General features: G+C 46.4%; 1 long non-coding RNA gene across 1 annotated transcript; it reads right to left on the reverse strand.

Annotated features, from left to right (window-relative positions):
• Positions 1 to 26,131: 26,131 nt before the first annotated feature.
• LOC308625867 lies at positions 26,132 to 49,732 on the reverse strand. The gene is made up of 2 exons (XR_014017169.1): positions 49,198 to 49,732; positions 26,132 to 26,649 (listed from the first exon to the last, which is right to left on the reverse strand). It is a non-coding gene; the product is annotated as an uncharacterized lncRNA (long non-coding RNA).
• Positions 49,733 to 72,089: the final 22,357 nt, after the last annotated feature.

The following is a 72,089-nucleotide window of genomic DNA, read 5'->3' on the forward strand; positions in this document are numbered from 1 at the left end:
AGAAGAGGAATTAAACTGTGGGAAGAGGGCACGGGAAGCCACAGAGCTCTACGTGCTGCCAAACTGCTCCCATGAGAGTTGTGTCCTTCCACAGGGACTGCCTCTTTGAGCTCCTGATTTCTTGCCTACCAGGGAAATAATCCCTCCCTCCTTAGGGCTGTTGGGAGGACGGCCTTAAACCCTGTGCATTAAGTCTATGCACACAGTAGTTGCTCACCAATTAATTCCAGCCACAGCCTTGCTGTTTGTAGGCATCCAATAACTGACTATTAGTAAAGTGATTGGTGTAGGAAACAAAATGAAAGAAAATGAGACGTTTGTAAAGCTTCCTTATCTGTAGATTAGATTGCATGGTGGCTGGGAAGTGCGTGGACACCAGGAAGGATGAAGGATGGGGCAAATGCCTCCTCCCACCTCACATTTGCTTGTTTCTGGGAAGGGCAGAGTTGGTATTGATCCAGGGAATACTATTGCTCTTGCGCTGGTATTAGGGATAAGTTCCACATTTTTTGTGGAATTATGCAGACATTCCTGTGAGGTGCCATCAGAAGCATTCCAGTAGGAGTGACCTTGAGGCACCCTCAGTGTAGCAGCCCTCCTGTAAGCAGTGAGGTGGGTACATGCCTTGAGTTTTCTATTAGAAAATCATGATGGATAAACAACAAGGTCCTACTGTACAGCACAGGGAACTATATTCAATATCCTGGGATAAACCATAATGGAAATAAATATGAAAAAAGAATATATATATAACTGAATCACTTTGCTGTACAGCAGAAATTAACACATTGTAAATAAACTATACTTCAATAAAAAATAAAATAAAATAGAAAAATTTTTAAAGAAAATCATGAAAAAATATTGAAAGGAGCAGAACCTTGTGGTACTTCTGCCCCCATGTCCTCCGCCCGCCTTTTGTCTGTAGAAAAACTTTAGTCAAAGAATAAGTTTAATCAGAGAAGTGAGAAAATACAGAAGCAAAGTAAAGCAGTCAAAGAGCACAGAATAATAATAGTTGAGTCATTAAGCAAAGTCAAGGACCTTGAGCTCCTCCTCAAGGGCTATAGATCATATTCTGAGCCACATCCTATGAGATGTCTTGTAGATACTGAAACCCCCACCAGGTGGAAGAAGTCAACTACATGATGAGCAGACTGTAGCCATGACATAAGCTGCCACAATTCTGAGAACCGGCCTCAAAGAAATGGGAAAAAAACAACCCTGGAACTGAAGACTATCTGTACTTGAAACAATCAAGATGAGCATGAGCAATTTCAAAATGACTGTCAGAGCTGATTGTGCTGTTTCTGCACGTAGCCCCCTCCCTCCTCCTCTACACCCCTGAAATTTCCCTTTAAAAGCTCTTGCCCAATGATGGTCAGTGGGGAGTCAGCCTTTGGACACGAGTCCACCCTCTGCCCCAGTTGCCAGCCTCTGGAATAAAGCAAACTTTCCTTTCCACCAATCTTGCCTCTCAAGTATTGGTTTTCGAGTGGCCAGCAGCTGGACCCGACTTTCAGTAACAAAACCGTAAATAGGATAAAATGACAACAACAGCAATAACAATAATATCTTACTTTTGGATAAAAACTTCAGTTTGAGCAACATTTTTATACAAATTATCACATTTATCACGTTTCATATAACCCCATGTGATATATAACAGGCAGTATACCTCCATTACATTAAAGGGGAAAACATGTAACCAAGTGACTTCCCCAATGTAAAGCATGCAAGAAGGTGGCAAATTCAGGGCCCAGAAAGATTCCTGTGTGTCAGGCACTGCTTCCAGGAAGCTACAAACATGGACAAGATGTCGCTCCTTCCCTGAAGAAGTACACGACCTGATGGTGGATGCAGAGGTGTAAACCAGCCCGTGAAAAGGGTCCCAGAAGTAAGGAGGTGGTCGCTCCAGAAAGGAGAAGCCCACCACCAGCAAGAGAGGACAGGGAAGACTTGGCCGGTGAGGCCACGTTTGGGTTGCTTCCTTGAAGAATGAGAAGATTATAGGTAGAGCAGGGGAGAGGAGAAGGATGGGAGGAAGTGGTTCCAAAGGAAGAAGAAGTGTGGGCAAAGCTCCAGAGACACCAAAGCACTGAAGGTATGCGTGCGTGTGAAGGATGTAGAAGATTTCTGGAAAACAGGCGGGGCTAGGCGACAGAGGGCATTGCGTGCACCCAGAGGAGATTTGACTTTATCTTACAGCCAATGGGCAGCCACTGTTGGTTTTAACCAGGAGAAAGACAGGATCAAATATGAATTTGGAACTATTTTGACAGTAGAGAGGAGATGAACTTCTTTTTTTTTTAATATTTACTTATTTTCCTTGTTTTTTTGGCTGTGTCGGGTCTTAGTCGTGGCACAGGGGATCTTTCGTTACGGAACGCAGTCTCTTCGTTGCAGCACTTGGGCTTCTCTCTAGTTGTGGTGTGTGCGTTTTCTCTCTCTCGTTGAGACACGTGGGCTCCAGGACACGTGGGCTCTGTAGTTGTGGCTCGTGGGCTCTGTAGTTGTGGCACGCAGGCTTAGCTGCTCTGCGGCATGTAGGATCTTAGTTCCCCGACCAGGAATCAAACCCGTGTCCCCTGCGTTGGAGGGCAGATTCTTTACCACTGGACCACCAGGGAAGTCCCAAGAGGAGATGGACTTCTAAGGGAGGAGATGGTTGGCAAGAAAGCCCAGGCAGGATATGATTCTGGTCTAAACTAAGGCAAGGACCATGGAACTTGAGGAGAAAGGATATTTTTTTTTAATTTTTAGGAAGGTTTTTATATTTTTACTATAGGGGATATTTTTTTTTTTTTTTTTTTTTGCTGTACGCGGGCCTCTCACTGTTGTGGCCTCCCCCGATGCGGAGCACAGGCTCCGGACGCGCAGGCTCAGCGGCCATGGCTCACGGGCCCAGCCGCTCCGCGGCATGTGGGATCTTCCCAGACCGGGGCACGAACCCACATCCCCTGCATCGGCAGGCGTACTCTCAACCAGTGCGCCACCAGGGAAGCCCTATAGGGGATATTTTTGAGAGATCTTTCTAGGGTGGAAAAATAGAGGGTCTGGTAATTATTTGGATATAGGTAGTGAGAGAAAGAAGTTAGAAAAGATTTGAGGTTTTCAGCTCATAAATGTTGGAAGATGGTAATAATTTTAATTTAAGAAGAAAAAAAGAGCAGATGGGCCAGGGAGTGAAGAGGAGGAATTGGGAAGAGAAGGTAATACATTTGGTTTTGAGCAATTCTTTACAACTTATGAAAGAAATATCTATTGGAATTTATTTATTTATCTATTGGAAGAGTTTATTTATTGGAAGGGTATATGTTAAGACGTTGTTACAGGTTCTACAGTGCTTGGCACATAGTAGGATTCGATAAATATTTGTTGAATGAACGGAGAGTCAACGGTAATTATTCAATGAAAGAATAGTGAATAGTCATTTTGACAAACAGATAAAAACCAGCTGAGAATGAGCTGCTGTCAGTTACACAAAGCTTGTTGTCAAGAGCAGCAATTCACAATTTAAAAATAAAATTACCCAAGTTGTCTAAACAGGATATAACTAATAATTTACATGCACTAAGCCAAACTGGCCTTTTCATAAGTGCTAATAATAATAGTCTTGCCAATTTCAGATATTCTTACCTGTCAAGTCTTAAATTCAGGACCCTGTAAACCAGCTTCTGCTGTATGGAGTTAGATAATAAATGTTTAAAACTCCAGACATATGCACAGATCCTATGCCATAGATGGATCATAAGTCATTCTTTCCCTCTTAGTCTCTCTCCATAAAGACTTTAGAAGTCAAAAACTGGTCTATAAATATCAAAAGTCTAAATATACTGCATTCTTGCCTCCCCAGTAAGTCAAGAAGATTTGCAAACTGAGTCAAGAGCTTTGGCACCCTTGAAGCACAACCATGAACACATCGGTAACTCGAGGTAAAACACCCAGATGAAACCAGCTCAGAATCAGAACAACCTGATGACATAACCAGAACAGCTGTGTCATCAAAAGCTAACACGGTTTCATAAAACTATAGTATAGAATTTATTGGCAGTTATGGACACCCTGAATAAATTGTAGAAATATGGTTAAGTCTTCACCTCTAATAGAGAGGACATCAACTCATATCTCTTGCTGTTTTCATTAAAATAGCTATTCTGTATATAATTTACCTACTTTATTGAAATGTTATATATTTTTGAATGAAACCATGCCAGAAAGATGACTTTAGGCTAAAATGTTACTAAGCTTGGAAGAGTTTGAGGTGAGGACACCCTGGGCCCTAGTGCTCATTGGATGATGGAGCCCTCCTCCCTGGGCTACTATTTCAGTTCCCCAGGGAACCTGCCTGGGGCTTTCTTCGTGGGGGGAGCCCTGATGTTTTCCAAAGCACTTGTCTCTGAATCCCTTGAAAGCATGTACTCAAGAAATAGATATAAAGTCTGGAAGTAATCAGGGTATAACAATAACAGGTTAACTGATCTGTGTGTGTGTGGAAGGGCAAATTGGATAAAATGGGAGAGAAAATTCTGTTTAGAGATTGGAAATGAAATTTTATTTGGAGAAGTAAAATCTTCAGCACATTGGATGTATATACAAGAATATTAATTGCTGCATTGTATACAGCCTCAGATAACTGGAAGCAAAGTAAATGACCATTGATAGGAAAATGAATAGAATATAGTACATCTATTATGCAGCCAGTATGAAGAATTAATTAGAGTATATCAGTTGACTTAGTGATATTTCTAGGAAGTACTGTCACTTGAGCCAAGGTATAAAAAACACGTATAACCTAAAAGCTGTGTGTACTGTATACAAATATCCCTTTCTCTCCAAATCCTCTTCTTCTTGAGTTCGGATAACAAGTTCAGATAATGAGATTTCATAAGAGTGAAGGTTACCTGTATATGTATATGTGTATATATTTACATCTATAAATCAACAAACAGTATTATGAGATCCCACATTTTTGCATTTATAAAAATATCTGTGTAAATACATATAATAAATTTCTATATTCAATTTTTAAAAAGAAGAAATGAAACAGATGAATTGTTTACATTTTATCATTTGTTTTCTTCTGGTATTTTCATTCCTGTAAAATAAATTCTATCTACAGTTTGTGTAGATAATGTTTAAAATATTACACGTATCATCTTGTCCTCATAATAATCTTCAGAGGGAGACTAGGTGAGAAAAAGGGTCCTCCTTGAGGTTAAGTCACTTGCTTAAGCTTACATAACTCAGGACCGGATGGTAGCCCAAGTCTGCCTAGCTCCAAAACCCTCTTTACTCCTCACAGGAGCCATAAGACCTCCATGGAGAATCAGACAGAATTAGCTCCAACAATGGAAGCATCCTTTGCCATTGAACATGTTGATTACTCCAAGTACCAACCACCTCCAGTTCTTGGGCCCTGGGACTGAGGCCCCAGGAATGAGGAGGTCATAGGATCCTCAGCTCTCAACAATCCCACATCTGCGCAGTGGAGGCAACTGGTAAACCTCACAGCGATGACAACCCACCTTTAAGCTGGAGACACCTGAAGCTCAGCACATGGGCGCCAGCTGTTTTTTTATTCAAGAGGATTTACCAGGTGTCACCTTCACATTCAGAATAAAGGCTCTTTCAGCCATATACCGTGGCATCTTTAGCACATTTCCAGTCTGTAGCACCCAGACTCAAAGCTTTTATTAGACTGAGTCTTTGCAGACAGGGTTGGCCTGAATCAGTGTGGAAAAAGGAAGACTGTACTAAAACACATCAGTGGAAACTAATCCAGGGAGCACACAGACGTACTGGCAGCTACTTGACTACAACAAGGCCAAGGATAAAGCATAATCAGCGAAAAGTGACCAAATCCATTTCATATTGGAAGGTGGAACCAACTGGAAAGAGCAGCCCTGCCTCTTATACATTTGCTCTTGGGAAGTTCATGTGAGGTTCTGGTGCAGTTTTCCATCGTGATGAATCTGCAGGACTGGTGCTCCCACTCTCACTTACAGCACTGATACATTTGGGTGTATGATTCCAGGATTCACTTCGTCACTTTCTGCAGACATGGCCCACAGAGCAATCCTTTTCAGACTCTGATCCTCTTTCTTGAGGACCCTTCTCTGGCCTGTGCCACCCTGTGGGTTCTCCCTAGAGCTCCGAGCCATTCCACCCTCAGCCCATAGCTTCCATTTTTTAAAAGGTCTTGAATGAAGTGAAATGTGATTAGTTACTGGGAATGAGCTAACGATGTGCACAATTCAATAACCTTTGTCATTGATGAAATAAAGGAATAAAGCTAATTTTCTCCAAATTTTGGTGCAATAATAGCCCTTTTTTTTTTCTATGAAAAACACAGAACTTAAATTGCTTCATCTTCATAGTGTCTTTTCAAGAAACATCATCCACCATCAACTTGAGGACTGCCTGCAGGCAGTAGAGGGGGAAGGTTAGGAGCCCCGACTGGGATTTGCACCCAAATCTGAAACTCAGTAGCCGTGTGATTTCCGGCAAGTTACTTAAACTCTTCCTGCCTCAGTTTCCTCATCTAAAAGAGGGATAGTAATATTACAGACTTCATAGGGTTGTTGTAAAGATTGAGTGAGACAGTGATCACTCAGAATGATGATTGGTAAATGCGAGCTATGAATAATTAATTAACAGTAAACCTGCAATAAGGAAAGTGTGACAAGTCTGCCTGAAACCAGCAGAAGTCTCCCCATTTCTACAGCCATGAAGGTACTGTCTTGCAAGAGGTACAGAGATACCCCTTCATAAACTGTCTGCCCAAACCAAACTTACTCCAGTCCTTTGAAAACGCTCCAGACTTTGCTGCCCCTCCACACAGAGTCTGTCTTCCACCTGCAATTTCCCCTCTTCTCGAGGCCAGACTCAAATACCGCACCATATGTGACGACTTCTTGGAGACGCCAGGCAGAGGGATTCTCTTCCAACTCACATGGTCTTTGTTCTCTCCTGCATCCATGTAACATTCATCTTGCCATGCTGTTTGCACGATGATTTATGAGTTAGATTTTACTGCTCATGCTTGATGGCAAGCACCCTAAAAACACGTACATTTTGTTTTTCCTCATAAAATCTTGTTCGATAAATGTATGCTGCTGTGTCATTTATTAAATATCCCATTCGGGCTTGCCAATAAGCAAGTGTAGTAAACCATGTATGCACCGGGAGTTGGCAGGAGAGTTTAAAATGCCAATTTATGATAAAAAAAAAATCTTCACAAAATAATTAAAGTCTCACTGGAGCTTATTATCATTCCCTGTTTTGTTTCCACCTTGAAAATAATTAAAAAGATGCTAAAAATTTGTGACACATTTTCTTTAGTGTCTCTTTGCATCTGCAGGGGATGGTAGAGTATATGTGTTCTGGAAGTTACTATTTTCCTCTCTGTCTGCAATGGGACCCCACACATCTGTGCTGGCTACCCTGCTCCAGTTCTGGGGCACCTGCTTTGCCTTGTCTACTTTCTAGTTTCAGTTTGTTTCATGAATCCCACTTGACTTCCGCCTGGGGAAAAGTACATTAATTCTGAGCATTTATTAGGCACTTAGTACATACCAGCTACTCCATTCAGTGTTTTACAACCAGCAGTGTGCTGGTAAGGACTTAACAGGTGCACGGGGCGGGGCGGGGGTGGGGGGCAGCCCTGACTTGAAGGATTTGCCAATTTCCAGGGTGTAAATGCAGCCAGTTCTGCTCGGATGCTTGCTCTGACGCTTGAGAATTTGTCCCAGCATAATTGATATATTAGGGCACAACTTGAGCGTAACGTGAATTTCAGTTTTTGCTCACGTGTGTTTCATCCCTGAGAACCCAGGTGACAGAAGCAGGAGCACACAAATGGACACGCGCTCGGGTCACCAGGACGACGAGCCACACCCACCGCAGCTGGTGGTACCCCTTCTGTCTGGTTTCAGAAGACCCTCCTGCCAGCACTTCTGTATAACATCAGCTTCACTCCTTCCCCCTCGGAGCTGTGGGCCCTCCCTGTCCTCAGTTTCCCCTGTACTCTCCCCTATTTTGTATTTTTCCTTCTGCTTCCTGTTCTTTTGCTCTTGGGGTCTTTTTTCTCTCTCCCCCTCTCTTATTCTCTTCCCCTTGCAGACAGGGTGCTGGATGTGGCGGGCCCCCAGCACTGTAAGCACTCACTTCCACAAGCAAACTTCAGACTTTATCAAGGTGACCTTTCCGAAGTGACACATTTATCACAGTATCCACACATTTCTTAACCAGTTCACATGGACAAACTGGGCTGCCATTTTTATTGAGTTACTATCTTTCTATTAAGTGTCACTTATTTTTGAGTGTTGTGGCCCTGACTGCATTTTACTCTAAGTCCCGTGGTTTTTAATGCACAATTTTGCCAATGGGTTGAATTTGAGGAATGCAGACATCACGTGATAGCAGAAGTAACTGCCCACTCCCCTTGGCAGAGCTGGTTGTGTGTGTTTATCTCTCCCCAACTCTGCATTAGTGACATCACAGTGGTAACTGAAACCCACCAGTGGGAGTGTGTTTGGGGCATGGGACTCAAGAATTTACGTCTCTATCATTCCCAGGCGACACTGATGCTGCTGGAGCAGACTTCGAGGACCACTGCCTGAGGGTCAGACCCTCCTGTGTGCCTCTCCTTTGCGGGAGCCGGGAGCCACACCACCCCTGCCCTCCTCCTACCCTCACAGGGTGAGAAGAACTGAGGAAGGCCCAGTGGAAGCCCCATCTGTGGTGTCTACACGGATGGATTCACCGCCTGGGAAGACTGGGCTGCACTCCTCTGCTTCCGGAGCAGGGAGCAGTGACCCTCCCCTTCTCCCTGGCCTTGGCGAGCTGGCCTTGGAGTCATCTCCGTTTGGAGCTACATCCACGCTCCACAGGCCACCAGCTTATGAGCTTCGGGACCTCGTGCAGATCAATGAACTTTCCCAGCTTCAAGTTTTTTCATCTGTAGAGTGGGGATAATAATACCTTGCTTGAAGTATTGTTGTGAAAATAAGTTGGTATCTGATCCCCTAATTACAAGGTTGGGTAGGAAAGCAGAAGTCCTTGCAACACATTTTCCCGAAGGAATTGAATACCTAAGGAATTGAGTCCTCACTCAAGCCTTCCCCACTCCACAGGAATGTGTATCCCAGACCATCACACCAGTACCTTTGCTTGTCAGTCTTTGCTACTTTTGCTAATGGATACATTAACACGGAATTCAATGCCGATGGATTGCAAAACGAAACTGCAATTCTTTCAAGAGCTGGAAGATTTCAGGAAGCCTGTGAGTCATGTGAGAGATGGGCCCTAACCATACGCTCCATGGACAGGGTGGAAGCTAACAGTCAGACCAGATGGGGGAAGAGAGAATCAACAAGGATGACAGTAGGGTAGGGTCCTCAAACAGCATGATTTGAATATCAAAGTAGGAGGAACAGTCCAGTCCTTAAGAAAACTGATTAAAAAAACTATTTTTACCAAAATGACCCTATATGAAGAAAGTCGGATGTTATAAAATTTTTATTTTTTGTAGTTATCTGTTGAGTTCCAACATCATTCTGGCTGTTTTTTGTTGTTGTTGTTGATAGGAAGTAAAAATGACTTAGGGGGAAAGAATGGGAAAATAAAAATATAAAATATTATATAATTATAGAATAATAATAAGGGCTAAAATATGAGGAAGAATAAGAATGTTGGTGTCAGAGATTTCTTTAAAAAATATTATTTTGCATGAATCTAGTCCAATCTCTTGTTTTTCCTTTATCGTTGTTAAGCTGGACTTCCTTATTGTTATACTATCTCCCCTAAAAAGTGAAGTTAGACTGACTTATAAAATATGGCCAATTTCCAGAATTTAAAACATGCTCTATGATCTGAGTAGGAGAACCCAGAGAATGCTTCAATAGTTATCCTTACATACACAAAAGTACAATCTTTGCTGACTGTTTTAGCAGGCTTGTGAGGTTTGATATTAAGTTTTTATTTTTATTTTTTTTTTTTTTTTGCGGTACGCGGGCCTCTCGCTGTTGTGGCCTCTCCCGTTGCAGAGCACAGGCTCCGGGCGCGCAGGCTCAGCGGCCATGGCTCACGGGCCCAGCCGCTCCGCGGCATGTGGGATCCTCCCAGACCGGGGCACGAACCCGTGTCCCCTGCATCGGCAGGCAGGCTCTCAACCGCTGCGCCACCAGGGAAGCCCCTGATATTAAGTTTTTAATCCAACATAATTCACTCACAGTAACATAGTTTATAGCCTTTTTTACCATTTTCAGTTTGCACACCGAGCGCTTCTGCAGTCTTTATCTTATGCTTTCTGTCGAGAGGATGAGAGATGAGCTTGCTTTCTGGCAATTTTGTCTTAAGGTGGGAGCACCGCCTACCTGTTTAGCATTTGTTAGTGCCCTAGAAAGGACATCCTGGCAAAAGCTGTGGTTCTTCAAAGCCTTCCCACGGGTGGTTCCTTCTGCTTAGCACCTTCTTTTTTTGCACGCAGAGACAGCTCTTTCTGCAAGTGGGCTTTCATGAAGACTCCCAATACCTAGGAAGAGCAGATCCATCTGGAATGCAAAAAGGGGCCTTTTGAGTCAGGAAGACAGCAGCCAGCCTGGAAGTGGTCATGAGAACAAATTTAAACTGTACCAGTCTTCAGCTGAACCTGGGAAGCCCAAAGCACTGAAAAACGGGAAATCCATATTAAAGGATGATTCACAGCCTGATCTAGTTAAATCCTCAGACATGAAGCAGACCACACAGTAAAAGAAACCAATGGCAAAAATTCAATGAAATAATGTAAAACTGGAGTACAAGTTGGGAGATTTGGTCTCTTATCCAGATTTGAGAAAGTATTTGTGTCCTTTTTGGAAAGTTACTGATTTCTTTGTACATTATTTGCTCATATAAGTTCGAATGATGTAAGATGGGGGTTATCTTTGGCTCGAACATGTCACATCATTGTATATGCCTTCAAGCTCCAAAGGTCAGTTTATGGGAGGGACCAAAGCCCTACAGGCCTTTCTCGAGACCAACATAAGCGACACTCACTGTTTCGTGGTGTCCCATCAGCTGGCGAAGGATCTGAGAAACCACTTCTGAACTGACACAGAATCACACTAGACTCACCAGCTCTGTAAAGTAACAAATTAGATCACAAGCAACAGAACAAATGTCAATATGCTGACTCTGTTCCTGAATTTATTTTATATCTTCTAGTAGGGTATTACCTTTGTACTCTTTTTCCCTTTCAGGCTTTGCAGAACTTCAATTTAGGATGAATAGCTAGATCAAACTTGGTCCTGTCCAGACTGAGACCCCCTCCTCGGGACACTCTCTGACCTATTGGCTGCCGCTCTGGTTCACATCTTCAGTATCTCACCGCTGAAGTGCCTCTGCTTGCTTGGTTCCCACCAGCAGTTGGCTGCCCTTCCAGTTGATTCCATGAGCGATGCTAGATTACTCTTCCTGGAACCTCACCCACATGTGCATGATGTGAAATTCCAACTCCTGACCCTCAGGTTCAAGGTCCTCTTCAATGGCTCCGATCCTCCTTTTTGGTTTGGTCTCCTCCCAACACCACTTCTTCCATTTACAGAGATCTGATTACCCCCTTCAGCAGTGTCCTCCACCTGCTGTTTCTTCTGGTTTAATTTCCAACTCTCCACAACTCTGAGTCTTTCAGATCCAGGTCAAGTCATTGCCTTCTCCATGCAAGTGGTGATCTTGCTTTCCTTTAATAAAGGATGCTTGATCCTCATTCAACAAACTTTTATCGCAGAGCTACAATGAGCCAGGCACTGTTCTAGCTAGAGAGTCAAAACTCCTCAATTGGCATTTTATCACACACTTGCTCTAATAATTTATAACAAAGAGTTAACCTTCATCAGCAATGTACTGCTCCCGGCAGTGTGTTAAGTACTTCCGTATTATTTCCTTTTCCCAGTAACCTTCTGAAGTGGGGACTGGTATCCTCCATTTCTTAGACGAAGCAGTGAGGCACAGAGAAATTGAATGATTTTCCCAGCCGGGATTCACAGTTGGCTTTCCGGCTCTGGAACCTCCCTCTCAGCCACTATCGCGCTTGGTCTCTCCCCACGTGGCCATCACTGCCCCTGCCATGGGCTGCCCGGCACCATTTTTAGTGTTTCGCTTGTGCATATCCTGTCTCCCCAGCTTTAATAAATTCCGTGTCTCTCAATAAGCATAACAGCACAGCAACTAGGGCAGCCGGGTTCACCCGATCATGATGAGATTTTGCCGGAATTCCATGTTGGAATCATGGTAATAAGTGTATGACATGAACTGCTTATGTTTTATAGTATGTGGGGAAAACACTGGGAAATCATACAGCTCCTCAGTTTTACCTACACTTCCCACCTCCCCTGAAACTTGTCACCTCTATCAAGCTTGTCCTTCAATATTACTATTACCATAAAACCTGCGACATTTTTGCCTTAGATTTTCATTCTGTCTTCTTAAAGAAATAGGGAAAAGTCACCAGAAGCCTAAGAGCTTTCGAGTGGCAGGATACCACACCCCTCTAACCCCACCCCAGCAGGACAGCCCGGTGTGGACTTGGGTCTGCAGCTGCCTTGAATTATCTCGCCCGTGTCCCCCAAGGCCACGAGGCCCGAAAACGCGGCTCCACTCGCTTTGCTAAGGAAAACTTTTCTGTGTGTTTCCTTGACCACTTTTTATTTTTATAAGAGCAAAAAGTGGCCACAGCACATTCCTAACCCAGAGCTGTGGGTTTCCCAACACCTCTCCTAACTATGAAACAGCCGAGCAGCCTCTCTCCTGGCCGCTTCAAAATTATATTTCAAATCCAGCATTAGGGGAAATTATGAACTGAAACAGACAGACCTAAAAAATCTGTTTTTTTGAAGTTGCTGCTGAGCTACCATTTTGGCATTCACCGAAACTTTCTAACTGAACTTTATATGCTAGGCTTGGCTCCATGGCTTGCTCTGCGACTTTGAGCCTTCCTTCTCTCTGTTCTCACAGAAGTGCTTTTAAACCACTTACTTAATAGCTCTCCCAACTTATCCCTTACAACATTCAATGATGAAATATTAATTTCTAAAATACTTCTTCAAGAGGTAGGAAAAGGAAATTTGTGTCTTTGTTAACAGTTTATTATTTTCTTAAATTAATACACTTTTTATGGAGCAGTTTTAGGTTTACAGAAAATTGAGCAGGAAGTACAGAGAATTCCCATACATCCCCTCCGGCCCTGGACTTGGGTTCCCTACTATTAACACTTTGCATTGATGTGGCACACGTGTTACATTTGATGAACCAATATTAATACATTAAGGTCCATTGGGGGTCACTCTTGGCATTGTACATTCTATGGGTTTTATCAAATGCGTATGTCACGTATCCACCATTACACTATCATATATAGTAAAACCACGTACAGAGTGGTTTTACTGCCCTCAAAATCCTATGTTCCCTCTGTCCATCCCTCCCTCCCTCTTAACCCCTGGCAACCACTGATCTTTGTGCTGCCTCCATAGTTTTGCCTTTTCCACAGTGTCGTACGGTTGATGCCATACAGTATGTAGTCTATTCAGCTTGGCTTCTTTCACTTAGTCATATGCATTTAAGGTTCCTCCATGTCTTTTCCGGACTTGATGGCTCATTTATTTTTAGTGCTGAATAATGTTCTACTGTCTGGATGCACCACAGTTTATTTATCCATCACCTACTGAAGGACATCCTGGTTGCTTCTATAGTGGTTTTGGCTGTTGTAAATAAAACCACTAAAAACATCCATGTGCAGGTTTTTGTATGGAGAGAAGGAAATTTTTGAGTTAAATTTTTTTTTTTTTTTTTTTTTTTTTTGCGGTATGCAGGCCTCTCACTGTTGTGGCCTCTCCCGTTGCGGAGCACAGGCTCCGGATGCGCAGGCTCAGTGGCCATGGCTCACGGGCCCAGCCGCTCCGCAGCACGTGGGATCTTCCCAGACCGGGGCATGAACCCGTGTCCCCTGCATCGGCAGGCGGACTCTCAACCACTGCGCCACCAGGGAAGCCCTTGAGTTAAATTTTTAAAATTAAAAGTATTACAGAAGATGCCATGTCCGGCATTATTACTATTGAGATTACTGATGTTATTAGGATTGTGTTAGCAAACCTGGAGCCAAAGGCAGTGGTAATTTGACGGTTGAAGCATATTTTATAGAACGTCCACATCCACAGGGAGGCTTGATTTGCTTCTAGATATTCAGGGCTTAACATCTACCTGTTAGGAAGCCTTTGGCTCCCAAGGAAGGAGAAAAGCCACTGTGTATCAGGTAGGAGCACACTGAAGCAACAGAAAACCCAGCTCTCAGAGCCTGCACGACGGGGCTTTGTTTCTCTGAGATAAGAGGATGGGAGGGCGGCACCGCCGGTGTGGGGTCCTCAGAGCCCTGGTCTCCCCATATCCTCCCTCCCACCGTCAGTGTTGACACCATCTCTGCCACCTTCGTCCCTGTCAGCTCATGGTTGCCGGGTGGGTGTGGCAGCATTCAAGCCAGGCAGACAGGAAGGGGCAGTGCCAGCATGGCCTTTACAAGGAAGCACCCGGTGTCCCTGCAGCTTCTACGTGGGTTTCTTTGGTTTGCACCTCACTGCCCAGGCAGTGTCCCATGGCCACTTTTGGACCCAAGGGAGACTCCAAGGCAAGCATTCAGCTCTTCACAGCTTGGTGGTGGAGGAGATCAAAGGGATGGACAATGGGACTGGTTATCAGATTGGCTAACCCCACAGGTGAATAGATAGCCAACAACAGCAGCAAACACACTCAACACAGCTCCAGCTGGGCTCCATCTAAGCACCTCGAAGCCCCCAAGGATCTCCCTGATGCTCGTGGGGAGACCTGGTTGGAAAGAGATGCTCAGACGGGCTGCCGGGCTCCATGACATCTCCTGGCGGCTACCACAGTCCCGTTTTCCATCACTGCTCTGCAATATGTGCCTGGACAAACCAATCTCCTGTTTGACTAGTCGCTTGGCATGTACAAGACGCAAGTTTCCCACCTTCTGATGTTGAAGATCAGGCTCTGAACGTAGGGCTGGAAGCACAGAGAGCATAGAAGAGGCAAAAAGTTCACTTTCATGGCGTTTCTCGTTCATTTGCCACTTCCATTGCTTTGATTTAGGCCTCGTTACCCCTCACTTAGATCTTTGCGATGACTTCAGAATTGTCTCCCTCTGCCAGTCCCCCCACATTCAATTCATATCTCCCAGGGTTTCGAGCTGAGCTTTCCTGAAACGCAAAACAGATCGGTCCCTCACCTGCTCACACACCTTTGCTGCCTCCCCACCGCCTGCCAGGTGCAGTCCCGATGCCCTGGCCTGACGTCCAGCATCTTTGCAATCTGTCTCCGTCTTTCCTTCCGCAGTCTGGCTACGCGCCCTGCCCCGAGCCCCCAGTCATGCAGTTCCCTCTGCCTGTACTGTGTTCCTCTTCTCATAAAAATCCAGGATTTCAATGCACAAAGCATAGAAAACCAAACACTAATCCACATTAGAATACTCTAATATAAGACACATATTAAAGCATTTTAAATGTGAGTACAAGAGTCATTTCTCAGTATACACGTGTTTTTAAAATATGGACAAGGAAAAAGAACTACAGAAGACCGGAGAATTTAAAGACTTTGTATCTTAAAACAAGGTCAGTAACCTGGTAGAGTAATAACGTGTAGTGCAAACAAGGTACTACAACAAAGAAAAATGGAAAAGCTGCCAATTCCTGAGCTATATGTTGATAGCTTACATAACAGTATACACTTTCATGCATATGAAAAAATTTTAAAGCTACATAGAGAAGTACATATTGTTTATACTCCTTTGTTACAATTTCTGAGCATATTCCCCAATCCTTTGGGCCTCAACTGTCACATTTACAAAACGGGCATATTCATAAACTGAACAGAAGATAGGGAGAGAGACTAAAAAAATTGTTGGAGGTCTTTCCAGCTTTAAAATGTCCAATACTATTAGGTATTTAAAAGCAAAATAAAATAATGTCTCAAAAATTATTTAATTATTTCATAATATTCCAGCAATCTCTCCTTAACGTGTGTAAGCACAGGACTAATACACGGGCTAATCTAGTCTGGAGGGAGCAATACTGCATTAGCATGAGAAATACCTAAATTGCTATTGTTTCTCCACATTTTTTTTTTCCGGTACACGGGCCTCTCACGGTTGTGGCCTCTCCCGTTGCGGAGCACAGGCTCTGGACGTGCAGGCTCAGCGGCCATGGCTCACGGGCCCAGCCGCTCCGCGGCATGTGGGATCTTCCCAGACCGGGGCACGAACCCGTGTCCCCTGCATCGGCAGGCGGACTCTCAACCACTGCGCCACCAGGGAAGCCCAGCCCTCTCCACATTTGTTTTTAAGAGTTCAAGAGAAGGACTCAACACCCCTGGCAACTTCGCTCCATTTCACTTAGCCCTTTTCTAAAACCTCTGTTTGGGTGACTGGATTCTGTGGTTTCCTGGGATTTAATTCTTTCAGGTGGTTCTACCCAGCTCCAAATTTTACTGACGTCTCTACAAACCTAACAAGAATGATGAAAGTCGTACAAGAAAAGCAATTTTTGTGGAATTTCAGCCTGTGCAGAACTGCAAATCCTATGATACTCACTTGCTGGATCCTTTTTGTTTCTGTGAGTGAAGAAACTAACCCTTCATCCACGTGTGAGGAATATTTTTAAATTTTCTATTTAAACTGTGGCCTAGTTCACCAGATTCTACGTCTTCCTGTGGTTCTCACTTGATTTTCAAAACCTAACTGTTCGTACAAGAAAGCAGTGAATTATAGGATTTTCTCTTTACATCATTCTCTGTCCACTGAGCACATGAGAAGTCATGTCTGCTGTGGTTCAAAGGGTGAGTGGGGTCTTAAGATTCTGTCGTAGACACAGGGTGGTGCATTTTCAAATATATCTTTTCCTAAAGAGGGATAAACTGCATACGTCATGATTCAAACTCGGCCCTCTCGGAGCATTTGATGGAGTGATGGGCGGCCCGGAGGTTGATGATAAGCCACCATCAGCCATGGAGCTGGACCAGGAGCACGTCCAACAGCTGCCCAGCCCTGCCTTCCAGGAGGGGAGCATTTGCCAAAACAGCTCAAGGTGCAAGCATCGTGCAGCGGGCAGGATGCACTCAGGAGGCTGTCAGATGTTGGGGGTGGGAGCATTCTCTCTAACACCTTTCCCTGAAAAACTGCTTAAGGACTCATTCAAGAAACATCCATCCTTACTAATAATCGAAACTAGCATTTTCCAGGTGCCCCCTCTGGCCGTCACTGTGCTAAGCTCTTCACACGAATGACGTTCAGGCAATTGGACTCCAGAGCCCAGTGGGGTCTAAGCCCACACCACTTCGCTCTAGGACCCCGTATCAGTTAAGGGCTTCCGGTGCCCAGGGCGCTGTGCTTGGGCTTTGGGAGGATAAAATGAGGAACGTGCGCAAGATACAGCCCCCAGCCAAGAGCTTAAAAGCTCTTGAAGGAGGAAAACATTGCTCAGAGACAGATAATAACACAAAAGCAGCAACTGTCTTTTAAACAGATTTGTTCTATATTGGTTTGAAATACTTTGGTTTGAAGGAGTCCAGGCCCACATCACCCTGAAGACACTGCAGTGCTCAGGGCCAGGCAGGGGACCAGAGTCCAAGTCTGGCACCACAGGCCTGACTCAGCTCACGTTAGCCTAGTGCCAGCTTTGGGCAGCTCAGTAGAAAAGCATTGAAACTTGTATGTCTGATCCTTCCCAGATCAGAACTCACATGGAGAGCTTTTCACTTGCAAGAGAAGCAAAAAGGAGGATTTTCTGGTTTAATGAACAGAGACCTGGCACCTCCAGGACCGTAGGCTGCATGTGCGTCTTCAAGCCAGGATCTCCCAGCAACTCATCCCTCGGCCTCACGGCACCAAAGACAGCAGGACCTGCCCAGAGCAGGAGGGCTGGACATTCACGTGCACACAAGCGAAGGACAAAGTGGCCCAGAGTGAACGGGAAAAGCCAAAAGAAACTTCTGTTCTGCGGAAAGAAGTATTGACCAATCATTATCCCTTTGGCCTATGATTGAAGAAGTTTCGGTTCCCTACACATTTTAATAGGGCTTTGTTTCCTGACGCCTCTCTCGTCGCTGTTTCTGGAGAAATGAGAGGTGGTAGCATTCATGGGATGGCTGGGAGGAAACGGTAGAAACGCAGTCGTCAGCCACAGGCACTCTTGGACCAGGCTCGGCGAGTTAGAGCAGCAGCCAGGTCGGGCCAGGTGCAGAGGGGTGACGTGTCACAGTTGCTGCTGAAAGCATCACAGAGCTTCAGGCTCAACACCTCGCGCAGGCTGTTCTTGGCAGGCATCGCCCGTAGAGAACAGAGTGAAAATCTGCAATATGCTCAGTGGAGTGGGAAGCCAAGGTGAGGACATTCCTAAAAAATGCTCCTCCAACCGATAGTTTCCATATTGCCGAGCAAGACACCGTCTTCTCGCGAGCTGGGAGGAGTGCGGATGGGAGGATGGGGGAGGGGAGGGGCCATTTCAAAGTTCTTGGCTTTTCCCTCTGTCTCTAATAATTTTGTGAAGAAAAAACAGTGTTTTGCCATAAAAATATAATGAGCCATTTATCCACTGCCCTCCCTGTGAAACATATTCCATACCATTCTAAAAAGAAACACGATAATTTATGTCTAGTTTTCGCATTCACATTGAGAGACTGGCTATCTTTGGATGATTTGTGGCAATCAGCCTAGAAAATTGATTCCCTGGGTAATATTTCATCCAGATCCTCTATTTTTTAGAGAAAAGAACACGAAGAGGGTAATGAAAGCTGTGAGAGAAGAGGACTCCCTGGAAGTAATTTGTGCTGCTCTGGGGGCCCCTTCTCCCCAACTCACTCCCTCCCCAGCTGTCAGCCTCCTGGCAGACAGGCCAGGACCAAGGATGGACAACCAGAAGCAGTGACCCCAAAAGTTTGGCAGCCAAGGTTCCCTACAAGGCAGCACAGCTCCTGAAATCAGCAAGGATATATGCTCATGAGGTCACTTCTGCTACCTCACCCCACTCCCCAGCGGTCAGCCTGCCATGTATAGAAGCAAGGAACAGTCTAGCAAGAAAGCACAGCCCTTGAGATGAGAGAGCGGCAAGAAGCCCAGCACACAGTGTAGAGTGAGCACCACCCAAAGTTAAACCGGGCAGCTCTGTGAGTATGAATGCTTAGAGGGCAAGGACTGCACCTCCAAAGCCACGAAAAGGGGTAATCAGAGAAGAACAGGTGAAAGAAACAAGAATCCACGAAGACTCTGGGAAAGGAAAATAGAATTCTTCAAATGAAAAAAATTAATAAGGGCTTCATAGCATACAAAGTCCAAAATAATGTGGTGAGAATTATTGCCGAATAGCTCTCCCAGAGCACTGTGCAATGTGTTCAGAAAACACACAATAGGGGCTTCCCTGGTGGTTGAGAGTCCACCTGCCGATGCAGGGGACACTGGTTTGAGCCCTGGTCTGGGAGGATCCCACATGCCACAGAGCAACTAGGCCCGTGAGCCACAACTACTGAGCCTGCACGTCTGGAGCCTGTGCTCCGCAACAAGAGAGGCCGTGATAGTGAGAGGCCCGCGCACCGCGATGAAGAGTGGCCCCCGCTTGCCACAACTAGAGAAAGCCCCTGCACAGAAACGAAGACCCAACACAGCAAAAATAAATTAATTAATTAATGTCAGATGCAGGCTTGTGACATCCTCTGTCACATAGGGGAGGACGTAAGTCAGGCACCAGCAGATAAGCAAAGCTTCCACTTTAAAAAAAAAACACACACACACACCATAAAGAAATGGAAACTATAAATACACGTGAACGATGCAGAGGACCAGCAGGAAGGAGTTCTAGGAGGAGAAAACAGAGAATGGAAGAGACACAGCGTGTAAACAAATAGCAATACATCGTCTAGAGCTGAGAAAGAAAAGCCCTCGAATTCGAAGGTCATTTTCCACTGAATTCCATCCTGGATAAAATGCTAAGCCCACACCGAGACATGCCGTCACTCAATTTCAGAACATTAAGGACCAAGAGAAGCTAGTTGTCATGAAAGGAGAGGTGGGGAATAGCTGGAAATCCAGTGAAGCTGTTTCAGAGCAAGGTGACAATCCAGCAGATTTCTACACTAGGGGAGTGAGTCAGCCGATGAGGTGAAAAGGAAGATCTGAGCGAAAAGGAGCAACCAGTGACCCCCGGATGCTGGGAAGGCAGAGGTGTGTGAAGAGGCCAGGTGGAGCCCAGGCAGGGAGGGAAGGAGGCGGACACAGTGACAACTGAAGACGAGACAGAAGCTCATGCCTGATGCCCCAGGAGAGGAAGGCTCAGCGTGAAGATGGGCGGGCGTGAGGGATGAGTCTGTGGAATTTGCCCCCTTGCTTTCAGTGTGTCTGTCGGGTAGAAGGAGGAAGACGGAAGAGGCTCCGCCAGGGGGTGGCAACGGAAGAGCTGGGCTGGGCCAGGGCCAGGGCCAGCCGGGGGCCAGTGTCTGGGGACGGGGGGTCCAGGCTAGGGGCGGCGGGGATCCGTGTGGATGCATTTGCTGAGAGCCACCAAAGTTTACTCATCTAAAAGTTATCGCTGGGAATTCCCTGGCAGTCCTGTGGTTAGAACTCCACGCTTTCACTGCTGAGGGCCCAGGTTCGATCCCTGATTGGGGAACTAAGATCCTACGAGCCTTGCAGCTCGGCCAAAAAAAGAGTTCTAATTCAAACATTGACACCCACGGAACGTGAGTGCCCAGAGAGAGCACTAAGCTGGGTGTGGAGGCGGCCCCGCCCTGGGTCCTCAGCACCAGGTCACAAGCCGGGTGACTGCAGGCTGGCCTGCCGCCTTCCTTCTTTGTAAGATGGGCTTCCTACCTGGTTGACAAGGGGCGAGGCCCACCTTGCAGAGTCAGGTGAAGGCTGTGCACACCCCAATGGGCTACACGAACATGAGGGGGCACCTCATCACAACGAGCAAATGGGGCAAGGCGGGCAGGACGTGGCTGGCTTCCCATGGTATCAGAGCCTTACCTGCGGGCTGGGCAGATGCCAGGGCCCGGTCAACAGCCCTCCACTCCCCCGGGTCTGGTTGGAGAGGCCCCTCGACCTGCCTGGGAGCCGCTAGAAGGCGGTGTGTCCACCACAGCCCTCACTCCAGTGGGCTTCCCGGGCTCTGCACAGGCTCCTCGGCCCGGACGGCAAGGCTTGGGCTCAGGTTCCACCAGACCCAAGGTTCCAGCAGGTCCTCAAGCAAGACGTGTCCTCCTGCAGAGCATAGAGCCCCACGAAGCCCTTTCCAGAAATCCCCCTGCGCCTTCTCTATCTGTGGTGAAAAGGTGGTTTGTGGGCAGTGAAGGAAGGACGTTGGCCCACGATGTCAGCCGACATCCATGCCTGGACCCTTGGACGTTACCGTGCTGTCACTTTATGTCATCTGACTGCCGCTACCAAGCCCCACCCGAGGCATTTCACATGTGTGATTGCAAATCCTTACAATGACCCCATGCTCCAGGATCGTTCCCACAACAGCCCTGGAGGTAAGGAAACATGAGGAAACCGAGGCTTAGAACTTATGTTGCCCGAGGTTTCATAGTGGATGGGATGCACTGGAGATTTGAACCCAGCTCATTCGCCCCCAGCCTGTCCACTGGGCAAGACCACCTGTGCCAACGCCAACCATCACAAGGAAAACTGATCAGGAGTTGGTGTATCCCTTGGGGAAGACCTTTAACCTGCGATGAAAGATGTCAGGAGCCACACCACCGGCCAGCTTGGTGTCTGCTCGGACAGGGGCCACCAACAGGCGAGAGGCTCCTGGGTATCTGGGCTGCATTCCCGCTTGGTTCCACATCCCCAGGCGGGAACGTGGACACCCACCCCTGACTCATTCTCCATTGCTTGGCTATGTTCAGCTTTGCTGCGCCATACAATTCAGGTGGGAAGGAACAGTCCAACAAAATCATGAAGAAAGATGTTCTCCACTGGGCCCTAAAACAAGATGCGACGAGGTCCAAGTGGTTCCAGACTCTGGTCACCTGCTACGGGATGTCAGCCACAAGTGGTTTGTAACTAAAGTGTCTGGAAGACAACGGTCAAAGTGTGGGCTCCCAGGTGGGCGGTGGGTGCCGTCATAGCTAGTCCTACACCGGCCAGTAAAGGCCAAAGATCAACCGTCTTCATTATCTTCTGTATGAATTCAGGGTCACGAGACTAGCAAGATGCCCCAGTCACTGACTATCAGCACCACAGTCACCCTCCCTGGGGGAACAAAATCCATCTGCTTGTGGACAAGCTTTTGCACATGTACCAGAGGCACATTTGTGACCAGCAAATTAGCTGTCCACTGTGCCCCAGAGCATTGCTGGTTCTGTACATTGAACCTGATTATTTTGTGAGTTAAAATATAAAATAAGCACATGTGGCCCCATGCACACACATACACAACCAAGCTGTGATTGCTATTCTAGCCACCCGATCTGAGAAATACAGAGAAGTGCCAGGAATGGAAATTTTTCAGTTGCTGCAAGAATGCAACCAACATTTCCACTCTTTAAATGAACGTTCTGAAGTAATTAATCAAGATTTGTGTGGTTTCCTACTCCCCCTCCCTCTCTCTCTTACACACACACACACACGAACTCACACACATGCTGACATACACACTTACACAAGGAAAGAGGGAAGATATTCTTAACACTAGCCCAGGGCAGCTCAAAATCTCTGGCTGTAAAGTAAATCTGCCTCCGTTCCTAAGACCTTACATTTGAAAAGTGCCTCACAGTTTTCCAGATACTTCCCCAGACATCCTCTCCTTGGCACACACACAGGCCTGGTATGTACGGTCATCTTCATTTTCACGGAGGACGAGTCGGTGCTTTAAAAAATAGCAAGAGCCAAACGGTTCCGGGTTCAAAGCCCGGCTGTATGCCCTCCTTGCTGTGTGACCTCTCACAAGTGACCTAACATCTCTGGGTCACAATTTCCTCGTCTAAAATGGGAGGGTAACGCCAGGCCCAGCGACTGTGGTGAACGTTTTATTGAAAGCATCCAGCATGAAAATGGACTAGTGGTTTTACCGAGAAAGAAAGCGGCCCAGGGAGCATCGATGACGGAGCCAGAGCCCTGGGTGACAAGTGCAGAGATGTCTCTCGGCCTCACTGGAAGGTGCCTCCATCCTGCTCTCCTGCTTCCAGGCTTCCCTCTCGGTCTAGATGTCCCTTCCTCGTTTTCCAAACGTGGTGACTCCCCTGCACTTCCTCACCCAGTCCAGACATCACCTCCTCGCCCACCGGGGCCACAGTAAGGCCCCTCTGCCCTCTGAACTCTCTCAGCAAGGGCTGTGCGGGCACCTCACAGGCTGCACTCTGAGGGCAGGTGCTGTGCATTTAACTCTGGATTTGAACCCCTGAGTCACAGCAGGTCACCGAGTTGGAAGGAAGGCAGAGCAGGGACAGCCAAGGTGTCGGCCACACCGTAGTTACTTGGGCTCCCAGCAGGCGAAAACCCAAGCAATCCAAGGCCGTCACCTCTGAAATCTACAGGCAAAAATATCTCATAATTTTCTCTCTGTTATGGCCAAGAAATTCTTCCTTTTATCTATAAACCCTCCCTATAAATGTAACCCACTTCCTTATTATCAGACCTGCAGTGACAGGGAGTAACCTGCCCAAGTTTACCCACAGTAACTCCTGTGTCCTGTCCTCCAGAAGCCGCTGGTTGCACTTAGAATCACGGTCCCTCCAGCCTGGGAGTGGCCCAGACAGCACACAGCTCCTTGTTTCAGAGAGAAAAGAGGTAAAATCCAGGAGGGCAAGGAACACACGACTGAGCTACTTCTTTCTTTTCTCGTGGGACCAAAATTCTCTATCCTCCAATCACTGGTTTTTCTATTCTTTTTGTATCGTTACCAGTTGACCACTTTCCTTTTTTAAAGGTAGAGAGAAGATCTGGACATAATACCTCTGAAATATTTGTAATTTTTGAAAACACTCAACCAATTTCAGTTGAGTGACGCTAAAGGAACTTACCACGAGACTAGCTGTGATTCCTCTCCCGTCATCATCAAAAATGTACAGAACACTGGCGACACGCCAGCTACGGCACAAGGCCCACGGGATATCAAACTTTATAAGGCCCAGTCCCTATTACCGAGCGGTGCCCAAACTTGAAGGGGACAGCCATGGAAACAAGTAATTACTAGGTAGATGTGTAAACGCAGTAACAGCTAAAGTACTTCTTAAACAAACACTTTGTTCTGAGCACACAGGTCAACTCAGTCAATCATTAGAAGAGTGTGTCAGGTAGAGTGATGATGGTGAAAAGGGTGAGGGACCTCTGCTCGAGAAAATCAAGGAGCACTTCACAAGGAGAAGAAGCCACCGTGGTTACTAAGGAGAGAAGCTCACCAGGCAGATGAGGAGACGGAAAGTGCAGAGGAGGGTGGCACCAGGGCCCAGAGGTGGGAAGCACGAGTGGGCCCAAGAGGGAGGAGTGGGGGGAGCGCAGATGAAGGACCCCTTTGCCAAACTTGACCCTGAAGACCAACCACTAGTGTTTAGCAGGGCATCCTGTGGACGTGTTCTATTTTAGAAAGCCCTCTAGCAGAAGTGCAGAGATGGTATGGGAAGCACGTGAACCTGAGCTGGGAAAACCGCCTTCCGAGTGACACGGTGAGGGACCGAGCTGGGGCCCGGGCACGGGGAAGATGTCAGCACCCAGAGGAGAGAGATGATACGGGCGCAGGACTCAAACTGTCAAGGAAAGGGACGGCCCAGGTTTTTGCTGGGTGACATGGTGAAGGGTGTGGCCGTGCCCTCGTGGAGAGCTCGGTAGGAAAAGCTGATCTGAGCACACACAAGATAAACCAGAATTCGCCTGAGTCTGGAGTGTAAACCCAGGTATGGACGCAGCATGGCATTGAACTCGGGACTATGGGGCCCGAGGAGCTCTGGAGGCAGAACCCACAGCCCTGTCCGAAAAGGACAGGAGGGTTTTGTGGTCTAGACCCTAACCTTTCCCTGGGGTGTGACCACCGGGACACTGCGCTCCCGTCCAGGACTTCGCTAGCAAGTCCTCACCTGCCTATTTCTCTGTCACTTAACCCACGGCTGCACGTCGTGCTGCTCAGAAAATAGAACCAGGTGCGGACCGGGGTTTGTGCTCTTGACTCCCAGGTGTGCGTTTCCACGGAGAAGTGCCTGGGCCAGGGCCTGTCTGAGTTTGGCCTTGGACTCTAATCTGGAGCCCCGGGCTGACTCTGTGATGTGGTCCACAACCCAGCGTGCAGCTGGGGCTCCGTCGGAAGGCGGTGGTCAGTGTCGGGGCCGAGCAGCTGCCTAAGCCGCTCAGGACGGGCCGAGGAAGAGGATGCTGCCGTGGCCCCTGAGTCCCTGCGGTCTGGCCTTAACTACACCAAACGTTCAGGAAACCATATTAGCTGTTACGAGTCACCAACCCTGCTTCATGCCATCGGATATGTGAGTTTAGGGAGATAGAGGTCCTCAGAAAACATGGTTAAACACCGACATCACGTCTTAGTCCACCAGACCAGAGAACTACAAAGATGTGTCTTTATCTTCCAAGAGATCTAAGACATTTGAACTTCAATGACACCTCACTTCTCAGAACCAGATGTGCGTCCGGCGGGGAAGAGGTAGGGGCTGGGGAATTATAGCATCTGCAGGAAGAACCGAAGAGTTACCTCTTCCGTGTGCTTCAGCGTGGAGGCTTTTGAGGAAGTCAGCACCGCTGAGGGTTATTTTCACTCAGCTGTGGACCCTGGTTTCCTGTGTTTTTCATGGAGACGGCATTCAGGCGGAGGCGGGAGACCCGTGGGAGCTAACATCAGCCGCCCCCCGCCCCGGCCATCCTCGCCTTTGCATTTTGTGCCCTCGCTGTGTTTCCCGTCGCCGTCTGCATACTGCCCTGTGTCTGGGACACCACAGGGCTCTGGGCCCCCGGGGGCTGGCGCAGTGCCCCCCCACCACACACACACAGGCCAGCACACCGAAGATGCTCAAACATAGCTGGTATTGGAATCCCACTCACTTTTTCTGCCGTCACCCGGCAGAAAGTCCCCTGCTTTGCCACATGGACTCAGAAACAACTCTCCACAATTTACCAGACATTTATTAAGTCTTTGGCACGATTTCGCAAGGCATTGTAGCCAGGGGAAGATGGGAGGATAAAACACAGTCCTGTCCCTGGCCTCACTGTGCAGGACTTAGGTATAGTGTGTGCCAGGTGCTCCATAATAATGTATCTATTTGTTTCGTTATAGTTACTCATGTTCTCCTGATTTTATGCCAAAAGGGATTTCACACAGCTTACAAATATACACCCAACCAACACAGCAAAAGAAAATAAAATAAATAGACGAGAAGGACTAAACGGCGGAGACTTAGGAGGAAGGAGAAGAGGAGGAAGGCAGTGAGGCCCGGGCACTCGAGTCGCCGTAAACTCCTCTGTAGTCTTCGGAGGAGATTCGGAAATGCGCCCCATGGTGTCTAGAACTGAACGAGCAGAGGGACACAGTCAGGATCACAAAGTGCTCTCTATTCACCGAGGGCCTGGCTGATGCTCAGAGATGCTCTGGACTTCGAATCTCACTCCGGTGGCTGTGTCACAAGCTGCAGGATTTGAGAGAAAAGGAATGTTTGCTCAAACAAAGAAAAAAAATTATTTTGCTACCGTAAGTTTTGAACTCCATCACTACTAATCTTCTTTCCTGAACGATTGAAAAAAGTTTAAAACAAATATGAGGAAAAAGGTCATTTAAATTAAGAAATGACATCTGTACATGAGACGGAGGGCAGAAGAAAGAAACGTCTGGGGCATTTTCCTGGATGTAACATGTCTATCTTTTTTCTTTTAATTAATTAATTTAATTTAATTATTTTTGGCTGTGTTGGGTCTTCACTGCTGCGCGCGGGGTTTCTCTAGTTGCGGCGAGCAGGGGTTACTCTTTGCTGCGCTGTGTGGGCTTCTCATTGCGGTGGCTACTCTTGTGGCGGAGCACGGGCTCTAGGCGCACGGGCTCAGTAGTTGTGGCTTGCGGGTTATGGAGTGCAGGCTCAGTAGTTGTGGAGCACAGGCTTAGTTGCTCCACAGCATGTGGGATCTTCCCGGACCAGGGCTAGAACCCATGTGCCCTGCATCGGCAGGCGAGTTCTTAACCACTGCGCCACCAGGGAAGTCCCCTACATGTCTATCTTTAATTCTTGGACTGGATTCCAACTTTGCCTGAGAGACAGCCCAGCGACTGCTCAGGTATTATCTTCACAGGCTCTAATCTTTTTTTTATGCGTTTGTACAGAGATGGTGTGATTCCCCTGCTTCATTAAATGTGTGAGTAGGTGGGTAGCTGTTTTCCCCACAAACTCTGTCTCCTCCTAGGCTTCACAATAGCGTTCCTCAAATTTATACTCTTGCTAACCTTTCTCAAACACGGAATGTAGATGTCAGTATTAAATATACATACAGGAATCCTGGTGCAGGCGGTTATGAGTTACAGCATCCAACAGAGAAATCCAAGATTAGGACACAATGCAGGTAAAAGATGTTGATAGTCGTTCAAAAATTATAGGAAAGTGGCACAAAAGGTTGAAATCAAGGGATTTGATCTGCGGCAATGTCCTTGTCCCAGTGGAAATGACAGAGGAGGGACAGTGGGTGTCAGCTCTGAGGAAGGTATCGGAGAAGCAGGCGAGCGAAGATGACTCCCCGAGAAGCTCGATATTAGTGGGCGGTACAGGGTGCACCTGCATAAAGTCAGGTTTCAATACAACAAATGCACAGCCATGGTTGTATTTTGTACGGCACCCGGATCCAAACCTATTGGGCTGTGCGGTGTGGGGTCATCCACACTGGTGAAGCATAAGCAGAAAGCCTTATCAACATGCCAAACCGCTCAGTAAGGCCCATCAAGGTGACCCACTGTCACAATGGGAGTCCCGTACACAAAGGCATTTCTAGAAAATGGGCCAAAGACATAAGACACTGATTATGTTTTAGCCAAGGAGGAGCAGAATTGGGCATGCACCTCTAAGACGTTAACCATGGTGAGTTGTCGTGACTGAGAGAGAGACAGAGACAGAGAGAGAGAGAGAGAGAGAGAAGGGAGGAGAAGGAAATATACTCAGTCCCATGGCATTCTTTGTCACCTATCCTGACCAAATGACATGGGAAACCTCAGTTGTATCTAATCGGGAGCTTCCTTGTGAATGAGGAGTTTAAAATGTGCTGAAAATAATTAATAGATCAAAAGTGAAAAATCATATGATTATATCTATAGGAGCTAGAAAGTAGTTTGATAAAAAAATTCTATATTCAGTGTCCACTCTTTTAAAAAGAAAGCTACTGGGCTTCCCTGGTGGCGCAGTGGTTGAGAGTCCGCCTGCCGATGCAGGGGACACGGGTTCGTGCCCCGGTCTGGGAAGATCCCACATGCCGCGGAGCGGCTGGGCCCGTGAGCCATGGCCGCTGAGCCTGTGCGTCCGGAGCCTGTGCTCCGCAAGGGGAGAGGCCACAACAGTGAGAGGCCCACGTAACAAAAAAAAAAATAAATAAATAAATAAAATAAAATAAAAAGAAAGCTACTAAAAAGAAAGCTATTGATAAAAGATGGGGGATTTCCCTAGTGGTCCAGAGGTTAAGAATCCACTTTCCAATGCAGGGGACACGGGTTTGATTCCTGGTCGGGAACCCACGCACCACAACAAAAGATCCCACGTGCAACAAGTAAGACCCGACACAGTTAAAAATAAATAAATATCTTAAAATAAAAATAAAAGACCAGAGGCAAGGCTGGAGACGCAGCGCATCTGACCTCATTGGGAGCTTTAAGATCAATGGGAGTCTGTCTAAATGGTTTTTTGTTTGTTTTTTAAAACTTTTATTGAAATATCGTTGAATAACAATGTTGTGTTAGTTTCAGGTGTACAGCAAAATGATTCATATATATATACTCTTTTTTAGGCTCTTTTCCTTTATAGGTTATTACAAGATATTGAGTATAGTTCCCTGTGCTATACAGTAGGACCTTGTTGTTTATCTATTTTATATACATTAGAATGTATATGTTAATCCCAAACGCCTAATTTATCCCTCCTCCTTCCCCTTTGGTAACCATAGTTTGTTTTCTATATCTGTGAGTCTATTTCTGCTTTGTAAATACGTTCATTTGTATCATTTTTTTTTAGATTCCACATACAAGTGATATCATATGACATTTTTCTTTCTCTGTCTGACTTATTTCACTTAGTATAATGTCCAGGTCCATCCATATTGCTGCAAATAGCATTATTTCATTCTTTTTATGGCTCAGTAATATTCCATTGTATATATGTACCACATCTTCTTTATTCATCTGTCAGTGTGTCTAAAGGTTTGTTACAGGGGTGTGATGTGATCAGATTTGCATTTAAGAAAGATCACCCTGATGGATTTACCTGTCTCTACCCAAAAGCCAGTAAGTACTATGATAAGTGGGGAAATGAAAGAAGCGTTCCCATAGCGTCTTTATCATCGTTCATGTTAATGACTTCCTGGAAGTGTTAAGCCGTACAATCAGATGAGAAGAAGGACGTATACAGTTTGGAAAGGGGAAGTAAAATTACCATTTCTTGTAACTGACCACCTGAGGTACTTGGAAAACTAATCTGAAGGACAAATATAAAGGACATAAGAGTCAGTAAGGTAGATGAGTATAAAGACAGCATTCAAATGTCTTTCGCCCATCCTCCTCTTTCTCTTCTGCTTCCTCTACCCTTTCCTTTCCTGAACAATTCAGTCCCAAAGCTATGAGACAGGGGCCGACAAGACCAGCAGCCTCTCCAAGGCCAAGGGTGGGGAGAAGTTGTGGCGCCAAGATCTGGGAGTCAGGGCTGGATGGATGAGGAGAGCACCACACAGGGGAGGGGCAGCCGCAGTTACGGGGCACTGGTTACACACAGAGAAGTGACCAAATAACACACAGGTGCAGATATAGCCAGGTTCCTTCCCTTTATCAGAGAAGAAAGATGCAAATATGGAAAAGGAGCAAGCTAAGAATGAACCTTGTGCCACTGGATTGGAATGAAGAGGTTGGCATGAACTCCATATTTTGAATATAGACAAGTATAGAAAAAATACAGATGTAAGTGTGTTTATATATGCGTGCATCCCTTGGTCTCTCAGCGTAGATAGATATAGAGATCAAGACTGAGGTAGAGATAAATATGTCAAAAGATACAGAAGCCACCTTGAAGGGGCTCCCACCAGCCAAATCCGGGACTACTTGAGCTTCAAAATGAACAGTGGTAGTAATGTATTGTAACCCACTGAATAAAATAGGAAAGCAAGAGTCCAAACTCATGTAAATCCACAAATTGTACCTGTTTTCTTAGGTCAGTCTCCCAAGGGAATAGAAATAAAAGCAAATTTGAAATAGAAATAAAAGCAAATAGAAATAAAAGCAAATGGGACCTAATCAAACTTATAAGCTTTTGCACAGCAAAGGAAGCCAACAACAAAATGAAAAGACAACCTACGGACTGTGAGAAAATATTTGCAAACGATGCGACCGACAAGGGCTTAATTTCTGAAATACACAAACAGCTCATACAACTTATTAGTTAAAAAAAACAAACTTATGTAAATCAGCAAATTAATAACTGAAAGTTTGAAAAGGAAAAGAACATTTACATGGATCAAAGTACCTTCCCACAAATTCCTTACTAACTCACAAGGGGAAAAATGTAACTTACAATGGAGAAAATTGGAGGACACTCCCATAACCAGTTGATTGAGTGGTCAGAGTGGACATCTTCACTAACGGGACAAATTCAATTCGTGGGCCACCTGTTAAGGTGCATAAGAAGAGCACAGCATCATTTCTATGACATTCTTCCCCCACAAGAGACTTGCCATGAAATAACTTGCTCATAATTTTCAAATCCACAAAGGTCATGAAAGTCCATGAAAGACTGAGAGATTGCTCCAGACTGAAGGAGACCAAAGTGACAAATGCCATGTGTGGCTCTGGACCCGATCCTTTCATAATTAAGGATGTTATTAGAACAACTGACAAAACATGAAGAAGTGGAAGATTAGAAGGTAGAGATGTATCAGTGTTCATGTAAGAGAATGTCCTGGTTTGTAGAACTTGCACAGGGTAATGGTTCAGGGAATAAAAGATCTTCCTATTGGGCTTGAAACTTTTCTGTGAGTTTAAGATAATTTCAAAATTTAAAGATCAGTTTATAAAAATATCCATAGCATTCACCATATATACAGAACTACTCCAAAATATTTAGTGCAAGAAATGATTATATTTATAAGGGCAATTCAGAACAAAGGATAAACATACCTAAGAATGAACTTAGAGGAATTGGCAGTATTTATATGAAGAAAACTTTGAAGCAGTACTAAGTAACACAAAAAAGACATATTTCATTATATGGCTTTTGTATCTTTTGAATTTTCACCAATGCATTTGTTTTTATTCAAGAATAAGTGAATGAAAATTTACAGCAAAGACAATGCATTGAGGAAAACACTACCAGAACATGCATTGGACCCCTTACTGAATCTACTGAAAGTTGTTAAAAAAAGAAATCTCTTTTAAATAAAGAAATTGCACAGAAATAGACTCTGGTTGTAAGATCCAATGTGCTTAAACACGAGGAATGGTTCCTCACTACCCAGTGAGCACACCAAGGCCATCCATGATTCAACTCACCCAAGGCTGGGAGAAATGGGTCACTCCCTCTCAGAAACCTCTGTAACCCTTTGAATGACTTCCATGAAGTCGCTCAGTTAACGGCTCCTGTAACACAGGCTTGTCTTCCATAAACATTGAAAATTCCTTACGGCTGAGAAAATAAACTCTGTTCCATCACTCATTGCAATTCTCTGCTGCTTTGCATATAGTAAACATGTGATTGTGTGATTGTGAAGTTTTCCTTTTCTTTTCTTTCTCCCTTGACCCCAACTCAGACCCAAACTGTAAATGGTGTTTCACTAATTAAGAACCAAGTTTTACATATATTTTACTGATGATGGGAGGAAGGGGAGTGAAACTATAGTCAGTTATTGTCTCTAATTTTTACAAAGAGAAATGAAACGTTTAAATCATCAGACCTGGGGGGTGAAGCAATACTGACAACCACAGCTGTTCCAGACGTTTCCAGAGATAATTTGGCATTAATTTTTGCAAATTGGCATGTAGGCAGCCACAAAGCTTTTATTTATTTATCTCATTATTTTACCTCTTTACCTATCAAATCTAGAGTAGTAAGATTGCACACCGAAAGGAGAAAACTAAAGAACTATATGTACCCATCACGTTGACTCTGATGTAACTTTAAACATTTTAAAGTATAAAATAACAAGTGAGACTAGACAAAGTGGCAATCAAAGCATAAATAACAGAGGCTAAGTCCACCCCCTGTGAGGGGGTGAGGTGAAAAAGTACATTCTATCAAACAAGCCTAGAAGAACCTAACTTAAAAAAGCACACGCAGATAATTACTCCCCCAAGCACATAAAGATGGCGAATTAGGCAGGAAAAGTTTTCAAGAATGGGAAAATGATTTTAGAAAGGAAAGTGCGCCTTTCATTCTATCGTGGAAGGTGGAGCACATTTTGTTCTACTCACTAGGTGGAGTCACTGGGAAACAAGGATTCGAGGTACTGGTGGGGATTGCCACCCCGCAAAGCAAAGACCCGGAGGGGTTTGCATTGTTTCCTCCAAGCTGGTCCCAGGCTCCCTGCACTGCCTTCTGATCTGCCCCGACAGGAGCACCCAAATATGGACCTCCTCCCCTGTCCTCCTGTTCTCCTTCCCTCTCATCTTCCACCTCTTTGTGGGGACCCACTTCTCAGGTGTGTTCCAGGTTCTCAGTCATTAACATAAAATCATTGGTTGAACAGCTACTCCGTGCTCATTACTGGAATGAAGACTTGATCATGACTTGACAATGTCTCCAATCTAGCTGGGGAGGCAAGGCTCACACAGGAGTGTTAGCTGACGGTAAAGCAGAGAGAGGACTGCAGCCACCAGAGCAGGGATGTGATAAACCACCTGGGACTGAGGCCCCGTAGGTGCCACTGTGTTAATGGGTTTCACTTCCAGTTCACACAGGCAGTTCAGAGCCCTCTTCAGATGGTCCTGAATCCAAAGAAATTTGCATAACTTCATTTAAATTATTTATTTATTATTCTTCACCAAGGGGCCATAAAAATTCTGGTGTTGTGGGCTGTCCGCTGTCATGAAGATATCTGTAAAATGTGGTCTAGACCAGGGTTTTGTAACTTTTTCAACTCACAATATGAAATTTATTTTTACAATAGGACCGAATGAGCACACACACAAGTCACTAAATAATAATCGCCGCTTACGGGACTCACTCTCACGCTCTCCACCCCTCGTCTTCCCCCTTATCCCCTTCCCCCCCCTCCCTTTTCCTCCCCTCTCTTCTCCCATCCTTTCCCCTCCACCCTCCTCCCATCCTCTTCCCCCTTTCCCCCATTCTATTCAGTTTTTAGAAATACAATTTGGGTTTACTAAAAATAGATTTCATGACTCACAAATAGGTTGCTACCCCCAATCCAAAAAACACTGGTTGAGGCCATTCCAAAATGTTATGGAATTGAGGGCTCTGAGGATCCCCGCATATGTTTTGTGAGTGAAAGATACAAAGAAGGTTTATTGAGGTTAGTTGAAGTTGACTAAGAAGGGTATTATGTTAACAAAAGCTTGAAGTCTTTTTAAAAAACAAACATACTGAAGAAACATCCAACAGTCCTTGGCAGTCTACAGATGTACGTGGTACAGTAAGTTGCCCCTGGAAGATAAAGATGGACTAACAACATCATTTGCTTGTTGTCGAGACCACCATCCAAGGGTGGGTGAAGGAAGGACCTTTACAGAAATATCCAAATAAATGTGGAATGACTGGGCATTACTAGTCTTAATTTATAAATAGAGTAACTGTTCTCCAGGTAAGTTTCTTTTTTTTTTTCTTTATCACAATTCAGCTTCTTGGATATCTGGGCAATTTCCTTCTTCAATAACATGACAGAATTTCTTAGCAAAACTTAAGCATTTTTGCTTATGAATTAGCCACCCTGTAACCAGTCATTGGAGCAAAGAAGTTTTACCCTTATACTTTCTACTGTCTGAAAAATACCACTTGAATCAGTCTACTACATTATTGAATAATGCTACAAAAGTTTGTAGCAATTTTATATCTTCTTTGGAGAAATGTCTATTTAGGTCTTCCGTCCATTTTTGGATTGGATTGTTTGGTTTTTTTTTTTGATATTGAGCTTCATGAGCTGCTTGTATACTTTGGAGATTAATTCTTTGTCAGTTGCTTCATTGGCAAATATTTTCTCCCATTCTGGGGGTTGTGTTTTCGTCTTCTTTATGGTTTCCTTTGCTGTGCAAAAGCTTTCAAGTTTCGTTATGTCCCATGTGTTTATTTTTGTTTTTATTTCCATTTCTCTAGGTGGTGGGTCAAAAAGGATCTTGTTGTGATTTATGTCATAGAGTGTTCTGCCTAGGTTTTCCTCTAAGAGTTTGATAGTGTCTGGCCTTACATTTAGGTCTTTAATCCATTTTGAGTTTATTTTTGTGTGTGGTGTTAGGAAGTGTTCTAAGTTCACTCTTTTACATGTAGCTGTCCAGTTTTCCCAGCACCACTTACTGAAGAGGCTGTCTTTTCTCCATTGTATATTCTTGCCTCCTTTATCAAAGATAAGATGACTATATGTGCGTGTCTGTCATACAGAGTGAAGTAAGTCAGAAAGAGAAAAACAAATACCATATGCTAACACATATATATGGAATCTAAAATAAATGGTTCTGCAGAACCTAGGGGCAGGACAGGAATAAAGATGCAGACGTAGAGAATGGACTTGAGGACACGCGGAGGGGGAAGGGTAAGCTGGGACAAAATGAGAGAGTGGCATGGACATATATACACTACCAAACGTAAAATAGATAGCTAGTGGGAAGCAGCCGCATAGCACAGGGAGATCAGCTCGGTGCTTTGTGTCCACCTAGAGGGATGGGACAGGGAGGGTGGGAGGGAAATGCAAGAGGGAGGGGATATGGGGACATATATATATGTACAGCTGATTCACTTTGTTATAAAGCAGAAACTAACACACCATTGTAAAGCAATTATACTCCAATAAAGATGTTAAAAAGAAAGTTTTTAGTAATTTTAAAATTGCTTTCCCACACCATATATAGACTATCACTAGTAATTAATGCAGAGCTTATCAAGGCAAATATATGTGGTTTTCTTTCTTCATCTCTTTCCTCTACTTTTACGCATGGAGTAATAACTTTTATTGGAATGACTACACGAATGCATATGAAACAGCCCCTTTTCTCTGGAATCTTTCAGGCCAACGGGGATCCCAGAACTATGGAAATGACCCTCATGCCACACAGAATGTGGTGAGCGCCTAAGGCCACCCAGAGCCCCAGACCCAGGAGGAAAGACACCCCCATCCTTCTCGTGGAGATGGCCACGGCTTCATGGAGAGGGTACACGTTCTGAGGGGCTTCCAAGGATGCGGAAGGGTTCTACGAAGAGAGACTGAGTGGTGAGCAGAGTCCTGGGAAGAGGAAACTTCATAAGCACTCCTAGAAAGTAAGTATCAGTTTAGCTGAACGGGAGGGTCCTGTAAGGGGAGGGGTGGGAGAAGCACATAAGATGTTAAGGCTTTCACTTTGTGTGGCTACTTTTAGTTGACCATGCATTGGCACATCCATTATCTCAGTGCCATCTCTCCAGGACTACAGTGTGACAGACCCTCACGCCCAGGGACAGTGTTAGTACTTTACAAGAGAATAAAAGGAGAGCTGGCGACTTCCCTATGGGAGAAGGGCCAGTGATAGGCTGCCTGCACTTGTTGGAGGGGTAGCGTTGCTGTGTCTGATGCACATACTTTCTTCTAGAAGTGGACTCTGCCCCGTCTGTCAGAACGAGAAATTCTGTCTTTGGGATACTTGGGCCAGGCGAGCAGGGTCAAGGTTTTCTTTCCTCTCTGCTCTGGGGTCCTAAGGTCTGACCTGGAGCTGCCATTCCCCTTGTTACCTTGGGGATGGGCATGCAGGCAAAGGAACCCTGTCCAAGGCTGGAGGTCCCACTGCTCCATCTTTGACTCTCCCCCAGGAACTCCCTGAAAACCGGCTTCCACTGAGGTTTGTTCTCTTTGGATTTTGCCACTTGTAACTGACAGGGACCTCGGCACAGATGGGCTGAAGCAGGAGAGCTGGGGACAGAGAGTCCATCTAGGGGGCTCTTCTAAAAGTCCCCCTTAGCCCTTTTCTACACCCCCTTCTGGGCATCCTAAGTCTACAGAAAAGTTCTACTAAAAAGGGAATTCCATTGTTCCTTCATACATTTATTCAGCAATATTTACGGAGCACTTAATATTTGCCAGGCTTTACTCTAACTGGAAAAATGGCCAAAGAGGTTTCTGTCTTTATGGAGAACACATTCTCACAGGGAGAGGCAGACTATAAAAAAGTAGGCACAATAAGAAAATCTCAGATAGCACTTTTGTCCTACAAGTGAAACATCACATCCCCACAGTGACCCAAGGTTCCAGGACCCTTTGTGGCCAGCAGAGAGCACAGGTCAAGCACTTACTCAGAAGATGTTTGACAAAAGAAAACAGAATGGGATAGAAATATATCGTAGTGGGGACACTGAGTAATCCTTGCTGGTTTTCTTTCTTCAGATGAAAGTCTAACTCACGTTCAATAACTTAGCACAGAAATGGAGCTGTTCCCAACGTCACTCTCACGGATTTCATGAAATCCTGTCACTTCAGCATTTCAGTTCCACGTTGCGATTCTTTTGCACTTGAGACCGTCAAATAACAATGACCTCAAGTCTGACCATCAGAGAGACTGAACAACAAAAACTAAAGGGGATGGGCAGGAAAAGAGCTTAATATTAAGCAGAGAGAGGGATGGATTAAATTAACATGCTATCAGTTGATAACGGATTTTTCTTGTATGTTACAATAAATTATTTTTCCCTATATATACTTTGGACATTCATAACGAAGTTAAAGGAAACTCCTCCTGCTCTACAAGTTATTGTTATTTGTATGTGTTAGTTATCCTTTTAATCACTTACAATAGGCAGCTGGTTTTTATCCAATCCCAGTGATTTTAAACTGGGTCATCGAAATCCACTGGGTCTAAGTGAAACCAGGGTTTTAACAAGGCCTTGCAATCTTTTGCTGGATGTCAAGCCAGAGGTGATACTGTATTAAGAACAGGAGACTAAGCTGTAACAACAACCAAAATGTTCCAATTAACTTCAAGTTAGAGGGAACATGTGGCCAAATACAGCTCAAAGTCAGGGCTTGAGACTGAGAGATTTGCTCTGAATAGCGTATTATAGCCCGGAGATACTCAAAGCCCTACCAACAGCCCTAAAAATATTCTAGGACTTAAGACCCCATGGGCTCACCTGTGTCTGGCTGCTACTTCCACACACTCAGGTCTGCTCCACGTTAACCCAGACATGAGACTCGGGCCCTGCACTGGTTTCCATTTACAAATGAGATGTTGAAAAAGTTGGCAGGCTTATCAAAGAATTCAGGACACACAGAGGAGCGCAGCCTGTACCACCTACCAAATTAACATGCAGTCACCATCAGTCACTCCTGGGTTCTGATTCCCTGTCAACCGCACCACTAGTACGGGTCCTCCTCTGAGTTGGCCCCCACAGCCTCCTCTTTTCTGTTCTCTCTCACTTTCTCTTTTTCTTTACACTCAGGGACTCTCCCTTTTGCTGGAGCAACAAAAGCTCTTGCCCCTGAAGCCCCAGGGTCTCACCTACTGTTGGTGTGCACCAAAGCATTTTTCCAAACCAAGATCTTTCCCTTCCTGAGAGATATTCTGGAGCTACGTGTTAGGATGATTGCAAGTCCTCCACCAGCTACAGCACCTGTTATGTAAACATGGGTTTTATTATTGCAGGTCAGGGGATGGCATAAAGTCACATCTGTCCCTTTTTCCTTCTCCTTCACAGTTAGCCTAGGGAAGCCCCAGATAAGACAGGCAAGTGACTGTCTTGATGTAGAAAAATGGAAAGAGGCAAAAATCAACATCATGACAGCACTCAAGGATAGTCTGGGAAAGAAAGCTAAGCCTCCTGATTATACTTCCCTTCTTGAAATGAAGTTATGAACCTTCCTAGGCAGAGATTCCTAAGTTGGGTAAGCTTTCCCCAAACAGAGAAGTAAAAGGATCTTCCTTATGAACAGCTTCACCTCAAGACTCTATACCTGGTGGGTATTTCATCTTCCTTCTCAATACCTCCTCCTTCAGAGCCAGCAAAGCAAGCACAATATACTTCTTAAATGAATAAGAATCAGGGCTTCCCTGGTGGCACAGTGGTTAAGAATCTGCCTGCCTATGCAAGGGGCACGGGTTCGAGCCCTGGTCCACGAAGATCCCACATGCCGCAGAGCAACTAAGCGCGTGTGCCACAGCTACTGAGCCTGCTCTCTAGAGACCGTGCACCACAACTGCTGAAGCCTGAGGGCCGCAACTACTGAGCCTGAGTACCTGGAACCCATGCTCTGCAACAAGAGAAGCCACCACATGAGAAGTCCGTGCACCACAACAAAGAGTAGCCCCCACTCACCGCAACTAGAGAAAGCCCGTGCACAGCAACGAAGACCCAACACAACCAAAGATAAATAAAGAAATAAGTATTTTTAAATATATTAAAAAATGAATAAGAATCAAAGTCAACATCCACGGTAGAGAAGAATAACAAATACTTGTGAATCAAAATTATGTATAGACTTTTACTGTTAAGAAAAAGATCTAGTTCATTTATCAAGATCCTACATCTGGATTGCAAATGTTGCCACGTTAAAGGGCTTGGAATGCATCAGGGATTTTTCTCATGAATATAAGGTTTATAATAATCAGACATGTTTATAGAAAACCATACATCTTCATTGATGGGCTCCAATGACTGATAAAGAACATTCCACAAATTATTACAAAAATGAGTGTGTAGGATATATATTTAAAACAAATGAGTTTTATGTCCACCCAAAGGCATGTACACAAGTTGTTTCATATCAGCTTTATTTGTCATGACCCCTAAATTGAAATAACCCAAATACCCATCAGTAGTACAAAGGACAAGTAAATTGTAGACTATTAATACAATATTACTTAGCACTCAAAAAGAACAGACAACTGTAACAACGTAGGTGAATCCCACAGACATAATGTTGAAGAACCCAGACACAAGGCTATGTGCTGTTTGATTCCATATGTGTGAGTCCCAAAGCAAGGAAAACCAATTAATGGCAATAGAGTTCAGAACAGTGAGTAGGGGTTTTCTTGGGGCAGAGCACAGGGAGCTTTCTAGAATGCAAGAAATGTCCTGTATCTTCATCTGGGTATGGATATATGTTAACATTAATTAAGCGGTTCACCTAAGAACGTGAACTTCCTGAAAATGTTATAGTTCATTTAAAATATACATATATATAGGTGTGTAAGCAAAATCCAAGTTTATATAGTTACGAACTGACTTGTACTGCAGACTTGAGTGCTCAACAGTTTATACTTTCAGAAAGAGCTTTTGGCCACGGCGTAAGTAGTGAATTATCAGAATATGTGTCTACCTCTCTTGACAATATAGAAAGAAGTCTGGCAGATAAAACCTTAACCAAGTGATCAAGCTTAACATCACTAGGGACAGGACCAGCTGACATCATGTGTCCTCTGATGTGACCCAATGTCACCTGGATAGTATCCTTGTCCAAAATGTTTAACCTGAATCTGATCATTCGGGAACATCAGATGAATCCAAACAGGGAATTTCTAAAAGATTATTGACCTGGACCCTTCGAAACTGTCGACATCAGGGAGCATTTCTAGATTAAAGGAAATGTGACAACTAAATGCCATGTGTGGTCCTTGATTGGATCCTAGATTGATGGGGAAAAACGGGCTCTTATTGGGGAAATTTGAACATGCGCTCCCACTAAGTAATATTATATCAACATGAAGTGTTCTTGGTGTGGTCGCTAGATTGTGGTCATTTAGGAGAATGTCTTGCTCTTAGAAAATAAATCTGAACTCTCTAGATCATCATAATGTCTACAAATAACTCTCAAGTGGTTCAGCCAAAAATAATAATCGTTGTGAGAGAAAGAAGAAGAGGAGGAGGAAAGGAGGAGGAAAGTGTCCCCGTCACTTGGGAGTGAGATGGACCCACCTCAACCCAAAATTTGGTTCGAATGTTGAGACTGGTGATCCCACACATGCACCAAGAGGGTGTGGAAAAGTTTATTGCTCTCAGAACGAGGCTTTGCTAGGGGAGCAGTGCAGACTCCCAAGCATGTCTGAAAATGGCTTGAGAGCCAACAAGTGCAGGTTTCACTGTGGTTACAGGTGGTTCTGGGAGATCCTCACGTAGGAGTCAGGGCTCGTGTGGACTGAGTTCCCACTGGCACCAATGTTAGGACCACGTGGGATGTCGTATCAGCCTGCCCAGGTTTGGAGCAGACAGGAAGCTGGGTGGTGGGGTCTGAAAGCTGTCAGCAGCCAACCATCAGAGATGGAGTCAGATTCTGTATCACATTGTCACATTGGTGATTTAGGTGAAGAGGACCTCAGCATGCACTGTACACATCCTGTAGCTTTTCTGTAGATGGAATACTTTTCAAAATAAAAAGTGGGAGAAGGGAAGATGAGCCCACTGTCCTCTCACATGAGTACCAGGCACTAATACCTTAAAATCAATTTAGTCCTAAGGAAAACTATTTTTGTAAATACGTGATGCTATGTTTTAATCATCTGTGCATGCTTAATCTCAAAGCCTGTGTTCTTTTACAAATGAAAGGCATTTACAGCTCAATATAAATATTCCTTCTTATCTCTATCCATTTACAAGTAGAATTATCATGGTCACTATTAAATGGAATACTCAATACTTTAAGATGTCTTAGTTACAGAAACATTGGTCATTTCACTCAAGAAGAAATTATTGAGCGCGGAGTATGTACCAGGTATTGTATTGGGGCCAGGGATAAAACAGTGACCAAGACAGGAATTATCAGTTCTAGATGAAGCTCAATGTCTTAACACACCAGTTAAGACATTCCCCTCTGCCCTTTGTGAGTTTATATTCTGTCAATATTTAAGAATCTAAGTATATAAAATGTATAAAAGTCACAAAACCCAGACATATCATTAGAGCTATGTGAAAATTTAAGAGTAATACTTATACCAATCATAATTTTCATGGGCTCCCCAGAAGGTGTATTCGTATCCTATTTTATAATAATGCATAGTTTAAATAACATAATTCTTTCTCTGTTATTACATAAATTTATAGCAAAATCACAAAGCTGTGCCTATTTACAGTAACTGACATGAACAGAACCCAATATCTTATCCACATCTGCTCTAAACAGAGAGTTGGAGAAGAAAAACCGTCCCATAAACCCTGAAGTGCGTAGTGCTATGGTTGCCCTACCTCTAGTACTGCTCAAACTCCAAATATTCTATCCCACTGATTTGAGGAGCTTGCTTATATTTGCTAATTACTCCATTTTTAGGTCCCCAAAGTGTAGTGTCCATAGTGATAGTAGATCACTGCAAAAGAAAATTGGGGCAGGTGTGGGCAAATAGGCCTTTGGTGGAGTTTCAATTGTTGTCACCTTTTTGATTCAACTTCTGTATCTGGAAATTCACCAACAGATAGATTTATACATGTGCTCAAGAAAATACAGCGTGGTTGCTTATTATAGCATTATGTATAAAAAGATGAATTCCATAAGAATTATCAGTTATGTTACATTGTGCCATGGAATACTATACAGACAATAAAAATCCAGTAGATCTATATATGCTGGTAAATTTCCAATACATAAGTGAATAAAGAAAGGTCCAGGAGAAAAGTATGTGGAGGGTGCTTGTGTTTGTGTAAGAAAGGGATATCACGTATGCACTCCTGCACAGTTGGCCCTTGAGTGGCTGCACAAGTTCAATTCTACACAGATTTTTTTCCAATACATACATATAGTGCTACACGATCCACAGTTGGGTGAATCTGCATCTGTAGAACCGAAGATAGGGAGGGCTGACCACGGGACTGGAGCATCCTTGGGTTTTTGTATCCACAGTGGGTCCCAGAACCAATCCCTTGAGGATTCTGAGGGACGACTGTATACACAGAACATTTCTGGTTGGTGTCATAAGAAACTTGTAACGTTGGTGACCTTTGGGAAAGCTGAATGGGGTTGGAGGGGGACATATTTTGCATCTTTTCTGTAAGTCCTGCTGTGATACTTACACTTTTTACCATGTGCATGTGTGTATATGTGTGTGTATGTGTATAATATATGTGTGTGTGTGTGTGTATATATATATATATATATATATATATAATATGATGATGTTGATCATTGTGATTGCCACATTGCATTCATCAAGGAAGAGGACAGAAAGTTAAAGAGCTTTTAACAAGAATCTCATATCACAGCTGAGCAGTTCTTATATTAGCAGTGCTCCTCCAGCCAACAAAGTGAAGGTAACTTCAGCTTACCTAAGAAGACAAGATTCCATTTTCACGGTTAAGTCCCGTCATGGAAGCACTTGAAGGAAACATCTCCACAGAGCTCTTACCTCTGTTTATTTGCAATCCTGTTTCTACACTGGTGGGAAGGGGGAAGGTGGGTGTTTGTTGGGGGCAGGGAAGGGGCTAGCAAATCAGAGTATAAACAAAACTGCTTTCAACGTAAAGAGTTGCTTCTAAACCATAGACCAGAAGGTACCCTCAGTTAACACCCCACCACGCTCAGAGTGTCTGGTAGTTCTGGAAAGAATGGAGAGAAAGTATTGCCCCAGCCACCAGCCTGTTCAAACGGTACAGATGTTAAGTGACTTCCCCAGCCTTTCACGTCAGCAAGAACTGCTGCTTATCTACTTCCTTGGCGAGTTTCCATTTAGTTTGGAGTCGGTTATGGTTTACCTGCTTCTTCGCACAATCCTATTCAAAGTCTTAAAATTTTCACCATCCAGGGCTTCCCTGGTGGCGCAGTGGTTGGGGGTCTGCCTGCCAATGCAGAGGATGCGGGTTCGTGCCCCAGTCCGGGAGGGTCCCACGTGCCGCGGAGCGGCTGGGCCCGTGGGCCATGGCCTCTGGGCCTGCGCATCCAGGGCCTGTGCTCCGCGGCGAGAGAGGCCACAACAGAGAGGCCCACGTACGGCAAAAAAAAAAAAAAAAAAAAAATTCCACCATCCAGGTCATCTGATTCAACCTTCTGATGTTACAGATGAGGAAACTGGCAACAGGCATGTCTTTTTAGACTAATGGGACTTCCTTTCTGGTCCACGTGAGGACTCACCCCTGGAGGCTACTCTGTATTTTTGTCCTTCTTTTCCCCCAAACTGTCCTCTCCCCGCCAACCGTCTCTGGCACACTGGAGGGCAAAATGGCCTCTCTGGTGGGAGCCAGAGAAACTAAGGTGAGAACTGAAAAGTACCTGAACTGTAATGCTCTTCGCCATCAAGCTTCTGTGGAATGTGTGCTTGTGAGATTTTCTTTAGGGGTCAAGATCTTCTTCCAGGGGTCAAGCCCACTCTTTCATAGTAATGATAATAAATAACCCTTTAAGAGATTTTTTATAATAATTAAAAATCTGATCAACTATTCTAAAATAATTAATCTGTTCGGAAAAAATCATTTCAACTGGTGTTAGGGGGTCATGTAGACGTAGGGCAGTTAACAATCTAGATGTTCAGCTTTAACTGGGTTTAGAGGTACAGAGTTGCTAATACTTCCCCTGCCCCTGTTTCCAGACGCCCCCAAAGCCAATGGCCTGTGAATAATACAGGGAAGCCACAAAACCCAAAAGCCAGTGTGGTGTCAAAGAGGAACACGATTTTAAGAAACCAATGTTTACTTCCGTCATTAACTCATCAGATGAAGGAATAGCTACCCATAGACAGTTTCACTGTGGCTCAGGAAATCTGAGGAGTGTAAAACATGAGTAGGTCATGGGTTCTGTTCAAACCTCCCCTAAACTCCTTCACTGCAGAGGCCCCCTTTGGGTGACTTTACACCCCAGAGGGACAGGAAACCGGGCTGGATAGGATCTTAACCAAGCTCATCAAAGATAGAAACTACTTATTTTTATAACACTCATGAGATTAACTGAATGTAATAATAAACAGTTGACATCATTTTATATCCAAAAATCATCTTAAAAGAAATGAGAATTAAAACCAGAAGACAAAACAATACAGAACAGTTAGGGTGTGGGTGGGGAAAGGGGAGAATAGAAATGGGTTTCCGAGAGCCTACAAGAGCCCACAGGGGCTGAGAGAACAGGTTTCTAACTAGAGGGTAACTGTTGGAAAATAGGCTTTAATGTTATATTTCAGTGTAGAGTAACTAATGCAACATCATGTGATTAGACCAAAGTATCTAAGTAAATAACAATTCCTTGAAAAGGGACCAATATGAAGGGAATGTGAAGAGAATGAAAAAATAGAAGTATCTTCTTATGGGATAAGATCAATAATTATAATTATTCAGTGTTTCCATCAGAGCCTCTTCCAACATGGTCTTCGACATACATACCCACCACCTTCACAGCCAGATGAATGCTGTAACATACTCTCATGTCTAAGTTCAAAGACAGTAGATGCAAAGCAAAGCAAAAATTGTGGCCAGCATTATCCATTTGCACATCAGATCTCTCTAAGTTGTAAAGACAAAATCTTTATATGTTTAACATTTTAGGCAAATATCTCCCATCAGTAGAGTCTGAACACACGGTGGACATAGAGCCAGCTGGGGCCCACAAGAGGCCCATACCCTGATCCCGATCGTGATTTTACACATACGCACACATGTCAGATAACTTCAACGGACTTCCAAATAAACGTTCAGCCAAACTAGGACAGGGCACTTCACTGTCCCATTGCCATAGCTGAGCAAATAAGTCAGGGAGAAGAAGGAAACCATCCATGTGTGTTCATAACAACCCGTTCACCATCTTACCTTCATCTCATAAGGAATCTCCTGAAGAGAAACGATTAACAGAACTGGAGCCGTTACAGGAAATAGCCACCTAGGGCCTGAGTGGACACCTACCCTCGTGACTGGGGCACAGATTGGTGGCAGGTGAGGGCATGAACAGGAGCAATGGTTTCTGTTCTTCTGTTCAAAGTTCCCACTGCACTCCCTCCAGGCAGCCTGCATGCTTACTGGCTGTTTAAAACTTTAGACCAAGCCAACCTGCTGACAGACGGTCTTAAAATCAATGACTCCTAATGAAACTTAATTTCCAATTGCCTTGATCTAATAGATGCTATAATGTGCTTTCAGTGGTTGAAATGAACAAACACGTCGGCCTTCCAAGTTGTTGGAGCTCAAAAGAAACCCCTTCTGATATACAAGGTCAGGGAGACTGATGTAAATGCTTTTCTCTCCTGTTCAGTGTGGGCATATTGTCAAGTTTGGCTGAGAGACTCAGAGGAAAGACACAGCCTTGAGTTGTAGAGGTGATAAGATCCAGGTCCTTAACCATGTGTAAGTGTCCTTGTATATTTTGTTGCAGGTGAATAACCACCCGTCACTCAAACACTGGTTTACACCTGGCCTCCCCATCTTCCATGGTCAAAGTACCCACAGCCATACATCCTCCCACATATGTAGAGATGTGTTTCCATCACGTTTGGTGAGTGCCATGACTACCATTTCCCAAGGAAATGCATTCACAATCCTATGGTACTTGAGTATTCACACACTTAATGGTTTCTACAGTTACATATTCATAGGCAATTATCTAGTAGTATTTTTATTTGCCAAATGCAAAGGATACAGTAAAATCAGTAGACGTTTTTAAGCTCTAACAAAACCAATCTGTACAATAAGTCACTTCAAAATTATGATAATCTCTGAATAATATAGAAACAGGTACTTACTATTGCCTGTTATGACTTAAAATATTCTCAGCCGGGTCCTATCACACTAGGGAATGTGGGAATTTTGTTACTACTGTTAGTACAGGACCTCCAGAACATAGCTTTTTTAATTCTAATACCACACATTTCCACCAAAAGGACGATAAATGTTTGTTAAAATACAATTCTTATTGCTTTTTATAAATGCCAGCCAGGCATACACTAATAATTAGAAAATGGCATAAAATGTATCCAGGTTGTTATTTACCAGGATAATCATGTCAGTTCCCATAGACTTCACTAGCTGCTTAACCAAAAGAACATAGTATGCACCTCTGAGAGTAACCTCGGGTCAAAACTGAATGCTGAGTATAGAGCCGATGAATTTGTCAGACACCCATGGTGATACTGAATTATTCTCCCCAAAGATGGAAAAACACCAAAATACCATTCAGATAGAATCATTGCCATATTTGAATTTCTTACCAAATGCCATTTTTTTTCAGTAAAATTAATTGAAGAGCTGTACTAACTTTTGCTCTAAGATCACAACTGAGCAAAGAAAGTCAAAACGTGGGCAGACACTGAAATACAACCTCTTCTGAGGTGAGCGGGTGACATGGCTCTCACCTGCTTCTATTAAATCCCACTGCCCAGGGAGAGCCAAAACCAAACACTTTGCTTTAAAACGCACACAAGCCATGCAAAGGGTTGCAAGGGGACACAGAGATTCATGTTATATGAGCAGGAAGGACTCTGGTGACTTCGTATTTCTTATGACGTCAAAGGAGAAAAGCCATGGACTCCATTTTGGAGGCACACGCCCAGTCCTCCTGGTGCTCCGACCTGCCCCTGCCACCGACCAGGCCACAGGGCTCCCCTCTGAAAAGAAAAGCAACCCCAAAACACAACTCCTCTCCCTGCCTGGGTTCAGACCATTCCCCCACAGGCCCTTTCACCTCCCCTTCCACAGCGTAACCGATAACAAAACATTTGCATCTGGTTCATATTTCCTTTGTGTTTAAACTACAGTCCAGAAAAGAACTTGACTAGTTCATTTGGGCCTACTCTGAACCAAATTCAGAATACTGTAAGTGAAATAAAAGGTGTCTGACTGGGTTGCTTTTATGTGGCAATCAGATATCCAAGTATTACTTTTGCTTCCATAGGAAATTTCCCACCTTCACTTTTTCGTTGGTTTGATTCTAGGGAAAGGGGTCCCCAGATGCTTGCAGCACAGCATCTCCCCTTGAGATCACAGTCCACCATTAGATTTGCCTCAAACCTCACCTCCAACTTCGGGAGGATGCAAAGGGCTGCCTGAGCAGATGAGGATTCAACATGACGCAACCCTGAGCATCCCTGGATTGGAGAAGCCTGGGAGAAGCAGCAGCCCTCCTGATGCCCCTTGCCAGCAACACACATGAGGGGGACAGCACCAGCACCCCAACCTCCAGACCCAGGTGTCCTGCACAGACGTCAGTACAGGCCACAAAACCACAGGACAGCTTGACACCCCCATGTATGTGACAGCAAGGCAGTCAGAGGACGGGAACCGGCCAGCAATCCCCAATCCATACCCAGCCTCTTCCAGCCTCCTCTCCCACTCCACCCCACCCTCCCCTTCTCCCCACAGAGTTTCAAGTTCACCCAAATTTGGGTCTTCAATGTCAGCCTAATCAGCACATTCCCACTCCCCCGCCCCCCGTTTCCTGGAGGCACATGTAAAATCCCATTTGTGGGGAAAAAAGTCTACCCAAGTTGCCTTGACACAGGGAGCTGCCGAGGACCGGCTGGAGCATTCCTGCAGAGCATCTCAACTCCCAGAGCTTCCCTGCAGGCTCCTTTCCTTTCCTCCACCCCTGCTCTCCCTACCTTCCTCCTCGCTGCCGCCCTCAAAGCAGCCAGTGGGCTCCTCCTCTGGGAGCCCGGACTGTCCTCCACCCTCCAGGGCTTTGCGTTTCTTCGACATCTCTGCCGGGGCTGGGGCTTTGGGGTGTTCTTTCCGCACCCCCAGCCTCCCCCCTCGGAGAGGAGAGTGAAGGTGGGGTTAGGTGGAGGGGAGAGAGACGGGCGAAAGGGTGGGGAGGAGAGGCCGGGGAGGGAGATGGCTGGAGAGGAATTGCTGCTGAAGGAGGGAAGGCACTTTGGGGAAGCAGGAACCAGGCGGGCAGGCGGCGCAGAGAGCCTACAATCAGTTGGGCAGCAGCCCTCCGTCTAGGGGGCTCTCTGCTCTCTCTCTCTCTCTCTCCCTCTCTCTCCCTCTCTCCCTCTCTCCTTCCTCCTTGCTCTTTTTCCTTCCACTAGAAGGGTAAGCCCAGAGGGAAAAAGAGACCAAAACACCAGGGAGGAGAGGCTCTTTGGGCGCTCAGCTGATTTCTTTCTAATTTAGGAGGGGGATAGCGTGGGTGCTGGGTATCGGGACTTCTGGCCCTGTCTATAAAGGACTGATGTCCTGGGAAGGGAGGTGTTGGGAGGGGGGGAGGGTGTTTGTGGTGTTTGGGAGGGAATGTTTTCAGTGGATTGCAAGGAAAATTGGGTAGAATGAAGAAAACAAAATGCTGCAGGATGCAATATAGTGATGCCTTCAGGTGCTGGGGGCACAGGACCCCCTCCTCCTCTGTGACATCATTTGAGCTTTTGCAAAAGGGGCTGGGGGAGGTGCAGGAGGACCACGGAGAGAGGCAACCGAGGCCCGGGGCAGAAGGGGGAGGGGAGGCGTCTTGTCCCCACTCAGAACTGAGTTAGGAGGCCCAGAAAGGAGGCAGGAGGGTGGGGGCCTCCTCCCGAGGCCCCCTTGGGTCTAGCCTTGCAGAGGCGGCCGTTTGCAGCTGGAGGGCAGCCTTGCAGGGAACTTGGAGCTGGGAAACTTGGTCCAAGAAGCAGTAGCCGGAGGCAATCGCTCAGGCGCTGGGGTTGGCTGCCCTCCCTCTCACCTCCTCTGCCACCCCTGAGTCTTCTGGTTTGATCCACTCAGGTCTCTTTTTTCTCACCTCCACTCATCACCCCTTTTCCAAAACAGTCATGTCCCCAAACAACACACACACACACACACACACACACACACACACACACACACACACACACACACATTCTTGTTGCCAAAAAGGATGGAGGGAAACGGTGGTAACTTTTTTTAAATGGTTGGATTTGAGTTCTTCTGGACTCTCAAGGGTTAAATAATAGGTAAAAGGAACAGTCCACTTACCGCCAAAGTATGCGAAGCGCCTGTCTGCTTTCCGCTTCAAGTTCACACACTGAAAAAAGAGAGAAAAAGCAAAGAAAAAAAAAAGCGGGCGGGCCCAGAGCCCCGTGGGTCCAGGGCTCCATTGAGAACTGCGCACAACAAGTTGCCAGTGAGCCCAGGTGGCCCAAGTTCACGACCTTTCCAAGAACACTCGCTTCTGCTCCACTCGGCAGGCATATTCCAGAGACGTGGGGCAGTGTGCCTTTCGCGCTGATCTCCCCTGAGAAGGAGCAGACACCTCTGAGCGCTGTGTGGCATTCCTCTTTCCCTCTGGTCCATCTGGGGGTCTCCGGGAAAGCCGCGCTGGGCGCTCCAGGCGCCAAGAAAGACCGGTCCATTTCAGCTCATCCTCCCGCGGCCGCAACTTTGGACCCACACACCTACAGAGAACCTAAGTGCGAGTGTGCGTGTGTGTTTGAGTGTGTGCGCGTGAGTGTGCCAGCCTGTGTGCCCGCGCGCACCGGGCTTTGGGGCGCATGTGCTCTCGGGAACGACTCTCCCTGGCTGCCTGGAACTTGGAGAGTTTTCCTTTAAGCCGGAGCTGCTGCTCGGACACCCCCCCTCCCCCCCCCCGCGTCCAACAGGAGGCGATGACGTCTGTAGCCTCGTTGCCAGACAGTCCCCAGGCAGCCGCTGCCGTTCATTGACAGGAGCGGGCGCTCCGACGTCAGCAGCCGGACCTTTGGCAAAGCTGCTCGGGCGGAGACGGCTCCCACCCCCGCACCTGCCAGCCCCCCCGGGGGGGAGGGGAGGGGGAGTAATGAAATCAAAGTCGCTGGGGAGGGGCCCGGCGAGGCTCCGGGGCTCGAGGAGGAGGGGACTCCGCTCTTCCCTCTTTATCCTGGAGCTCCAGAGTTTATAAATAGCGCTGTCTCCAGCCAGACTCGACCCCTCCGCCGCAGCCCCCGCGGTGCCCCCGCCCCTGCCCCTGTCACTTCGCGCTGGACTCGCTCGGCCAGGAGGGAGGCGCGGAGGGGGCGGGGAAGCAGGGAGTGGAAACGGACGTTGCTTCTCTTCCCTCTTCCCATTCATAGATTCGGTTTGAGTGTTGGGGCCGCCGCTCGGCTCCAGGAGCCGCAGTGAATGGATGGACGCCCGCGCGCGGGGACCACTGGGTGGGCAGGGTGTCGCCCTCGCGGGAGGCGCCCCTCCCACGCGGGAACTTGCTCCCTCGCCTAGGGCCGTGTGGGAGGGCCCCAAACAACCATCCTTAAGAGACCCAGGGCCTGCCCCCTCTGGCTCCTCCAGCCCCGGGGTTCTTTTCTGCCCCTGCTGGAACGCAAAACGCAGAATCGAGCTGCGCTCGGCCCCAGCACCATGGAGAGCCGGGACGCGGACGCAGCCTGGGCCACGCTGCGGCGACCGGGACCGCAGCCACACGGAGGGGAGCGGCCACGTGGCGCAGGGCAGTGGCTGGGGCCGAGGGTGTCACCTCGCCGTGCGCACCCTTGGCTGCACAAGCCTGCGCGCTCTCCGCTCCCGAACCCCAGGGCGCGGCGTGGGGTTACGGAGGACCGCAGGGCGGGTGCCCCACCCGAGGCCCGCTCTCAGGGGTCGTGGGCGCGCGTCTCCCGCGTGCTGCTGCCGGGAGCTGAGGGATGGCGAGGCCCGCGCCGGCCCGGAGCGGGACGCGGCGCCCCGTTTGGGCGCTGCCCCCGCTTCTCGCCCAGGAGCCCGCAGGATGGAGTTCTGAGGCGCCCTGCTCCCCGCTGGAGCTTGATGGACGCGCGCCAAAGCTTCCATGGGACCCAGAGCACAGTGTGGCCGAGGGGATCCTGAGCGCCTTTGCTACCCCAGGACCCGCGCGCGAGGTCTGGGTGACAGCAGAAGCCCAGGAGTGTGGAGACCGACCCGCAGAGCCCTTCAGAGCCCGGTTTGACCCAGACTGTTTGAGAAGCTGCCGCTCAGGGGGCCTTCTCTCCGTGCGCCTGCACCGACCCCCCCCCCGTAAAGGCCACCCCTCCACCTGGGCCCTGGCCCCAGCCCCTCTCGCTACTAGAGGAAACGCCTTCCCAATTCCCTTCGCATCCCTTCCTGACTGCTCGGCTGGGTCCGTCCCACGACAAGCCTACTGTCCTTTCTCCCATGGGGGAAAAACAGGTCTTGACCACATCTTCTCTGCTCTTCCCACCGCTTTCTCTCCCCTTTACAACAAACAGCTCCCAGCAGTTGCCCTAGACTCTTCGTCTCTGGTTTCTCTCGTCTCATTGGCTCTTGAACCTAGGCCTACAAGACCGTCTTAGATGTTCTAGCTCAGCGACTCAGCAAAAGCCCGCCCTCCCCCAGGTCAGCGGCCACCCCCGGCTGCTCAGTGCAAAGGTCAGTTCTTAGCCCTCCCCTCGCCTGACTTCCCGGCCGAGTGGGGCAGACTCCACGGTTCCCTCCTCCAGTGGACACACCCTTCACTTGGTTTCAAGACAGCTCACTCCCTGGTTTCCATCCTACCTTTCTGGCCATTCCCTCTGGGTCACCTTTGATGAATCTGCATCCCCCCAACTTCTTGATGTTGGAGTGGCCCACGGCCCCCTTATCTTCTCTCACCACCTGCCCCCTTGGTGGTCTGACCCGGCCTCCTGGTTTTAAGTCCTGTCTCCTGGGGCTGAAGACTTTGCATTTATGTATTCAGCTCAGACCTCTCCCCTAAATGTTACACTCATGTCTCACTAGCACCTCCACCTGGGTGTCTAGAAAGCATCGGAAACTTAGGAGGACTAAGTGGGTTCTTGATTTTACCCTCACCCCAAACCTGCTCTGCCCAGTTTTTCCCACCTCTGTAAACAGACATTTCATCCCCACTGGCCGTTTATAAACCCATTCAGAACTCTGCGTCCGCGGATCCTCTCCAGACCCTACTGCTAAAGATGCACAGGACTAGCTGTCTTCCTCCTTCTCACATTTACCCTGGGGCCTCCCTGGAGAAGCCTCCAGAGGGCACCTCACTTAAAACTTCAACTCACTTCCTGTCCCCCATCCTTGCTTTACTTTCCTCTTGGTGTTCCTTCTGGTTTACTTATTTGCCGTGTTTATTGTATCTCCCCACTAAAACGCTAGCTTCACGAGGACAGGGATTTTCGCTTTGGCTAATAATTGCATTAAAAACTAGACTTAGCCTCACGAAGTTCCTCACCTCACCACACATTCAGGAGATGCTGGATTTGTTTGGTGACAAATAGAAGCAGGTGAGTTTAGAGACTGTCCGGGGGCATTTCTCCACCACAGTGGTCCCCAAATAAGCTCTCCATCTGAGAGTGTGGGAGCCCCGCCCGAGGCCACTGGTAGGCCTCTGGGTGACTCCATTCTCTCCCCACTCACTTTCTTATTCCATTGCTTCTTTCTCTCTTTTTTCTCCCTGTTGGCCTTCTCTTTCCTGCCCAAGCCTTAAGCCTGCCATGGGCCACAAGGAGGTAAAGCGGAGCCGAGTTGCCCTGGGTCCTCAGAGACCACAGTCCTTCCCTTCAGCCCCGTTGTAGTGTTCACACCCCTTCTCATCCAGCGAGTCAATATCCTGAAACTGTAGAACGCCCACTGTATGTGTCAAACGTCATATTCATTCAGCAGCCAGTGAGCTCTAGGGGCCAAAGCATGAAGGCCCAGATCTGCCCCCAGGCTCTCTGATGGGGGAGGGGAAGGGGCACAGAAGGGGCCCCGGGCTGTGCGCTGTGCAGGAGGTGGCCTTGCAGGCGGGCAGGAGCCCCACCCAGCAGGCCGGCCGGGGTCAGAGGCAGGAGCGAGCGGTGGTCCGGAAGGCCCAGTGCTCCAGGCTCAGGCCCCGCTAAGGAGCTGGAGGTGTATTCTGAAGGCCAGGATGGGTTTTCAGAAAGGAATGAAATAAAGTCCGATGCGTGTCAGGAAGACAACTGGGGAGCGGTGGAGAGGGGCTGAGACCAGAGACAGGGCGAGCAGCTGAGAGGCGGTTTCTCAGATCCGGAGTTGAAGGCGGGGGCAGAGCTGGCAGGGTGCGTGAGAGGATGTAGGAGGTGAGGAAGACGGAAGCAGTTCTAGAATGCACACGTGGTGGCCCATCTTCTGAAGTAGGATCTGGAAATTCAGCCGAACTGTGCTGAGGATTCCAGGGAGATGGACGGCGAGGGGCAGACAGGTCGGCTCCACTGGATGCTGCAAATAAGTTCCCTTTAAGATCTGTCACCCACCTTGCACACCTGGAAACTCCACGTTACCTGCCAGCGGAGCAGATGGGGGTTGGAGGCGCCCGGGTGAAGACTCACGGGGCACTGGTGTGTAAGCCAGGCCACCTCGTTCATCCCAGGGAGGTGAGTCTGCGAGGGCTGGGCTTCCCTCTTGCTTTATCCCGGCCACCCCTTCCCACGAACACATCGGATTACAGGACACTCTATGGGCTTCAAGGCCACTTCGTCTAAACTGTGGAAAGGGGTAATGAACCGGTGGTGCTGGCCAGCGACAGTCACATGGGCTCTGAGGGGGACTCCCTCAGAGATTGCAGTCAGGACGTCCCGATGGCGACCTGGCTTCCTCGGGGCGCCCTCCACATTTCTGCTTCCAAAATGACTGTTCTCCTCCGGAGGAGAGCCATGAGAATAAAAGGCTCTGAGCGAGCCTGGGGCTTCTTCTGACCCCTGTGAGGCTCAGCTTGCGAGTGGAGCTGCGTCCCACGGAGACTTTCCATTCCCCTGGTTCTTGGAAGAACGTTTCCAGGTTATTCTCATTCCGAGAAGAACTGAGATCTTTGGATAATGGAGCGTTAATTCTCATCACCTCCAAGGACAGTCTGTGGAAAACAAGCAAAATCAGAGTAGGCTTCCTGACAAAGTGGCCTGCTTGGCGAGGACGGGTGGGATCTCTGGTCCAACCAGCTGAGCACAAGCATTTCTGTGCCTGGAAGAATTTCTAAGTTGTGGGAAATGATTTTCAAACGGGTATTGCAGATGTAGAAAGTCTGAAAGTAGCTTATTTAACACTGTGAATGGGTTAAATAGAGTCTAATCACTGATTTGCAGAGCTGGAAGGAACATTCAATTAACGAATGAAACTAATCCCCTAGCCCCGAAATGCTGTGCTATAAATGAGGAAAATGAGGGTAAATAATGTAACAAAGCCAGATAGTAGTGGAGCTCTGAGTAGGCTCTTTTTTTAAAGGAAAGACAGTATAGCTGTGGATTGTGTTCAGATTTTTAAACCGAGCATATAAATGCAGAAATTTTAGTTACGTCATATCTGTTCCATAAGTAGCGTGGCTTAATTATCCTAAAAATTTCATCTATTTAAATTTCATCATTCATGTTTTTTAGTCTTTTACTTGGAAACAACTTCAAATTTACAGAGAACTTGCAAGAATAAAAATGGTACAAGCACCTCCATGCACCTGTTCCTCAGACTCTCCTCCTGTGAACTCTCACCCCCATGTTCCTTGTCACTTGCATGCTCTCTACTTTTCTCATCAGTTAAAAGTGAGTTTGTACCTCTTGGTCCTTTACCACCCAAATACTTCAGTGTGTATTTCCTAAAAATAAGAATATTTTCTTGTATAAACACAGCACTGTAGTCAACTTCAGTCAATGAACATTACTGATAAAGGACTATTATCTCATCTCCATCCATATTCCAGTTTTTTCCATTGATGCAATGTCTTTTAGGCACGTCCTCCCCTCCAGAGCAGAATGCAGTCTAGGGGCAAGGATTTCATTTAATTGCTCTATCCGCAGATGCTCTCAATCTGGAACCTTTCCTGAACTGTTCTTTGTCTTTTAGGACACAGACATTTTGGAAGACTATAGATATCCCCTTCCCCCATTTCTGAATAAACCATTTCTTACTGTGGGTTAGTTAGATGTTTCATCAGGGCTGGATTCAGGTTATGCGTTCTCAGCTGGAACGCTACAGAGAGGAGGCTGTGTCTTTTTCAGAATAGCATGTCGGAGGCTCTGATGTCCACCCGGTTCTCACTGGGGGTCTGAATCCTGATGAGGTTCTTGTGTGATGTCTCCACTGTGTAATCACTCTTTTTGTTTCACTTGCAACTAATAAGCAGTCTGTGCAGAGACACGTGAAGATCTGGCTAATATTCTGCCCCAAATCGGCTTCAACTGAGGGTTCCAACTTGGTCCACTCCTGCTTCTTTAGCGTTGGAACTCGGCACACCCTCCACTTTCACTCATCAGCCAGTGGGGTGGGAAAGAACCCTCCCTCTTCCCTCATTCACTACTTTATGTATCTACTTATTAGTGATGTTGCCAGTGTTAAACTGTTCAGGACACACAAATTCCATGGTCTAATGATTTATAATTCATCTTTGCATGTAATTATTTTGCTCATATTTGGTCCATAAAAGGACCTGTGAGAGTCCTGTAAGCTGGCTCCTGCCCACATGAAATGCCTTATCATTTTCTGAGCTTTTCCCTGCATTTGGCATAGTAAAATGTTACAGACCCATTTTGTACCTTCCTTGCCCCAGCCTGGAATCAGCCATTCCTACAAGGAACGCTGGTCCTTGTAGTGGTATTAGAGACCAAGATCTGGGTACCAAGTTTGCTCACTGCTAGTGGGGTGTCCTTTCTTCTTGACCCTTGCAGAAGACAGATCTAGGCAATTAGTGAGCACGCACGCACACACACACACACACACAAATATATGCACATGCAAACATACATAGACAAACGTGTGCACATATATGCATTTACATATTTCAGGAATCTTTCTTGCCTTCTCATGGCATCTGTGTATGTTCCTTTATCACAGTGAGAGCCCTCCTGCCCCCACTCTAACCACATCAACATATTTCGTTACTTGCTCAATGCCATGATGTGTCTAAAAGTTTCATAATTGCTTTGCCCTCACCCCTGCAACAAAAACAACTAAAGGAGGTCAAGATTAGTTTTCCATTCTCCCCCCAGCACCTCTCACCACATGGTACAAAATCCAGATGATCTATAAACTACACTTTGTTCAGAAGTTGTCAGTTTGTTCTGTCTTCTGTATTTCCTTTCCTTTCCTTTCCTTTGAAGGATAACAGGATTCCTTTGTTGCATTGCCCTTTCAGGTTCAGGGGTTTCCCCTTCCTGTTCTTATTGATTTAATTTTATTCTCTGAGCATGTATTTTTGAATATGCTTCTGAAAGTCAAAACTCTACTTTAAATGCACAGAGAGAGGCCCCTCCATCTAAATTCTTTTCATTCCATCTCCCTTCACCACCCCCAGGCCTGGCTAGAAACCAATTTCACTGTTTTCTGGTTTACCTCAACTCTGTTTCCTTTTGTAAAGGTGGCAGATATGTTTGTTTTCTTATTTTCTCCACAAAACTTATACTCTATATGCTCTTTTGCAATTTCCTGTTTGGGATTAGTAACATCTCCTGGAAATCACTCCCTATTGTTTTTCAGTATCTTCCTCAGTTTTTAACAGCAGCTCTACTGTGTGCATGTCCTATGCTTGGACAATTAGGCAATCTCCAATACTTTACAATTACAAATAAGTGCAATAAATTACTTTCTGTTTTTACATTTTCATACTATGGAAGGTATAACTTCAGGGTAAATTCCTTGAAGTGGAATTGCTGGGCTGCAAAGTAAATTTAAACATAGTCTTGTTAGGGGCTTCCCTGGTGGTGCAGTGGTTAAGAATCTGCCTGCCAGTGCAGGGGACATGGGTTTGAGCCCTGGTCCAAGAAGATCCCACATGCTGAGGAGCAGCTAAGCCTGTGCGCTGCAACTACTGAGCTTGCACTCTAGAGCCCACGAGCCACAACTACTGAGCCCACGTGCCACAACTATTGAAGCCTGCACGCCTAGAGCCTTGCTCTGCAACAAGAGAAACCACTGCAATGAGAAGCCCATGCACCGCAACGAAGAGTAGCCCCAACTCGCTGCAACTAGAGAAAACCCATGCGCAGCAACGAAGACCCAACACAGCCAAAAATAAAATTAATTAATTAAAGAAAAAAATACATAGTCTTGTTAGATACTGTCGAACTCTCTTCAAAGGGTTTACATCAGTTCACAATCCACCCCAGTCATTTTCTTTTTAAAAGAAAAACAAATAAAATTTCCCAAGTGTAAACGGATCTATATTAATGAAATAAAAATGTTTTAAGGAAGTAATTTGGTTCACTGAACTGGAAAGATTAGGGTCTAGGGACTGCTTTATCCTCAGGCAACTTGGGGTGTGATGAACTTACCAGGATATAATATAAACATATTTTTCTATGACTAGTCTACTAAACTGAGCACATACATTTTAAACCATTTTTTTAAATTGAAGTGTAGTTAATTTACAATATTGTGTTAGTTTCAGGTATACAGCAGAGTGATTCAGTTATACACATATATATATTCTTTTTCAGATTCTTTTCCCATATACGTTATTACAAGATATTGTGTTCCCTGAGTTATACAGGAGGTCTTTGTTGTTTATCTCTTTTATATATAGTAGTGTGTATATGTTAATCCCAAACTCCTAATTTCTCTCCGCCACCCCCTGCTTTCCCCTTTGGTAACCATAAGTTTGTTTTCTATGTCTGTGAGTGTATTTCTGTTTTGTAAATAAGTTCTTTTGTATCATTTTTTTAGATTCCACATATTAGTGATATGTGACATTTATCTTTCTCTATCTGACTTACTTCACTTAGTGTGATAATCTCTAGGTCCTTCCATGTTGCTGCAAATGGCATTATTTCATTCTTTTTTATGGCTGAGTAATATTTCATTGAATATATGTGCCACATCTTTATCCATTCACCTGTTGATGGACATTTAGGTTGCTTCCATGTCTTGGCTATTGTATATAGTGCTGCTATGAACATTGGGTCTCATGTATCTTTCTGAAATAGGGTTTTCTATGTATATATGCCCAGGAGTGGGATTGATAGATCATACGGTAACTCTATTTTTAGGTTTTTAAGGAACATCCATACTGTTCTCCATAGTGGCTGCACCAATTTACATTCCCACCAACAGTGCAGGAGGGTTCCCTTTTCTCCTCACCCTCTCTAGCATTTATTATTTATAGACTTCTTAATGATGGCAATTCTGACTGGTGTGAGGTGATACATCATGGTATTTTTGATTTGCATTTGTCTAATAATTAGCCATGTTGGGCATCTTTTCATGTGCTTGCTGACACTCTGTATGTCTTCTTTGGAGAAATGTCTATTTAGGCCTTCTGCCCATTTTTTGATTGGGTTGTTTTTTTTTATGTATTAAGCTGTATGAGCTGTTTGTATATTTTGGAAATTAATCCCTTGTCAGTAGCATCATTTGTAAATATTTTCTCCCATTCCATAAGTTGTCTTTTTGTTTTGTTTATGGTTTTCCTTTGTTGTGCAAAAACTTTTAAGTTTGATTAGGTTCTATTTGTTTATTTTTTGTTTTTATTTCTATTATTCTAGGAGACAGATCCAAAAAATATTGCTGCGATGTATGTCAAAAAGTATTCTGCCTATGTTTTCCTCTAGGAGCTTTATAGTATCCTGTCTTACACTTAGGTCTTTTATCCATTTTGAGTTTATTTTTGTATATGGTGTTAGAGAATGTTCTAATTTCATTCTTTTACATGTAGCTGTCCAGTTTTCCTAGCACAACTTATTGAAGAGACTGCCTTTTCTCCATTGTATATTCTTTCCTCCTTTGTCATAGATTAATTGACTATAGTGTGTGGGTTTATTTCTGGTATTTCTATCCTGTTCTATTGATAAATATTTCTGTTCTTGTGCCAGTACCATACTGTTTTGATTACTATAGCTTTGTAGTATAGTCTGAAGTCTGGGAGCATGATTCCCCCAGCTCCATTCTTCTTTCTCAAAATTGTTCTGGCTATACCAGATCTTTTGTGTTTCCATGCAAATTTAAAAATTTTTTGTTCTAGTTCTGTGAAAAATGCTATTGGTAATTTGATAGGGATTGCCTTGAATCTGTAGACTTCCTTGGGCAATACGGTCATTTTAACAATATTGATTCTTCCAATGCAAGAACATGGTATAGTTTTCCATCTATTTGTGTCATCTTCAATTTTTTTCATCAGTGTCTTATAGTTTTTGAAGTACAAGTCTTTTGTTGCCCTATGTAGATTTATTCCTAAGTATTTTATTCTTTTCAATGCAATGGTAAATGGGATTGTTTCCTTAATTTCTCTTTCTGATATTTCATTGTTAGGAGCACATACATTTTGAACCTTGTATCCCTCTATATTATGTAATAAATATCCTGGAAAAAATCACTTGGAACTAGGCACGATTTGTGTTCTCAATTCTGTCAAGTTCTTGCTCTGTGAATTTGGGGAAGTCACTTGATATCACTAAGACTTTATTTCCTTATCTGTAAAATGGGGATAAAACAATATGTTCCCCGACTACATAATAGTTTGGTTTAAGGATCAAATATGTATGTCATTTATAGACATAAATGACAAAGTGCTATCTATTTATCTATCTATCTATCATTTCTATATGTCCACAGGCTTTGAAACATCTCACTTCTAAGAGAGTGAGAGGAAAGAACATTTAACTGAAATTTAGGAAATTTGCATTTTTCGTTCATTTTCATCCCCACGACAGTTAACACACCGTTTGAATCTAGAAATGCTATTCCATCTTTCTGGATCGTATCTTCCATCTTTATACAATAAAAGGGTTGACCTCTTCACCTATAATATTCTTTCCGGTCCCAAAGCATTCAGATTCTTCAAGGAGCCTAGGTTAAGCCAGCAATGAGAGGACTCAGAGGCTTGAGAAGAATGCCACGCCCCCTCTTTAAAGATCTTCACCAAGAAATAAGTTATTTGAAAATGGAACTTTTAGGGGCTTCCCTGGTGGCGCAGTGGTTGAGAGTCCGCCTGCCCATGCAGGGGACACGAGTTCGTGCCCCAGTGTGGGAAGATCCCACATGCCGCGGAGCAGCTGGGCCCGTGAGCCATGGCCGCTGAGCCTGCGTGTTCGGAGCCTGTGCTCCGCAACGGGAGAGGCCACAACAGTGAGAGGCCCGCGTACCGAAAAAAAAAAAAAAAAAAAAAAAAGAAAATGGAACTTTTAACAAAGAGGCCGATACAGTTTCTGAAGGTCTAAGATCATTTTTCTACCAGAAAGTGCAGGACCAGCCACCTTTGATCCAGTGGAAAGTACTTAGGTTCTTATCCCTTGTCTTTCCCTAAGGTCTAGGATAATTATTTTGAGCTTAGTTGGTTAACAGAGGAAGACTGTAAAAAAAAAAAAAAAAAAAGAGTGAGAAGAGGCTATTCTGTACATCCACTGCCATCGTCACTGGAGTCTTGACTCTGGTGGCCAAGAAATAAAAGAAGTCCCTCAGGGCTTCCCTGGTGGTGCAGTGGCTAAGAATCTGCCTGCCAATGCAGGGGACACGGGTTCAAGCCCTGGTCCGGGAAGATCCCACATGCTGCGGAGTAACGAAGTCCGTGCGCCACAACTACTGAGCCTGTGCTCTAGAGCCCATGAGCCACAACTACTGAGCCCGCGCCATAACGACTGAAGCCTGCTCGCCTATAGCCCGTGCTCTGCAACAAGAGAAGCCACCGCAATGAGAAGCCCGCACACCGAAACAAAGAGTAGCTACCCCTTGCTGCAACTAGAGAAAGCCCACGCGCATCAACGGAGACTCAAGGCAGCCAAAAAATAAAATAAATTAATTTTTTTTTTTTTTTTTTTTTTTTTTGCGGTATGCGGGCCTCTCACTGTTGTGGCCTCTCCCGTTGCGGAGCACAGGCTCCGGATGCGCAGGCTCAGCGGCCATGGCTCACAGGCCCAGCCACTCCGCGGCATATGGGATCCTCCCGGACCGGGGCACGAACCCGTATCCCCTGCATCGGCAGGCGGACTCTCAACCACTGCGCCACCAGGGAGGCCCAAAATAAATTAATTTTTTAAAAAAAGAAGTCCCTCATCCAGCAGGAGGAAAGTAAAGAGAAGCTGGAAAGGAGAGAGTACTCAGAATTAGGTTTATCCTAAGGCAACAGGTGGGCATCAAGCGTTTTCAGTAAGGTGACAGGCTCAGATGAGCTTTCTTTTCTCCAAGGCCAGCTGTTTCCCCTCCCTCTTATCCATGTAACCATCCAAGATGATCTCTGCAAAGTTTTTAGAGAGCAAACAGAATGCATTATAGTCTCCCTGCCTTGCACCAAAAGCTAGAAGATGAATTTTTCAAAAAGAAAATACTTTAATTATGGCTGTCCTCAGAGGCAGAGACTGTTAGCATCCTCTGAGAGGCAAAGCCAACAGGGGAGGTAGGAGACACAGGGCAGGATGGACCGTGGGGGATGGTCCAGAAGTGCAGGCCCAGAGCAGCCGTGGGGGACCAACGGGGAAGCAGAGGGCATAGCTGAGACCACCTGCAAACCCCACCCTCCCCTGCTGCCCCAGGAACAGAAGTACAGCCCAACACGGGGCAACATATTTCCCAGTCCTCCCCTGCTCTTCGAAGTGGCCGCCGCACCGAGTTTTGTTGAGTAGCTGGAGCAGAAGCCGAGGTGCCGCCTGTCCAAGCAGAAGCCCAGGAGGGACCCGGTAGGCGTCTCTGCTCTGGGCTTTCCTTTCCTTGTGGCCCGAATATCTGTGCAACCTTGGAGGCCATGAGCTGCCAGCCTCAGGACCGTGACCCGTGTCTGAGCCTCGAGTGGCTTCATGGTCAGGTCACCCGTTACAGCAGCAGAGCGCTTCTCTCTCGCTACTAAGTGCCAAAGGGCAGCAGGCCTGCCCCATCCTGGGCCCCACGCAGCACCCACGGCAGGAACCGAACGGCCAGCCTCGTCCATATCCAGGCACGACTGCGCTCAGGGCAGAAAGGGCAGCGCGGTGCTCAGGGTGATGCGCGGGGCTCAGATAGACGGACCAGCTGGGTGACCCCCAGCCGGGCAGCAAGTCCCATCCGCCCACTGCTGGCTACACAATTTGCTGGGCCCCACGCAAAATGAAGATCCAGGGATTCTTGTTCAAAAACATTAAGAATTTTAAGAAGGTGACAGGCCAGTAATAAACAAGCCTGAGCCCAACTGATGCAAGACCCTCGGTGACTTGAGACACAAGTCACCGGTGGTGCCCTGCATCCACTTTCCCTCTCCACAGAGTCCGTGCCTGGGGACCTGTGTTGCCCAACCCCCCAGCAAGCTGCACACAGGGTGGGTGACTGTCCCCTGGGGTCTCAGCTGCAAAGATGAGCTCCCAGTCAACACCCACCACTCATTCCAGGGTACCACAATTGTGCCAGGAGGACTCCCAGGACTCTAAAACAGGAACAAAGCCACTGAAAAAACAAGCACACAGGAGAACTTCACTTAATTTCTCTCCTGAGTATTGAGTTGTGAGCAAACTGCTTGGTGCCGCCGAGTTCACCTAGAGCAATATTCCTTAATATAGAATCAGGAACCCTCACAGGAGCCTTGGTGTGTCGGGCAGAATCTCAGCCCTAAAGACATCCATAGCCTAGACCCCAGAACCTGTGACTGTGGCACCCGACACGGCAAAGGAGACTCTGCAGTGTGATTGGGGCGTGGACCTTGAGATCACCCAGGTGGTCCCAGCTCAATTTAATCACCTTTCCCAGCCGTGGGCAGAAGGGGATGGAGCAAATGGAGCATTGCTGCCAGTGAAGACAGTGCAAGGGGCCAGGAGCGGAGGAATGCGGGGAAGGCAAGGGCCGGATTCTGCCCTGGAAGCTCCAGAAAGAACGCAGCCCTGCCCACACCTTGATTTTAGCCCAGTGAGACCGGAGTTGGATTTCTGACCTCCAGAACCGGAAGATGATCAATTCATGTTGCTTTAAGCCACCAAATTTGGGTTCATCTTACAGTAGCCGTATGATACTAATACACTTAGGTTAGTCGTACCGAAAAAGTTGAAATTATTTTTCTTCCCCCGGATCCATTCTGTTCATCTATGTCTGCAGTAGCCTTGGGGGCGGGGCACTATCAAAGGGAAGATCCAGAGGTGGTAAGGATTTAGTCCACTCTGGAACATTCTCAAATCGATATAAAAGGCCTAGACAGCCCTTAGTGACTTTTAGTATCTTACCTCATGTGGGTTCTAAGGCAACAGAAGGTACATTTAAAGCTGGTGTTTGCAGCACGGGTGCCCTGCCTGAGGGGTGCCGTCCTTAGAATCGACAGTTGGAGGAGGAAACCCGGGCAAAGTAGCATCTCTAGAAGACGCTCGTGTTTGCTTGTTTGTCTATTATGGTGAAATATATGCATAACATAGCAGTTTGTAAGTGCACAGTTGAGTGACATTGGTCACTTTCACAATGTGCAACCATCACCATTATCCCAACTTTTTCATCCTCCCAAGCAGCAGCTCTGTCCCCATTAAACAATAAGTCCCCATCCCCCCCTCCCAGCCCTTGGCACCCACCCTTCTACTTTCTGTCTCCATGAATCTGCCTACGCTAGGGACCTCATATAAGTGGACTTATACAGTATTTGTCCTTTTATGACTGGCTTATTTCACTTACCATATTGTCCTCAAGTTCATCCATGTTGTAGCATGTGTTGGAAATTTGTTCCTTTTTATGGCTGAATGACGTTCCACTGCACGGATAGGCCACATTTTGTTTTTCAGTTCATCAACAGATGAACATTTGAGTTGTTTCCACCCTTTGGCTGTTGTGTATAACACTGCTTTGAATATTGGTGTACAAGTATCAGACTTTCGTGTATTCAATTCTAAGGCATACTTAGGATTTGCTGGGGATGAGAAGGAAATTCTAACAAGAGGGCTTCTCAAAATCTCTCTCCACCAGCGAGGCTGCTGCCTGCTACAGTTGAGTTGGAAAGTTCCATGCCACGAGGACATCACGAGCAGTATATCTACCACACCAAGTGGATATGAGAGTAGAGATGTCAGAATTTAAGGCTGAGGCTAAACTGTAGCCGTCAAGGTCAATCGTATATGATGGATTTTCTAGCACACTGTGCGAAGGGTAAATCTGGCCAGCTATTCTGTTCTGGAGAGTGTATGGAAACCCATTGATTTGGAAATTTAGATGTTTCCCTTCAGTCAGAACTTTGCTCCTTGTAATAGAGGTGCAGCGTTTACCTTCAGGCCACAACGGCTGCATCTGACCCTCCCCCACCAACACCCTTCTTCTGGGCTGTCCCCACGTGGCCACAGCGGAGGAGGCTCAGCCCCAGAGCTTTGCACAAGAAACACGCCTGGATGATAGCAGGGCCCTGGATCCGACAGGCACACTCAGAGCGCAGCATCACTCATCTTTTTTCTTATCCTGAAGATTTTTTTTAAACATAAAAATAACCCTGACTCATAGCACAGGGAGATCAGCTCAGTGCTTCGTGTCCATCTAGAGGGGTGGGATAGGGAGGGTAGGAGGGAGACGCAAGAGGGAGGGGATATGGGGATATACGTATACATATAGCTGATTCACTTTGTTATAAAGCAGAAACACACCATTGTAAAGCAATTATACTCCAAGAAAGAGGTTAAAAAAAAATAACCCTGACCCCAGTAGGTTTCAGGCCATGCCCAATGGGCTTGCCGGAGAGGGGCTGGAGGCGATGTCCGGGGGAGTGCGGGTCTGCAGGGGCTTCCAGCGGCAGGAACCCCCGGGCTTAGGCATACCGTTGGATCACATGGGAAATGGGGTGCCTCCCTCTCTCCAGCCTTAGCTCCCTTCCCCTGGGGGCTGCGACCTGCGGCCTCCAGGCCCGTACCCCTCCCTCTCCATCCAGAACTCTCCCAGGCAAGGGGGGATGGCGCTGGGGAGGCTCGGGCGTCTGCAGGGTGGCCCAGGGGTGGCTTGGGGGGCTGCAGAGCAGGTGCGGATATGGGGCGGTTGGCAGATCTCGGGGTGGTGCGGCAGAGGCCGGCGCGGGGGGCACAGAGGGGAAGGGCCCGCAGGAGATGCAGGTCTACAGAGGGGGAGGCTCAGCAGAGAGGGCGGGGGTGTGCTGCAGGGGACGCGGGGGCGACAGAGGGGGAGCAGCGGCGCACGGGGGCGCGCCAGGGGGGATCGGCAGCGGACCCGGGGCAGCCGGGCCGCGGCGCCCAGGAAACCGGCCCTCGCGCGCCCCTCGCGGGCCCCCTGCGCCCCCATCCCCGCGTCCCCGCTCGCGGCTGCTGCCGTCAAAGCTGCCTGCGTCAATGCCGCTTGGTGACACACACAGCTTTTTTTTCTCCTGCTCCTTTTTCTCAATGAGAGGAGCCTAATGGGATTTTTATTATCAGACTCATAAATCAAACCGCTGGGACCATCACGCCTGGCACGTGCTTAGCACCCCTCCTCCGCCCCCCGCGCAAAGTGGGGCGGAGCTGCCTTTCCTCCTTTATAGAAAAAGCTTTAAATATTTCATCTGTGCGTGGTGAGGACCACAGCTCTGCACCCAGAACGGCTGGGGTGCCGGGGACCGCGGTGGAGCCGGCCCTCGCCATCAGTGGAAGCGTCTTTGCAGGGCTGTGGGTCCTGCGTGTACCACACACACAAGAACAGAGTAAAAACAGGATTTGCAGGCAAATGGGGGGCTCAGACCCACCGACCACTAGTCCAAGCTGCTGCTAAACGTCGTGTCGGTGGGAGCTGTTGGTGCAGAGTCGGTAGCTTCTCCTACCCGGCTTCTTTTGTGTGGGTGTGTTACTGACACAAAACAGAACACAAGCTATGAATGCAAATCAAGGAGCAAAGACGTCAGCAGCAGAAGCAGTCTGGAGTGGCAGGAATCCTGCATGCTTCTGCATGCTAATGCCCGGTGCACGCAGATTTCTAATAAGATAAATAGGCACTGGTTTATCTAATCAAGGCCTGGAGGCAAACAAGAGAGTTGGGGAGCCCCTGTGAGCGCTGGAAGGTGGGAGGCCAGGTTAATCCCCAGGGGGATAGTCCCAGGAGCCCCTTTGGTATTTCCAGTGTAGAGTCGACCACAGGCAGAAGCCCAGCAACTTCACAGGCAGGCCCAGGGACCAAGCTAGTGGGGGCAGGGACCCTCAGGGGGTATATCCCAGCGGGCTTTCAGACGTGGACCAGATGCAGAAATGAGCTCCACCTCTGGAAGCCACCCTTAGCAAGAGCTCCATATATTCAGGCCTGTCATCCACAAAGAACCCAAGAGCCTCTGCAAGCAGGTGACCTGGGCACTCCTTAACCAGGTCTCCAGGAGCTTCCCTGATAGAACCACTCTGTCTCCTGGGTCTTCCCTGGGCCACATCTACCCGCTCAGAACGAAGAGCAAACTGCCTTCAACTAAAAGTGAGCATTCAGAGCACAGCGGCCTTGGAATAAAATAGCTATAAAGAGTGTGGCCTAATTTGTTGTAAATTCGTAGTAATTTTAACTCTCTTTCCCCCAACTTATGGCCTCCATTCCTCCAAGTTCCTTCAATGGCCACAAATAACAACCAGGAGCAGAGTGGTTGTGTCTGTTCTTTCCAATTCCAGACCTTTCTCATCTTAAAACTGCAGCGGTCCCAGCTGGAGACTACAACAAGGGAGAGGTTTGTCTGCTTGCCTCCAGTCACTGCTGTGCCCAGGTGGATGGCTTCAGCCAAGCCTTCTCTTTCTCCCTGCATTTTTACAGCAGGACAAGCCCTCTGCATGTGTGTGAACTTCCTTCACAGGAGTTAGTAAGTCAACTATTGCCAGCTAAGAGAGGCGGGTTTTGAAAGAGGGATCACAGCAACTCCTTGATTCCCCACAGTGTTTCACTGCAGCGAGCAGAGAGGGAAACAAAAACACTGAGGAGAGAGCCACCTACAGAGGACTCAGGAGAAGCTGAAGGAGGGACACCAGGAAAAGAAAAAGGAGTACTTACAGCTTCGTTTGCATCATTCGGATGTAACCCACAGATGCCCAGGATGACATCTTTTTTTTTTTTTTTTTTTTTTTTTTTTTTTGCGGTACGCGGGCCTCTCACTGTTGTGGCCTCTCCCGCTGCGGAGCACAGGCTCCGGAGGCGCAGGCTCAGCGGCCATGGCTCATGGACCCAGCCGCTCCGCGGCATGTGGGATCCTCCTGGACCGGGGCACGAACCCATGTCCCCGCATCGGCAGGCAGACTCTCAACCACTGCGCCACCAGGGAAGCCCCCCAGGATGACATCTTTTACACTGAATGTGGTACCCAGAAATTTGCGGTGAACAACAAAATAAGAAATTGGCATGAAGACATTGTAGCCTTAGGACACTGTTTCAAATATAACCTCCAACATTTCAGTGTTTAAGCCCATATTCTGATGTGAATAATATCTATGCACTGCAAAAGTAGGTTAGGTGCAATAAATATGAAACCTATCTTAACTTGTGGATTGATGGACTTCAGTGGAAGATACCAATAGGCAGTTTGCATACTGCACAAAATAAGTTAAATTTGGTCCTACTGCAAAACGATTTCGATACACAATTCGAGCAGCAGACATAACGAATGCCACCAGAAAATTATTCAATACTTTTTGCATCCAAAAGAGAGAAATGATACATTCTGCAAATACGTGAAGATACCGACGTAAATGGATGCCAGAGAGGAGAAAGGGGAGTAGGATCTGTTTTGAGGGGAGGAAACGCGCCTGGTAGGGGCGGAGGAGCGGGTCCTGACACTGACATTCACCAAGGACCGGATGGGGTGGGAGGCGCCTGCTAGCGGCTGGCTCCGCCCATGCGGTTCCCGAGAGCGTCCCGTGCGCAGCTCAGATCCCAGCCCTGGAGACTCGGACACACCCCGCTCTAAGGGGCTGGGCAGAAGCGGCCACCGGGTGGAGAGACCCACCGAATCGGGGCCGAGCTGCAAGGCCTCCTCACGCTGTAGCAGAGACTAAGAAATGGAGGGCGAGTGGGCAGGGCGCCTTGGTGCGGTTTGCGCCACGGGGCACCCGGGGGACGCACAGTAAACAGACATCGTTTGCAGCACTGCCCTTAAGGGAGGGAAAGCCAAAATGAGGACTGCTCTGTACGTTCTACAGCGAGATGTTCAGTGCGCCATCTCTCATCCTGTCCCTTCTGGGGGACTGTACAGTGTGTGCGTGTGGGTGTGCGCGCACGCGTTTGGAAGCACATCCTTTGCGCGTACACACTTACAAAAGCAAAGAGTAGTCCTGTATAGAAAACATGTACTGCCTATAATTTATTTTTCAGTGCATACGTATCCTTTAGATATTTCAGTGCACACTCTACATCATTTTTATCGCACTCCGCGGTGTGTGGAGGGAGGGAACACAGGAGCAAGATATGTAATTTGCGCGTTCGGAAGTGGGCTGTAGCTCCGCTGACGTCTGCACCTCGTGCTTTGTTCCGCTGCCATCAAAGTGACTGCAGGTCCCAGCCACTGCAGTAATACACATGCGCCGCTGGCTACGAAATCTTCCACCTTACCGTGGCTTTAGCTACGTACTCTTGGCATATTTTAATTTTATTAGTTGAAAGGAGGAGGGGAAAAAAAGGAAATATTAAAGGACTTTAGGATTGTGTTTTTAAAATGCTTTTTCCTGTGTGAAAGATTGACACGGTAAGATTAGAGAGAGATTTCACGCCTGAAAATGTTCTTGCTAAATGGAGTATCAAATTGAGTTCTGTGGAATTGTGTCAGTATTTCTTCCCGAGAAGAAATAAATCTCTTGATGGTACTGCTTCTCTTTTCTTTGTATATCAGTGTTTAAAACTATGGAAAAAAAATTTTAATGTGTTGTCAATCCTTACGTGTTATTCTTCTCAGTTATTTTTGAGGGGCTTCACCACTTAAGATTGTGATTACATTTGCTTTCTAATGTATTTCATTGTGTAAAGGTAATGGGAGGTATGAATTAAGCACAAATGGTCACAAATGAACCATAATTAATATTTGCATAGTTCTTGCAGGTTGTAAGGTAACAGCAGTGGGAACGCTGTCTATGTGGGCACACGGGGGACTTTCTGGAAGGATCACAGCGACTACCCTGAGGACTGGTCATTGGGCCTGGGTACGTGGATTAATTACAGGGTTAATGCTCTTGAATGAGTAGGGGCATCAGATGTTTCCTGGAACCTTGAGGAAGTTTCCAGAGGTGGAGACAAGAAGGTGGGGAAATCACTCTGCAGAAGGAAAGCCAAGGTGTTTGGTGGCTATCTTGGGAACCATTAACAGATGACAGTGAATGAGCATTGATCAGCTTCCCAGGGCTGCTGTAAGAGAGGGCCACACTTGGGAAGAAACAAATGTATTGTCTCACAGTTCTGGAGTCTGGAAGTCCGAGATCAAGGTGTGGGCAGGGCCGTGTTCCCTCTGAGACCGGGTAGATCCTTGCTGGCCTCTTCCAGCTTCTAATCCCCGCCTCTGTGGTCACATGGCCCGCTCTCTGTGCGTCCTCTGCTCTTCTTATAAGGACACCAGTCATTGGATTGGGACTCACCCAAGTCACTTCATCTTAACTCGATTACGGCTGCAAAGACACTATTTTCATATAAGGTCACAGTCACAAGTACGGGGGTTAGGACTTCAGCATAACTTTTCAAGGGACATAATTCAACACACAACTGATGTTTTGGGGTTGCACCATTCGGATGGCAACTAACTCAGTCCATGAGGAACTAGTCCTGAGTTTCTCAAAAGACGAAACTAAGAGAAACAGAGGAATAAGTCGGGAGTTCTCACACTGTCTGGGTTACAGTGCTTCAAGCCTGATGGCGTTAGCAGCCTCAACAAAAACCAGGTCAGCACTAGCAGCTACAGGGATACCTGATCCTGGGGCAGGTACTGATGGGGCGACGAAGGAGCAGACCCGCCGGCAGCAAGGCTGGCTTCTCAGACACCCGGGAGGACTTGGGCACAGCAGAGCCCACGCCAGGGGAAGACAGGAAGAGAGGGGACCGGTGCGTCTTTGGGTCCTAGTGACTCTGGATGCAGGCTCAGCACCAACAGCTTAACCCGTCTCTGACCTTGCCCCTCCAGTCCTTCTCCAGTTGGTGAGATCTGGGCAAGCAGGAATGACCATCTCTATGCTGAGCACAAATTAACCAGATGAGTGGCTGGATCTTTTATTTCATCCTGATGTGTGCCATGCCGTGTAAAGACTCATGCGTGACTACATTGTGTGTTAGTCTATAGAAATAACTCACAGGTGAAGTCCAGCCAGGCCAGTGATTTCCAGCTGTCTTCCACAGAATCCTAGAGCTGGGAAGAGGTACCCTAAGGAACACTGCAGGGATAAATTTACTTCTCTAATTTAGATAATAATGTTAAACTGTAAATTTTTAAATTAAGTTTAAGAATTAAAGTGATTCTAAAAATAAAAGTTATAAGAGAAAATGAAAGCTTATTTTTAGATTTTTATAAACCTTTTGGTTACAGTCAATAGATTAGCCTTAGCACATATAGTAAGTGCTCCAAGTGCCAGATTAAAAAAGAATTTATCTGGGCTTCCCTGGTGGCACAGTGGTTGAGAATCTGCCTGCCAATGCAGGGGATACGGGTTCGAGCCCTGGTCTGGGAGGATCCCACATGCCGCGGAGCGACTGGGCCCGTGAGCCACAACTGCTGAGCCTGCGCGTCTGGAGCCTGTGCTCCGCAACAAGAGAGGCCGCGGCGGTGAGAGGCCCGAGCACCGCGATGAGGAGTTGCCCCCACTCGCCGCAACTAGAGAAAGCCCTCGCACAGAAACGAAGACCCAACACAGCCAAAAATAAATAAATAAATTAAAAAAAAAAAAAGAATTTATCTGAGATATCAGCGGATGCACAGGGCAAAAACGACATTTCAGTTCAGTTCTAGGTTAGCTAATTATCAACAAACAAAGAAAACAAGAACCTTCCGAAGAACAAAATACAGTCCACGGTTGATTTTTTTAAAATGTACGGCTAAAACCATACTTATTCGTGAGAAACTTGAAGCTTTCCTACTAAGATTAGAAATAAGGCAAAGATGTCCCCTCTCATCATTGTTTCAACATTGTCTTGGAATTGACTTTTGTGCATTTGTTTTCTTCCAGTTTTGTTGAGACATAATTGACACACATCACTGTAAAAGTTTAAGGCCTATGACATAATGACTCGACTTACATATATTGTGAACTGATTACCAAAGTAAGTTTAGTTAATATCCATCATCTCTTATAAATACAAAAAAAAGAGGAAAAATGCTTTTATCATTGTGATGAGAACTCTTAGGACCTACTCTCTTAACAATTCTCCTATATAACATGCAGCAATGTTATCTACAGTCATCACGCTGTATTACTACATTACATCCCCAGTACATAGTTATCTGATAAATAGAGACTTTTGTCCATTTATCTGAAATTTTGGGGAGGAGAAGTCCAACTACTGCAGGCAGATCAGGGCTTGCCTGGAAGTGGAGGACGGCTTTATTGCAGAGAAAACTTTTGGGGGTAACGGAAATATTCTATAACTAGATTATGGTGGCCGTTATACTGCTGTATGCATTTGTCAAAACTAATCAAACTGCACACTTAAATGGGGTGTGTTTCAGTGTGTGCAAATTATACTTCAACAAAGTTAAAGTCCACTTAATCAACCGATTCCTAAAAAAGAAGAAATGTGAAGCTCAAGACGCCAAGCCAAGCTCTAAAAATCTTGCCCAGTGACAAGTTGATCCCCCGTGGCCATAATGGTCCTTCCCCCAGCCAGGGAGTGCTGGCGGGGGTGCTGGGAGCTCTGCAGAAACCATCCCAAACTCAGATCACATTAAAATTCCTGTTTAATGGAAGAGAAGGTAGGTGCTGGTCGGTGGGCAGCGTGCTCAAATCAACAGAAAAAGCTAGAAACCAGACACGGAACCCTGGCCCTCATCCCCACCCTTATCCTGGTTCTCCGCCTTACACTGGGCTCCGGAAGTCAGGAGGCAAGTAGGAGGCACTGCATGGCCCAGCGCCCGCCTCCACGTGGGGCCTCTTTCTGGCCCTGCCTCCGCTCGGCCTCCAAGTCCTGGAATCTGAGCCCAGAGGCAGTGGGAGGAG

This window comes from Mesoplodon bidens (assembly GCF_964165515.1).
Source record: "Mesoplodon bidens genome assembly, chromosome: 12".
NCBI lineage: Eukaryota > Metazoa > Chordata > Mammalia > Artiodactyla > Ziphiidae > Mesoplodon > Mesoplodon bidens.